General features: G+C 42.8%; 2 long non-coding RNA genes across 2 annotated transcripts; both read right to left on the reverse strand.

Annotated features, from left to right (window-relative positions):
• Positions 1 to 1,033: 1,033 nt before the first annotated feature.
• LOC137481772 (uncharacterized) lies at positions 1,034 to 35,859 on the reverse strand. Its single transcript, XR_011003677.1, has 3 exons — positions 33,225 to 35,859; positions 3,443 to 4,027; positions 1,034 to 3,034 (listed from the first exon to the last, which is right to left on the reverse strand). It is a non-coding gene; the product is annotated as an uncharacterized lncRNA (long non-coding RNA).
• Positions 35,860 to 36,033: 174 nt separating this feature from the next.
• Positions 36,034 to 36,987, reverse strand: LOC137481568 (uncharacterized). Its single transcript, XR_011003548.1, has 2 exons — positions 36,896 to 36,987; positions 36,034 to 36,409 (listed from the first exon to the last, which is right to left on the reverse strand). It is a non-coding gene; the product is annotated as an uncharacterized lncRNA (long non-coding RNA).
• Positions 36,988 to 70,847: the final 33,860 nt, after the last annotated feature.

A 70,847-nucleotide genomic window follows, 5' to 3' on the forward strand; every position in this document is an offset into this window, starting at 1 on the left:
GGTGGGAAACAGTGGCCATCATTATCATCATCTTCATTATGATACACAGAAATGTTGATCATAATTATAGTATATGCCAGAGAGATCTCTGATGTGCATTTGCCAGAGAGATCTGTGATGTGCATTTTATTTCTCACAAAATACCCTGGAGGTGCAAATTAGACAAAAATAGGATTAATTAAGTCTCCTTTGCCTGCACATTTCCATGCTGATTTTAGGCACCTTAAAATGTGCTATAGAAAAATCATCAGCAATAGCAAGATACGTTTGTGACGTAAAAATATATATTTTTAATGAAGTTGCTTCCAGGAATGCCTTTCATGCTTGACCTAGCAAGGATGTTCTAGGTTCTGAGGTGTCCTATGCAAGGCTTTGTGCTGTGAGAAACACGCACTGAACCAACAGAAACTGATTCTTAAATGCACACAAACATCTGCTAATTGTTTTCTGTGATATAAGTGTGATGGATGTATTGGCCTGATTCGTGCACACAGGGGATACAGAGGAATAACTGAATTTCCAGGTAGCAAGCCATGGAAATCAGGGGATGGGGGAAAGCTTAGAGGTGAGGAGATGTTACTGCTTCTTGCTATGGCTGTACATACATGTGTCACACCACTGACACACAAATATTTTAAATCAGTGCAGTGATGAAGGGTTTTCTGTGAAAATGACTAGAGAGGAGCCCTGTACCAAAGGAGTCTGGAAAAAAAGACAATTCCATGCTCTGGTAGTACTCTGAGAGAAGAGGAACCAAGTATCCAGGATTTTGTCATCAGCAGGGTTTATTGGGACAGAACTGCTCAAAATGCTGCCTGAGAAAAGCAGTTTATTGAACTGGGTCTGAGACGTGTGAGTGCCCAAGCTTCTCCCTCATATGGCTCTCTAGAGTCGACAGTAATGTCTTGTAACATGAAGAGACACTGAGATCTAAACGTCTGACTCAGGATGCCCAGATGTGCCCCGTTAGCACATCTCTTGCAGCTGCTTTGCCACTCTGTACTGTGAGCAAATAATCTTTTCTTTCACCCCTTCCCTGAACCCGTTCCCCACATTTCCTTGGCATTCTTTGTCCTTTGTTGAAACTCTGACTCCAAGCCTGGGGAAGTTCACACCACATCTTGTCTTGGACTTTCCATCCAGTATCACCCCATTCAGGGTTTTCTTGTCCTCTGGGGTGTTTGTGATGATTTAAAGAACTTACCCTCCGTCAGCTTTGACTTCATGTCAGCAAAAAGATCCAGCAGGACTTCATGAACCAGACTTCCTTCTTCTTCTCCACTTCGTTCTAAGTCCCTTCTGACAAAACCAGGGACCCTTGGGCCACATTTCCTATTTATTTCACTGTCTGAAGCTAATTTGAACAGATGCATGGAGAATGACAGTTAAACAGCCTGAAAAATAGGTTTCCAACCCCCGAGGCAAAGTTTAAACTATTCTCTTTTTTTAATTTTTTTTTTGCCTCTATCAAAAGAGCCTGAGACAACCCTGCTGATGAGCTAATGGCTAGTTTAGAAATTGCTGCATTCTCTAGTTTTACTCTTTAACCAGGTTTAGACTGAAAGCTTTGTGTTTCAGATGTAATAGAAGAACTACAACAAGAAGTAATTGTACATCACTGTCCGGTATCACCAGTCAAAGAAGATGAAAACATTTGTGAAATGCTCCTATTTTCCAGGGCTGATGTAGCTTGTAAGCTGTTTTATTTCTTCATTACTGCTCTCCTTAAAGCTCACTCATGCAGTTCAGGCAATTCACAAGCAATAACAACTCTAATCCTGCTGCCTTCTTTAAGATCTCATGGTACTTTCTGAAAAGAACCCTCACAAATCAAATTTGTCCCCTCCATCCAATTCTTCTCTCTTGATTTTCCTTTTTTGTCTAAGAAACAGATCTGCTTTGCTTCTGGGCTGGACTTAACCAGGAGTGTTTAACCCCAGAGGCAGTTGCATTACAGCAAGGGACTGCTTTGCTCCCACAGAAATCACCTGAAGACGAAATGAGAAAAGGTAAAATATTCTTAAAAACGGATTATGCCATTAAAAGTGAACTATAACTTCATCAGAATCTGAAAAAAAAAAAAAAAAAAAAAAAAAAAAAAAAAAAAAAAAAAAAGAGAGAGAGAGAAATTTAGAACACCCATTCCTTTATACTAAAATAATGCTGGGTCATGCTGTCTACTTTTGCATCCTTCTAACAGTTTAGGCAATGCTTGTGTGATCACCTAGGAATCTGATTTTTCATGCTCTGTTTTACAGTGTTTTCAGGTCTCCAAGTAGAAACATCTACTTGGATACTGAATGTCACACAAATGCCTTTAACAGCCCTGAACACAGCTAAACAGCACTTTATTACCAGGGTGTTGAAACATGTTTATACAAAATATGTATACAAAATTTCAAAGAATATAAACGTGTACCAAAAATGCATACAAAAATAATTGCAGGATACCAAGAAAAGCTAGACAGGTCTAAAACCAAACATTTGCCATGAACATTTACCCAGTTCTGCTCCTAACCACCAGCAAGTGGGTAGAGAGGCTCCATCAACCCATTTGTTTCCTTTTGATTGCTTTGTTTGGCTTTTATTCTAATTAAAGACATCCAGAAAACTTCAGGGAGTTATTGGTCCTCAGAATATATTTAGAATTTAGGTCTAATATTGTTATTTATTTGTGGAGATGAGAAGATAGAGCTGTTAGAGAACCAGAGCCACTCAGGAAATGCACTGATAAACAAACACATTTATGTTACATATGTGTGGTATCCACACACACACGTAAGTGTGAATGAGAACATCTGAATATTAAATAAATATTTCTCCTTTAGCTTTCCCACAAGCTGTTGCAGAGCTGAGTCAGAAGCAAGGAGCAGTGGGTAACTCACTCTTCTGCTTCTGCCAAGGCTGTGGCTTCTCCCCCTGCCCAAAAGGGCTGTGTGTGACACCCTCCAGGCTGCAGTGGCATCTCTGAACCACCAAAGACCAAACACCACAAGGCATGGCACAGATCAGGTGTCACTGCCTGCTGGGGCATCTTGGTACTATAGTAAAATGCTGTGTCCAACCAGTGGGAAGAATGATGTGCAGGACTCCAATTATTTCAGAAGGCTAATTAATTACTTTATTAAACTATATAACACTATAACTATATTACACTATATTACACTAATAAGAACTATCACTAACTAGCAAAACTTGTGACTCTCTCTGCTGAGAGTCCCGACACAGCTGTGACCTAATTGGTCAATCAATCCAAAAACACCATCACCAGAATCCAATCAAGCAAGCATGGGTAAACAATCTCCATACCACATTCCACATGGGCACAAACACAGGAGCAGCAAATGAGATAAGAATTGTTTTGATTCTCTTTTCTCTGCTTCTCTCACAGCTTCTCTCAGGGGAAATCTAAGCCTCTGTTCAGAGGGCATGTGAATACCACATGGTACCACTGCAATTATTCCTGGATCTGGTCCTTTCCAGACACTCAGAGCTCACCAGACTCCTGTAACCTCTCTGGAAGTTAAAAGGACACAACCTGCTATTCTCAAAGGCAAACTCCTCACAGGGATGCTGAAATCCCACTCCTGTCACCATCACCAATGCAGGTGATGCAGAGCAGCTCACTTTGGCTTCCAGCTCTGTGCAGGTGTGAGCCTCTAGGGCCTCTGTAGTGGCCTGATGGAGGAGGGGTAGCAGTGTAAATCTATCAGTAATACCTGTTCTCCTTAGTTACTCTCCATGTGCCTGGTGTCAGCATTCCTGGATTCCCAGCACCAGGAATGCAATCCTCACTGCTGCAAAGGCTCAGGCTGAGCCCTCCTCTGGAGACCAGGCACTGCATCTCTGTGCTGGATCAGCCTCTGTCAGCTCAATAGGTTTGACTAGACCTGACAGGAGATCCTATAACATTCCAAACATGGAACACTAGTGACTAGGCCATACAGCCCTCACTCCATTTACTCCATTTCTTATTTTCTTCAATCCTTGCAGCATTCTGCTCTCCACACATCTTGTAGCCACCCTCCTCTTCCACTGCATGTCAAGAATATACATGTTCAGTAGAAAAAAAGACCTGTTCTGTTAGTTAGGTACTGTCTGTGACAGGCTAGTTTAGTTCCTTCCTCATGCCTGAGCTTGTGCTCCTACAGCTAAATACCTGACAGCATCACAGGAGAAACACTGAGGCCACCAAGCTTCAAGTCACTTCAGAAAGAAGCTGTGCCCGAGCCAGATGGTTGGAGCTGGTGGACTGAAATCCAGGGCCTTGGAACCAATCCTGAAGCATTATTTCATCTGAACACAGCACACCTGGCAGTCCCTGTGACTGGGTAAATGCCTTTCAATCTAAAGCAGCTCAGTAAATTCAAACACGTCATCTCTATGATAGGAAATCAATGCCTACTTTTAGTGTTCAGCTTCCAGACCAGCTCTTGCCTTTCCCTTTCTCAGGGCCAAGTCCCTGCCCTTCCAGTGGCTGCCCTCTGCTTACCCAGGAGAGATGAAGAAAGGGCTGATGTGGAGGAAAATGACCATTGACATTTATGTCACAATGAGGAGATGCAGGTTAATGACAGATTGGTGACAGCCCTCAGGTGACAGGTTTCTGCCTGCACTGTCAGCCTGTGAAGGGGATGCTGTTTATGGCACTCACTGGTCAGCTTTGCAACCTGAAACACTTTGCAGTACTGTTTTCAAAATCTTTCAAAATGCTCAGAGCCAACAAAAAGAAAGCAGGGACTCAAACACAAAATGTCCACAAGGCTCACAACAGCAATATCTGTGCCAAAGAAATCTGGCATGTCTGAACTCCTCATCCTGAGCAGGCTGCCTTTTCCCCCTTTCTTCCCCACTCTTTTTCTTTTCTTCTTGGTTCCCCACCACATCCTGAGGTTTGAGTCACTGTGGGTTGTACTTTTATCAACAATGAAACACAGAGACACCTTTCACAGCTGCCGGGCTCATTTCTTGCTTGGAATTTGGTTTTCTAAACGTGAGTTGTTTGCCTTTGGAGAGTTCACACATGTGTACACAGCCTCAGACTTGCACACAAAGAATGCTCCTTGCTGTAGGAAAACAACAGCCTTACACAGCTGGGTCTGTCACTGGGGGTGGTGGCTGCTTCCCTGTTACCCTGGGGCAATAAGGGGATGCCAGATAAGCACTGCCAGCCTAATTAGAGCCCTGCAAAATTAAAAAATGGATAACAATTTTAAAAATCCCAATGGATGACGAGCCTTTTACAAGATGCCACATGCACTGAGAAGTGACAACAGCATCAAGATTAATGTTACTGGTTTGGGATTCTCACATGGAAAAACCATTTTAGAACTGCATTTGCAGCCTCTCATTTGATCCTGCTGCATTCTTCAGTCACAGGGGAATGTTATTACCTGGGCTGGACCAGTCAGTGGGCTGAGTTCCTCTTCCAGAAGCTCATCCTGCTGCTACCTGGCACAGCATCCCATCCCCAGAAGTGCTGATACCTTTCAATCCTGGTATGTTTCTGTGGCATTAGAGAACTTGATTAACTTTCCTTCTCAGTATCCCTTCTTCCCCCTCATCCCAACCCCAGCACTCTGTTTTACATTCTATCTCTGCCTCTGCACTTCCTAATTCTCCCTCTTACCAAAAATTATGACCTCTAGTGAGAAAGGCTCATTGGATTGTAATTTCCTGCCTGTCAAACAAGAGGAAGCATTAGCAGCCTTGTGAGAAAACCACTTCTCATGACCATGAGGTGGATGAGCTGGGCCCAGATGGCTTGGAGAACTTCGGAGAGCATCCATATTAATATCTAAGTGTTAGGATGTTTATCTGAGCTTTTGATCCTGTAACTCTTTCACAATCCCTGTAAACTTTGACTCTGCTTTCCATGGTTTCTCTGGCCAAATGCATTCCATGAGGAGGGTTATTTATACCTCCTGATCAGCTCAGGGTATGCACAGTGCTTCAAACAGTTCTGCTTGCATAAAGATACTTCCTGGTGGTGTTGCTTCTTTTACTTTGCTCCGACTTGTGGGGCTTCAGCTCACACATATCCTGACAAGTGGGGATCAGTGTGTGTTGACAAACCCCTTTGCTAATCCCTTTTACATGAGCTAAAACTCTCCCAAGTAAAGAAAATTTTCTCCTTCATTGTGTTTCAGTCATCTAAAACTGGGAAAAAGAATTATATTGTGTGGTTCAGTTCATTCATTATGTGAATTGAATAGGAAACAACTGATTCAAGGCGTACACACCATCCAAGCCTGTTAATGAATATTGGGAGAAAGGACTTGAAAGAGTATAGGTTCACTTTCCAAATTATTTATGAAGCAGAAAAGGAGCTATGGTCCTGCTTGGAAAAGCAGTGGGTCCTTGCTGGATTAAACATTTACCCTTAACAATAAACACATGCTTAAATCCACGTAAGACAAGTGAGACTAAGGAGTGCTGAGCTAGGACTCCATTGTAGAACATTTTCAGCTGTTTTCAACCCTGGAATTTTTTCCCCACATTCTGCAGACACTGCCGGAAATCCCCAAGACAGCTGAGGGTATTTGGGTATTCACTTCTGCATGTCAAAATTTCCCGTAGGCTTTGCAAAACTCCAACCAGCTCTGCTTTGTGTTTGTCTGAATGACAATGTTAGCTACTGATTTCTGTTGGAGATGGTATAGTTCCAAAAATCAAAGGTTCCATTTTGCTGCAGTTGTTAAATGGAAATAAAAAACAGGCAAAGTACCAATTTCCTGCCTGAAATGAAAGTAGCTACCAAGATGTAGTAAAAAAAAAGTCAAGGATTCAAACTGTGTTATTGAGCAGAGTTTCTCAGGACATACCTGAAAGTGACTCTTCACTTTATTTGCCTCATCTATCTCCAGGTAGAACAGTCCTTCTTTACTGCAATGTGTTGGCAGCAAATAACATTTCATGAGACAGATACAGCCTGAAATATCCTGTCTGCAGTTCTTATTAACAATTTTTCCTGCTCATCTATGCCTGTGTCATCTGAAACAGAGTCTACATGTCAGATGTTCATTATATTGATGATGTCCCAATGACAGCCAATTTATTTTCCTGCCTGCACCTCAAAGAATTGTATTAGTAATGATGTCTATTTGCTCTAGAGATGCTTTGTTAAAACTGATGGTCTGCCATGAGGATACTTAATTATATCTTCTTAAAGGAACACAATTAAGTTTTCAGGTAAAAGATGGCTCTAGAGTTAAAACGTATTTTCAAATTAGTTTTCCTGGTGGGTAGGATGCTTAATTTTCATTTTAGTAGTCAAACTGGAGAATTGATCAGAGCAATCTAGTAAGATGAATGCTCTGGAAAGCAGAGCTGCCACTCAAAAGAATTCTCTTTTAATCTTCAGCCAATGTGATATTTGGTGGTAAAACCAGGGAAACAACACACACACGTGGCAGTGCACAGAGTCATGGGAGACCCACTGTGCTAGGGACACTGCTGATGGGGACAGGGCAGGCATCCCTGGGGGCTGTCAACCATCAGACAGGGCTCTGCTGAAACTTGCAGAAATGTGCATTTCTATCAAGGTTCCCTGGGACAACCACAAGGAACCTTCATTCCCAGCCCAGGTCTCCAATACTACTTCTCCTGTAACAAGAAGCTCATGCTGCACGTGTGTGTGTGTGTGTGTGTGTGTGGCACTGGAACTATAAATATTCCTTGCTTGAACAAGCCTCTGGGGGACACTTGGCCATCCCATAAGGGGCTACAGGGCTTGGGGCACCAACCACACTTAGATCCTTTGCCCAAAAAGGGTCGATGTGATTATAGGTTGGCCAAGAACCAACTCATTGACCAAAACCAGCAGAAAGTCTCCTGTTCTCCTGAACCCTTCAGAGAGCTAGGGGTCCTTCATCGGTGGTGTCCAAACTGTCCTGATACCAGTAAAAGTAGGACTTTCTGTAACAGCTTCATTTGATTCCTTTTTGGGATCATTTGTCCTTTCAGTTCAGTCTGCTCCAAAGTTTTCCACATCACCCCTGACATATTGACTTTCCACATTAGCTGTACCATATTCATTATTTTTAGCTGAGCAATTACTTTCTGAAAGCAAATTACTTTTTTTTTTTCATAGCATTTTGGAAACAACCCCAAAAAGATGCCTGAAAGGAATGTCAAGAAATACATGTAGCAATACTTTCCTGCAATACAAAACAGAACTAATTTAACATGCAGATCTTTGAAAATGTTGGAAGACACCTGCCTCCCAAAGCACACAATTTCGTAGTCCAAACCAGAAAAATAAATAAATAAAAGTATCTACATACACACACACACTTCTGTGGATCCTTATCCAAGTCTATTTTAGCAGAAACCAGAAAATGTAGATGTAAAAAAAGACATAAAGAAGAAAGTCCTTTGTGCACTACTAATTTAAAAATAGTCTATCATAGTTATTTCCAGAATATGTCAACATATAATTTAAAACAAATGTTTTGGATGAAAAAGTAGCTTTTCAAATTACTGATGGCAAGTAATATTTATAATAAAATTGATTTTATTTGTGGTCTTTCCTCTCCTGCTTTCTGGTAAGCCACTCATTACTGGAATATATTTACCATACAGTTTGGACAAGGAATTGCCAATCTGTTGTCTTTTTGAAAATTGTACAGTATGATGTTTTGTTAGTTGATTTTAATAATGATGATGATACCAGCTGGCTCAATCACGTGCTAATATTTCTATTTATTAACTGGGGAGGCAGAAAATCTTAAAACTACAACCAATTAATATTATATCACAGAATGTGGTTTGTGTTGGGAGGGACCTTAAGGATCATCTTGTTCAAAGGACAGGGACACCTCCCACTATTCCAGGTTACTCCAAACCCCATCCAACCTGGCCTTGAACACTTCCAGAGTAGGGCAGCCACAATTTCTCTGGGTACCCTGCACCAGGGTCTCAGCACCCTGACAGTAAAGAATTTCTCCTGCATATCTAATCTAAATTTCCCCTCTTTCTGTTTGAACCCATTACTCCATTAGTCCTATACTACAGTTCCTGATGGAGAGCCCCTCTCTGATAATAAATGATAATAAATGCACTTCCAGGTGCAAACATCTGGTTGAAATCAATGAATTTAATTAGTTTAATGAGTTGCAAGTCATTAAAAGAAAATACTGCAGGGAGTTGGCAAGTATTAATCACAATGTGACCAAAGTCTTCATGCTGATTAAACTTTCCATGTTATTCATGGGTCAATTTTTGAATCAGGCTTTAAGTACTATACCTGCAAGAAAGGAAAAGGAAAAGGAAAAGGAAAAGGAAAAGGAAAAGGAAAAGGAAAAGGAAAAGGAAAAGGAAAAGGAAAAGGAAAAGGAAAAAAAAGGAAAAAAAAGGAAAAAAAAGGAAAAAAGGAAAAAAGAAAAAGGGAAAAGGAAAAGAAAAAAAGATGAGACATTTGAGCTGGGCTGTGTTCAGGACCAATGGGAATATTTTTTGCTCTCCTGGTTCCCATGGCTGGAGATCCCTCTCTCACACAGATGCTGCTGATGCTGCTTAAGCCACTCTCTTCTCAGGTTAAAAGTTTCCTTGGAACACCAGATTCAACTGATCTTATCCACTGAGGAAACACCGTACTCCAGCACTACGGATTTTCCATGCAAGTACAAGAGATTAAATCAAACCTCCAGATACAACCAAAAAAAAAAAAAAAAAAAAAAAAGCCCTCCTGTTCTTTAGCAAAGCTTGGATCAAGGTTTAGATCCAAGCTTCATGGCTTGGGATCATTGGATCATTTCCAGTTCTGTCGTGTCTTTCCATTCCTCTTTCTGGACACGATCGATAGCGGCCGTGCCAGTAGAAATGAGTGTGGAGGCTGTTTTTAGAACCCTAGTGATTTGTGCAAAAGCAAAAAAAAAAAAAAAATTAAAAGGAGCAATACTCCAAGTGAAGCCTCACTTCACAAAATTTCCATCTCCATCCTTCAGGCTTGGGGTTTGGATGAGGTTCAGGTTTGAGGTGCTTAGCACTCAGCTCACCACCTAACGAGCGCCGCGCCGGCCAAGACCTGGTTCTGCTCCATTTCAACACAGCTTCAACTCGTCACCAAATCAATGCATGGGCTTGAGATTTCACCATAGTAACACACAAGAAAAAAATTAAGAGCCCTGGGAATTTGCTCCTTTTGCTAGATCTTGAATGCTTTAGTCTAATTCTTTACTACAATGCACCGACCCTGGACTAAACCTCTTGAGATCAATGCATGGACCAGCTTTGGCGAGCTCTGCATTCAGCTTTTTCTGAGAAAAACATCAACCCTTCGTATTACAAGAGGAATGAAATTGTGTGGGTAGGTGTCCCTGTGAGAAAAATGTTAACATTATTCTTGCTCTCTTACACATTTCAAACACGAACCACAGAATTCGTGTACTTTTTATAAACAAGCCCTCTATGAGACTTCCACATAAATATTGCATTCAGTCAGGTTCCTGACACATTATTAATAGGTTTTCTGTTTTCACCCAACAGATTTGATAGAAAACATTGTCTGCTCTGTGAGGAATACACAAGAACTAGTTGGCATCCATGCAATATATGCTGCTTGATGTAAATTACTTCAGAGCTAAACTTACAAAATGTTTATTCAAGGCCTTGCAGCAATCACTTTGGATACATGGCAGCTAGAGAATGTGTCACCTACAATGCTGCTGGGCAGAGTCTCCATTTAAATCATTTTAATGGTAATAAAAGCCATGCTGCACAGAACTCTGTGCAGAGACTGCCAGCCAAGCCATGTTCAAGAAAAGTTAATTTTTTATTTATCTTTAGGGGGGTGCTGATAAACTGAGGCTTTTGCTGTATACCCTCAGCAGAAGCACATGGGGCCTTTTGGCCATAGTGCATCTGTTGGAGTGAAAAGCTGGGTGTGACACCCCCTGATCACCTCCCCATGGTAGTGCCCCCACCTGCATTCAACACTTTGTCTACAGTTTAATTTATAAGATCTTTCAGAATATTTTTTTAAATACCATTGTTTGATACTAAATTACCTGCTTATCTTGAGGTTTGCAAATCAAAAACTTATGTGGTGCACAAGGACTAAAAAGCCATCCTCACATTTACAAACCAGGAACAGGCATTGCCATCTGAACATCCTACAAGGAATGTCACATGTGAATGACAACCCACAAGTAAGCTTTCCATCCTCTAGCAGCAGTAACATCTGGGGCATCCTATTCATTTGTTTCCTCAGTGGCAATCTCACAAGGGTCTGATCAAAGAGCCCAGTGGAGCCTGCAGGTCAGGAAGAGATCCTGACTCCAGGCACTCAAAGCCAGGTGCTGCCCAGGGCATGGCCAGGTGACACAGAGCTGTGGTGACAGGAGCACCATGTCCCCACCAGGCTGTGCTGAGTGGTGTGGTGTGTGTGTGGCTGGTGTTGTGCCACACTGGTTGCCAGTCACAACCAGAGCAAGCTGCTGGTGAGGTGCAAAGGGAAGAAGCACTGATCTATCACAAGCCCTAGCTGTACCCTGAGAGCCAACACAGGGGTTTTGCTTTGTTTCTCAGCTTGACTCAGCATGGAGCAGGTGCAGAGCTGGCAGCCAGGAGCAGCAAATGTTGAAAATGTTGAGCTGAGCAAGGAGGAAATGATGGTGGCCCACCATATAATTGCTCTGAGGATAATCTTTCCTCCCCCAAAGGCCCTGCAGGGCTCACACACCAAGCTCAGGCTCACACAGGGTCAGAGAGGCTCTTGCAAACCAGTGCAGCCTCCAAGTTTTAGGTAACAGTATTACCTCTGATAGCCCTTCCCCACTCTGTGAGCTGTCAGATGCATGGTTGTGCAGGCCTAGAGCCACATCTATCCCCTCATCTGGTTTTTGTTCAGATCTGTGGATTTTTCTATTCCCCAGTGCCTTTAATTCATTGTCTCCTGTTAAATTGATTGACAGGCTTGGCAACCATGCCCTCTAAAAAAAAAAGATTAAAAAAAAGAAGGAAAAAAGCAGTGTCTTGCCAGAAAGAGTTTAGAGATGGTTCTGCATACATCTGGAATGTAGCAAACCATGAAACATTGGTGTCCTCTTAAAGCTCCCCTTTACCCAGCCAGAGGTTGCATAAAGACAGTGCTGTAAAGGTCCAGCCCAGCTGGCCTGTAGGTAATGTACCAATGTTAAAGGAAGAACGTTTAAACAAGGCTGGATCACTCTGCTCCTTAAGCTCCCTTGTATTCTCCCTGTAAATCTGGCCACACTCACCATGACTGATCTAAAATATTCCATTTTTAATTAGTTCCAGGCTCACAAATGTGATTGCTACATCTGCACGACATAGCAGTGCCAAATCAAAGTCTGAGGCTGATGAACAAGTACTGCACAGTTTCAATTCCTGTTGAAGGGGAAAATAGGGCTACTTTGCTATTGGAAATGCCTTTTGGAAAGTTTGGAACAGCAGGTCTTCACCTGAATCTCACAGGCCCACTAAAAATGAGAAACTGGGAGATACTCTTTAACTTCTCCCAGATTGAAAAAACAGCTCTCAGAAATAAAGAAAATTTATAAATGTTGTGCTGTTCTGAAGATGTCTCTCTGCAGAGGTACCACCAGGACTTGTTTCTGGAGGCTGGGGAATACCTTGACTCTCTGATGTCATGTTTTAAAGCTGTCACTGACAGTGTCTGTGTTACTTCCTCCTGGGGCATCCTACAACACAGGGGTGGAAAAACATCCCATCTACTCCCAGGTGACAAAAAAACTTCCTTTGCTCTGGATCTGTGCTTTCAGTGTCCTCTCTCGGTGGTGCCTAACTCGATGCTGTTGGTTTTCAGTCCTCTGTCAGATTTATAAGAGGTTAATAATGATGAGGCTGAAATGCTGATGGGAGCCCTGCTGTCCCAGTGGCCAGGTGCAACCTTTTCTCCATAAATACAAATCCCTCTGCTGTGGAGCTCTGCTGAGCAGCTACTTGAAATGCAAGACACTTGAGGGGGAAGTTAAAGAATTCCTTGAGAAATTATCTTATAAGGAAGACAATAACATGAGAAGGAATGCATCACTAATAATAAAGCATATGGGCATGGTTGATAGACAGAGAGACAGATAGGCTGAGAGATAGTATCGAGTATTACTCTATGGAATTTTATGCCAACTGAAACTAACATTTCTGTGGTTCACAGAAATCACTGCTGTCCCTAATTAGATGTCATGACTAAGCCACCCTAAGTCTGTGAATATGGGCTTTTTTTCCCTTTTATTTTTGTAAATGTTCTGTATTTCTTTTTTATTCTTTTGAGAGCAAGGCTGAAACTCTCACAAGGACTAGGAGGTGAAATCTAAAATATTACAAACTGTGGCTTACATAAATCTAACCATATGCACTTTTGGAATGTCCCTCTATTTTAAACTAGAGGTCTGTGTGTAACTGTTCTGGCTTTCAAGTCTCAAACCCAGGAAAATGGATGTCTCCGGGCTCTAGTAAGATCTCTCATGTAAGGATACTAGCACCTGGCTTCCCACTGCAGGATAAAAAGAGGTATTTCCTTCTCTTCTCTGCCTTTGTGAGACCCTGTCTAGAGTTCTGTGTCCAGCTCTGGGCCCCCAGCATGAGGAGGACATGGACTGATGTAAGTCCAGAGGAGGCTACAGAGATGATCCGAGGGCTGGAACACCTCTGCTCTGGAGCCAGGCTGAGAGAGCTGAGGTTGTTCAGCCTGGAGAAGAGACGGCTCTGGGTAGACCTTAGAGCACCTTTCAGTACCCAAAAGGGCTCCAAGAGAGCTGGAGAGGGAGTGTGGAAAAGAGCATGGAGTGACAGGACAAGGGGGAATGGCTTTAAATTGAAAAGGAGTGGGTTTAGATTGGATATTAGTAAGAGATTGTTCCCTGTGAGGGTGGTGAGGCCCTGGCACAGGGTTCCCAGAGAAGCTGAGAACATCATATCCCTGAAAGTGTTCAAGGGCAGGTTGGATGGGGCTTGCAGCAACCTGGGTCAATAAGTGGCATCCCTGTCCATGGCAGGGAGGTTTGGTCCCTTCCAACCTGAACCATTCTACAAAATCTGATCACACAATCACTTTGTTTGCAGCTTCTTACAGCTCCCGTGGCTGGGGGCTGCTTACAAGGAGGTGCTGTGGAGATGAGACTGAAGGGTGAGTTCCTGAGGTTCAGAACTGTCTGGAGGCAAAATGCCTTTGCTTCCTGAAGGTTTGAGTCTCTGGCTAGCTGGAACACAAGCCTGTCTGTTTCTGCCTTGCCTTGTCAGGATTAGCAGTACCTACCTGGGATCTGCAGTGTTGACCATGGCTGTCAATTAAAACTAAACACATTTCAGCGTGGCTGCCAGCCAAAAACACAGAACCTGCCAAATAGTAAACACACAAGATCTGCCTAGTTTCAAAACAATTGTGCCACCGCTGCGAGAAGAGAGTGCATGTAATTCCTCAGTAATCCAGGGGCTGCCAGTGCCAATTCCCAAATGATAGATGAGGTCTCCAAAAGGAGCCATCCAGAGCTGACTGGCTGCTACCTTTCTTCAATGTTAAATTCTTTCATTTTGTCATAACCTTTCTTAAAATATTCCTGATTCATAGCAGCGCTTTTGTTCAGGAAGCAATGAGGACACTAAAATGCATCAGACACACGTAAAAACACAGCACTTGATCAAAAGACCACAACAAGTGGATTTAGATTTGTAGAATTGATATCTATTTGTGATATTCCATTAAAGAATGCATTTAGGTTTTGTAATTAAATAATACAGGAAGCTATTTTGAGAAAACTATTACTGAGGGTGAAACTTTCCCATAAACTCTGTTCTGAAAGGCACATGACAATCATCAAATGGTGGTTCAAACTAAAAAAAAAGGTGTATCAGCTATGAAAAAAAGTCATATGAAACTTCTAAACTGCAAATGGATAGTGACTGAAAGAAATATGTCTAAAATAACAGTGATGATTGAAAAATATCTCAGAAGATGGAAACAGATTGAGCTGTGCCTGAAAGCTTTGGAATATTTTGACCAGTCAAAGAAAGTGCCTCAAAGCTGCTTGTGCTTATGGCAGCAGGGAAGAAATGGGGCTGCTCTCATCCCACCTGCATGGGCCTCCAATCCAAAGCTTGGCTCTAATCCTTTGGAACTTGGAAGCAAACAGTTTCTGTTTCCTGAACTATTGCAGAGCAAGAGGAAATACATAAGAAGATGATGAGGAATGGTGACAACTCTACACGCTGCCCATAAGGTGATGTGTAAGGCAGCCTGCACAAACTCTTGTGGAGATGATACTGTGGAGATGAGGAGAGACTTATTTCCTGGCATCTCAGGGGCCAGACCTTGAAAAGCTGCAAAGTTCTTTTTTTTTTTAAGTTTGTAAATCATCCTTAAAACCGACACCAGATGAAATATGTTTTAAATTTTTATTTATATATATTATATATATATTAATATATATATTTATATATATCTACATTTATATTTATTTAATTTTATATTTAAAATGGAAACCAAACAAAGATGCCAGAGCACATTCTACTCTGTTTAACTGAACTTGGTAAAGCCTATGACAGCCACGTTTTCTTTTGCCAGAGAAACCCACTTGCCTTTTCAATTAGGCTTAGATTCACTCCAGAAATATGATGGTGCTGGGTTTAAATAGGGCTCATATGTTCCAGCTTTCACCATTATTGCCTCAAACCTCAACCATGAAGATCTGACAACACGATGGGACAGGTAGATCAAGGGAAAGAAATATGGAGACACTAATAACCAAATACTCTACTTCAATCCCTGCCTTTCATTCTGAAAGCCCCTAAAGCACATTACAAATTGGGATCTTATCTCCCAAAACAATTTAATTCACCCACGAAATAAAACCATCTCAGGAGCTGGGGTATGAAGGAGGGCAGAGAAAGAGGCAGATGTTTAACATCAGTCCAACAAAATAATTTCCAATTGAATAAAAATTAAAAAAAGAAAAAGGAAAAAAAAAAGAAAATTAGTAAACCCAAATACTTGTTTATGCAAACATCAGATACTGTGTGTCTCGCCTCTTTCCTTTGAGTTTTCCAAAATGCAGGTAATGGAGCCGATACTCAAAATTTACCAAGTTCTCAAAATGTTTTGGCAGCCCACAGGGAGTTAAATATTACATATGAGTGAATGTCCTTCTGCCTGTCCAGGAGAGGTAAGTACTCACTTGCTGCTACAGCTTTTCTCCAGGGAAGTACTGCAATGTAAGCCCTCAATCCAGACTTCATCAAAGTGTAGTGAGATGCCTTGGTTATCCCGATTTCTCTAATTTTCTGAGTATAAATAACTTCACTGGGGAGGCAACAGAAGAAGAATCACCAGTGTATTATAAGGGCATTCATCATCTCTCTTTCCATCTGAGATGATGGGCAGCAGTGGCATGGAATTTTTGGCAACAAACAGAAAAACAGGTTTGCTGTCTCTGGACTTGCCCACCTTCTCTCAGCAGCAGCCTCAAACGCTGTTTTGTTTTGACACGTGTTTCCAATAAAAACACAAGGTTCGTATTGACAAGAGGAATGCTGGAGCAGACCACTAGCATTTCAGAGCAGCCACAAATCCTTCTTTCTCTAAGCCCCCAAGGGTCAATTCCATGCAGCAAGAATCCTACTCTCTAATTATTCACGTTCCTCCACTACCAGCCTCATTATCTGGTGAACTACTGTCAGCTGAAGCAGATTTTTTCAATTATTTAAAGAATCATTGTCAACTCAGCTATGCTCTATTTACATACATAAAATCAATAATCTCTTTCTCATTACCTCTGCTTTGTCTGCTTTAAATACTACTGAAATTTGGAGAGGGCCAGTAGAGGTTTTCTTCTTTACAGTAAATACCCCAGAGAGATATTCTGGTGACCCACGTAAGGACTGGGCTGCTAAGATGTGTGAATGAAAACAAAATGTTGCCACTGGGATGTGTTGCTGAAATGTCCTTAGTTTCATGCCTTAGCTAGAAGGTCCAAGATTTATTTTTTTCTTAAGTTGCCATCTAAGAGTTTGTGATCTAGAGGGTATTTTGCTCCTGACTTAGAAAAGGGATCTTCTTGTAACCTAGCAAAGGGCAGAAATTTGTCAGTGAGGGAAGTTGTTACCAAGAACCATGGTTCCTGGCTGTCATCAAGTCAAATGATCAAGGTATTAAAGAATCAAAGTCCTAGTCTGTGTTTCTCCCCCACTTCCTCTCACACATGACAGAGGAGCAGGAAAAGCTCTGAGAGTCCCTTAGATTTCATCCTTTTGGAGTAAGGATGTACAAGCCCCACATGGTCTGAGAAGGCATCAAATCCTTCTGTATCCTCAGGCTGGGTAAAGGGCAGTCCCAGCTTGCCCCAGCTATGCACCTCTTCAGGTACACAAAAATTCCCCTCAGAACCCTCCAGCAAGAGTTACAGTGCCAAGTCTGCAGACTATCATCAAATGGACTAAGAAGAACTGCAGCCTGTGTGAGCTAAATGTCTCCAAGAATCCCACACAATCCTAGCAGAATAACTGGGAAATGGAAATTGGCTCCTTTTCATCTCCATCAGGGGCAAGAGGGACATTTTTAGTGAGTCTCCTTTATTCATCAGCCTCAAAGACATGATCCTTGTGTTAAGAGTCCTGTCTACATAAGAAGCAAGGAGTATAGCCAAAACAACTGATACCACAGGACTTTAGCTTTTGCCTCACTGACAAATAAGAATGGTGTGACATTTATATTTTTTTTAATCTAAAATAAATTCTACTCAGATTTCCAAAAACAACCAAAGGAAAACAATCACAAAGAACACAGAGAGAAAAAAAAAGCCACTCCTGAGACACATTGCCATTACACACCATGAATTGCCATGTCTTCCCATTTCACCTCACACTGGCACAAACCATAATGGGAGCCTGAACAAATTTCTTGAACCAGCAAGTCAGGCTCTCAGGAGAGCTATTCATAAATTTTTTTGTCTTTCTACTTTGATGTGCTCTACAATCTCACACAAAATCAGACCTCAGTGGGAACGGCCAGGCTCAGTGCACCAAAGGCAATGGGCTCCCTTTCTAGGGAGCTAATCAAAACCATCCAGTGCCAGCAGAGGGAAGGCAAAAGCAAAGCACCAGCAAATTACTAAATAAATGCAATTGCTAGGCCTTAAATAACCTTGTCACTGGAACACAGAAGTACACTGATAACTCCATCCTTCTTCTGAGCAAACACACTGTGTGTATTTAACTTGACAGGTTTTCAAGACTCATATTCCATAGCTTTCCATATTGTCCTCAGCAGGACACAGGCAACAGTCTGGAAAATAATGTCTTCTCTAACTCCACTACTCCCTCCCCCACTTTTTTTTTTCTTGTAATCATCCATATTATTAATAGGAGGCAGCTGGTTTCCATTAATGTTGGGAAAAGTGGTCTATCTCAGGAATTATGGTTTAAATTGGCTTGTAGTCTGGGGGAATTAGCCATCTGCACCTGGCCCAACATGGATATTTTCAGCCATACTAATCATAAACAGGGCTTTGTTCTAGTTGTGTCCACTTGGGTCTCTCACTCTGTCTTTTTTTTTTCCCTACTTTGAGAGTGAAAAAAAAAAGAATTTAAAAAAAAAAAATAATCCCATTAACCCTTTCATGGAATTAATCAAAACTTAACTACTTTATTACTGCACTGCATTTTATTTTGTGTTTGTAACTGAGCACATCATTTAAGCTGGGGCCCAGCACAAGTCCTGTAGCTTTTCAGAGGCTGAACAGAATTGGCAAGAGGAAGAGGCAGTTGTTTGGCAAGCCAGCTGTGATTTAGCAATAACTTCATGACGTCCACACGAAGCTGAGCACCACATGGGCAGGGAAGGCTGAGCACCAGGGCTAAGCTGCAGAGAGGGAGGGTTGCAAAACAGCAGAACATTCCAAATTACCCCAAAGAATGTACTATAATGTAAAGGGAATGTAGGTTTTGGGGTAGCTTTTCCACCTGCCTTCCATTTTATGCCCATATTTGGCAAAATGGTTGTGTTTTCCAGTGGTTTGGGGCTGAGAAAAGAGTGAATTCAAAGGTAAATGAAAATAGATGACATCATCAGGTCAGAGGACTGCTCTCTTTGTCTCACAGACTTGGCAGTGAAGTTATAAGCTCGATCCCACCTCCAAACTCTGTAGGGAATCCATCCACAACTGCAGTTATAGGAATAAGGAGTTATTCTGCAGAGCCTGTCCAAAAGTTTGACTTTTTTTTTTTTTTTTTTAACAGATGGGCCTTTACAGAGATTTATAAAAGACAGGATTTTCTCTCTCTCTCTCTCTCTCTCCCCATCAATCTTTCTGTCTTAGTGATTATAAATGGACAGTGCTAATGTGTTTAAAAACTGTATAGACAAAGTCTGGGAGAATAGGTTCATCAGTGGCCCTTAATGATCTCCACCAGAGTTTTGGCTTGAAAGCCACTGAACTACTGCATGCTGGAGCTGCTGAGGCTCTGCCAAGGAACTGCTCAGTCTGCTCACATCCAAATCTCCTACTCTCCCTGCAGACAGGATATTGCATTAGCCATGACACTGTAGCTGTTTGTACACACATCGTTATGAGGGCTTGTAGTGCAAGCAAAAATACACTCTTTAATCTGTCAGTCACAACTTTGTCTGTAGATCTGGGGTTTTGTCTGAGCAAAGCCAGCTCCAGTGGCCACTTTTTGTGTTGCAGCATCCCTTCTCGACCCAGACCTACCCTGGGCTACTGCACTGAGGCGCCACATCCAATGTTGTGCCAATACACAGTCACTCCATCCCCCACTTTGTCAAATGCCAGCAATCATTGGCAATGCACATCTCAAGTAGAAGGAATCAGAGAGCTCCTTACAGCTGCCTCGTGTTTCACCTGGCTGATGGGACCACCTAGCTCTAAATGGGCTTGTTTGCTCGCTCACTCCTTTTTAAGGATCCAGCTAAAACAAGCAGCCAAAACGCTGACCTCTCATGCAAGAGCCTGTTGCCATGCTATCTGCAGCTTCTCTGGGATCAGGAAGTGCCAAAAGCTCGGAAAACAGCCTTCCCAGCTGGTCCTCCAGGCCAATTTAGAGTCTCAAGAGGCCCAGATAGTTTGGATAACCTACAGTCAAGCATTACAATTTATGGGCGCTTATCCAAACCAAACTCCGAATCAAGTCACTCACCCATCAGTAACTGAAACACCTCTCAGAACAAGGTGTGCTGCCAAGGGCTGTGAGGTAGGGCCAGGCAGCAGGAGAAGGGACAGGGTCAGCTGGGGATGGACTGCTGAGGCCAGGCTTTGGAGGGCAGGGAAGGTGCAATCACCTTTCTATGGAAACATGGGCAAACAGCTGGCAGCAGAAGGAAACAGAGCATAAGGGAGGGAGTTTTTAATAAGCAGCTTTGAAAAACCCGTTCAGCTGCCCCCAGACAGATGTAAATCAGGAGGAACTGGTTCGGGAGAGTAGGGAATAGTGCTGAAGCCATAAAGAGAAAAAAATGAAAACTACCTCCACAGTGAAGATCAGGGTAGGTCCCAGGGGACTGCAGCTGAACATGAGCACCTTGGCTGCCCAAATGTAGGGCATGGTAAAAAGGAACAAAAGGAAGGAGGCGAAGGCAGAAAGATCCTTAATCTTGGTGAGCTCTTAAGTTCACTGACACAGCCACAGATTCCTGGAAATGAGAGTTGCCACCTGTTCAGGGAGGAGGATTGAGGCACAGAAGCCAGAATAATGAATCTTGCACAAGAAAGGTACATTAAAAACAAAATAATAGAGATTACACAGTGAAATAACTGAGAGAAAAGGCACCTGCAATCCCCAGATATGTCACGTTGGAGGTGTGCACAGTATCCATGATTCAGACACAGCAACTCAGGAGAAATAGAAACCAAAAGCAAAGACTCCCCCGTGGCTTGCTCCTTTGCTTAACTCCACCAGCTACAAAACCAGCCCATGATTTCCACCTGCTCCAACTCTCCTCCTCCTCCTAATTGAGGTCCTCAGGGCCCATCTTTGGAGTAATTGGTGCAGCATCTGGTACACTGCAAACCTGCTCTCCATCTCTGCGCTGGCTGGACAGTTAAACTTATTTCTTCTTCATGACAGCACCAATCACAAAGTCCAGAACAAAAAGTGCAAAAGCCAGAGACAAAGTCTCCTGGCTGGAGCTGCAGCTGTGGAACAAACTTGCAGAGGAAATGAGAGAAATCCAGTTAGAGCACCTTTGGGACACAATGAAAAACGTTTTCCATCACAAGCAGGATGACGTTCACAGCATCACCATCCCTCCACATTTGAGGAGAGAGATATTTTTAACCATAAAAAAGATGAGAACCAGAGAGATCCCAATCTTGCTTTTGCTGACCTCTGTTTTCTCTCATGTGCAACAGTTCTGTATTAAATTGCTGTAATAACCAGGAGGATAAACCATCAGGAAGCTCAGTATAACAGCAAGGAAAATACTGATGGGAAATACTTCAGGAGATTGTGGCGAGGCACAAACCTGTATGGGAGATGAAGTGAAGCTGGGGATCTTACAGACAGTGGAACTATTAGCAGAGATTGATTTCTGTATCCTAGGTGTGTAAAGAACCTGTGGGTTTAATGCAGGACATGAGGATTCACAGAAGGCAGAACAGTGACAGGTGATAAGGGCAGCACCAGCACGGTGCGATCTGGAGTGTGTCACACGTCCTTGCTGTGGTCACACTCATAATATTCTTTCCCTTCCCATCCTTTCCAATTCAAAAGATACATTTCTTTCTAGGCATCTCACAAACCACACTGCTTTTGGCTTTGTTTTGTAATTGTTTCTAGAGCTGTAATCAAATTAAAATCCTGTTGCCATCATCAGTCCTGTCCAGCCACCTACGGAATGCTTCTCCTAAGATGCCAGAAGTGCTTTCTTTCTTTTCCCCTGTAATGTTACCCCTCAGGAAAACACTTCCTCAAATAGAGTTTCCAGTTTTGCAAGCACTAAAAGAGGTGCCAGACTTGTGTGCATCCACCCAGCCAGGGTCCCTGTGTGTTCCTCTAAGGAAACAGGAGATAAATGGCTGACCTGGAGATGGAATGTGTATGGTACAGCCCAAATGATGAAGCAGAGATTTCAAACTAGGTTAGTGGAGATGGAGATGAAGAAAGGATGCAAGAGGGATCAAAGAAAGGAAATCCACACAGAAATGGTCCATCGGCACTTTTACTTTTAGTTTGTGTTTTGGGTTTTTTGGGTTTTTTTCATTTTGCTCCCTGTTCAGGAAAATCCTGAAGTAAATGGGTAATGAGCTGACAAATTCATGAAGACAAATGCATTTATTCTCTGTTGTGACATGAATATCTGGGCTTCAAAGAAAAAGACAGATAGGTCACAGCACAGCAGCAATCAGAGCTTGCCACAGAGAAATTAACCCACTGAAACCAAGGCAGAGAAATCAAGAGCCCAGAGAGTTTTTGACTATTTAAGGTCTTGGAAGACTTCCTGAAACTTATTTTTTTGTGTTGTGGTGACCAAGTAGAATGGGGAAAGCTCTTATGTGCATTTAAGGATAGGGGAAAAAATCAAACAGGTATAGGGGCTGGTGACACCATATGTGACTTCCTTCCAGCTTTCCCTGCCTGGTGCTCTCAGAGAACCACCATCACCCCCCCAGACCCATAGATATTTTTGTAGCAAATAATCTACCTGGAAAAAATGTGTTTCTTTCCATCTCATTCCTGAATTTCTGTGCACATCCCAAATAATCCTTCTTAGTGCATTTCAAAACCAAACCTCTTGGAACACCCTGGGCTTTGAAGACTGATACCCTCACCATAGCTGGTCCTGCAAGAAGAGAGATCCATGACACCAGCCTCATCACACGAGCACCTCTGAAAATCCAAGCTTAACATGCTGCTTGACTCCAGCAAAAATGCAGTCTTGTAACAAAATAAACACAAGAAAAACCTCTTAACAGCACAAAGACCTAATTCAGGGAGTAGATTTCATTATGGGAATAGCACATGTCTGTCTTACAGACCTTAAAGTATCCCACATGCTTCACTTATTTCAGAACCTGACTCCATAAAACAAAACACTGCAGGATAATCATATTTATTTGTTTGGTTTTCCACTTTGTTCAGTTATCCTAGCTTAAATCTAAGCCAAATGTTACACTCCAAAAACCCCATGGATATACATGTTTTTTGATTTACCAACAGAAGTAACAAAATAGGTTATGAAAGCCAAGAGCAGAGGTCCTCATTTGTAACCATTTATCCTCATGTAGTTAAAGGTCACCCACAAATTACAGACTGTGGGCTCTAGCACCGTTTTATATATATAAATATACGTGTATATTTACAACTGCTACATACTTATTTTCCACAGTGTGGTGCCCAATGTTTCTGCTTCAGCCTGAAAGGAGCTGCTTCACAGGAAGGCTGTGCCTGGTGCTATATTTAACAAACAAGAACTGTTTTCATTGCTCAAAAGTGGGAGGAGAAGAGGTAACATGGTTAAATCAGTTGTGCCCGAGACAACCAAAGGTAACTGTTGTGGTTTGTGAGCTAAATGGCTGCTCACGTCCCACATGAAATAGAGAAACAAACCTGGAAAATCATCCTGTTAAGAAATGGCTCACTAAAACAGAAAAAAAATTGTTTGCAAGTAGCCCAATCTTTTTCTTAAATAAAGGAGAATTTGGAATGACAAGCTGAAGTTTTAAAGATCAGAATGTGTAAATAGCAATAAGATTTGTGAAGAATCATAGAAATGATGAATAGTACTTACATTCTCACTTATGATTCTTTAGGCATAAGCCTTTCAACATTTCTCTGCAGCTCCTGCCACTTGAAAAACTGAAAACCTGCATTCTCAGAGAAATACATGACTCAGGAAATCAACACTTGAAGAAAAACTGCAAACACTGTGGGACCAGCACTAGAACTGTGAAAGTGGGCAATAAGCCTGTGTAAATTGATTACCCAGCAAGTTTATGGGGCCAGTGAAATTATTAAGGAGTAATTTGTAGTCACCTACAAAAAAGAGATCTCAGGTTAAGCAAATGGTGTGTTAACATGCAGGGAACACTTAAGCCAGTGAGATGGAGCTTCTACATTATTTACAACTTGCTATTTAAATTAGACTTCCAAGATGACCAGACTTCTACAGGTCCCTTCCAGCCTGGGGCATTCTGTGAGTTTAAGATTTTGGCATATAGCTCTCTTCAGGGGAGGATGAGGAGGAAGGTTTTTTCAGGATGCAGGAAAGAGGCAATCCTAGTGGAAAAGTCAGAGGTGAGAAAAATGAGGGGTTTATGCTTGGGCTTTAAATAAAGTCCTGCCTGCAAAATGGGTTTTGAAGTTTTGGCATTTTCTAAGTGGTTCTTCAAGGAAACGATACAGACCTTTCAGCTCTATGCTGCTGGGTAAGTTTCAGCACAGTGTTGTCACTATGGCAAGGCATTTCACACATTCTGCACTATTAGACTTGGTGCAGTATGTACAGACTGATGCTCTCTCCCTTTGAATTCCTACAGCTCCTTCCCTTAGTTTCTAGTTTTATTTCTGATCAGACTTCCCATGAAAAGTCACCACTAAGTTCCTAAGTGCCTAAAGATAATTTAGGTTCTCTTGCAGACTCAACAGCCCCACATACTCCACCTGGGAATACTTCCTGGAAAAATTACCTACCCTTGAGTTTCATGCAAAATATGCTTATCTCATTAAAAGCCATCCTTTATATTCCAGTTTTAAATGGATATTTCTCACTTTGCTTTCTCCTTCTTCTCACCTTCCGTCCCTGTACAAGCACAACAGCCCCAGGAGACAGAATCATAGAAGGGTTGGGGTTGGAAGAGACCTTAAAGATCATTGAGTTCCACCTCCTTGCTATGGACAAGGACACCTTGCACTAGACCTGGTTGCTCAGAGCCCCCAGGACCGTTCCCATGAACAGAAGTGGGACAGTCCCCATGAACAGAAGTGGGACAGTCCCCACAGGCTCATGCTCTGCCTCACATGGGCAGCCTGAGTGCTGTGCCAAGAGGGTACAGAGGTAAATACATGAAACTGCACCCCAAAGGTGGGAAGTCCAAGCATGGCACACACAAGGCAAAAGGAGAAGAAACCAAGCCCTGCTTCTCCCAGCTTTCTGATCCCCTAGAGAATCACACAAGCACAAAATCATGAAAACAATAACCCCAGCTGCAAAGGCAATGAAGCAATTTGTTAGGGGGATGACATTTTTAATGAGAAACACTTGCTGGAGGAGAACAAAAGGCTCTGTTTGGTCAGAGAGATGCTCTTGATACTCTTCTGAAGTGCATGAAAAAGTAATTTCATTTAAGCGTCATACACAGAGCAGCTGAATTTCCTGGGGCTCCAGATGTTGTCCTGTGCAGATGCTGAACAAATGGAACTCTGTCTTGATGAAATGAAAAGAAAAAAGCAAGCCTTCCTAAACCAAAACCCATGCACCAGAGTATTTCACATCTTAAAAGAAGAAAAAGAGAAGACAAAAAAAGAGAGAGAAAGCCATGCAAACTGGGTGAAAAGGAAGTTCTTGAACCCAGCAGCATTGCCTATAGGATAGACTGGTCTTAATCACCCGATGAATAATTGAAGGAGACGACAATCTGGATTTGCAAAATACCAAGATCTGGCTCTGTCGCCTCTTTTTCTTGGCTTTGCTCCTTTTCTCTTTGACAGTTATCTGGCTGTGATTACACTGAGCTGGTTTTTTTTTGTTTTTTTTTGTTTTTTTTTCCCTAAGAAGGGACAGATTCTGCAAGCTTTTATTAGGCCAGAAGTTACTGGAACATTCTGGGGTGAGTGACAGATTCAGAATCAACAACTGCAAAACTACAATCAATATTTCTCTGTATTTACAAAGGGTTAAAGCTCCTAGTTGAAACGACAGAAGTTTCCTAAATTTTGTGGGGGGGCAAGGGGTTTGGTGCCTCAGTAGTAAAAGCTTTTGAAATAAGAGATCAGACCAATATCAGCTCTCACGTTAATGAAGACTAATGAAGTATAATGACCTTGATATTCAGACACTTCATTCCTGAACTTTGGGGTGGGTGACAGAAGTAGATGATTCCTAGGCTTTGTAAGCCATACAGGGCCTATACAGATCCTGATGCAAATCAGAATAGCCTTAGGCCTGCTGGCTTATGTTCTCTTTTTTTTCCTTCTGCCTTTTTAGGCTCTGAAAAAATGGACACTATTCACCCTTTCTTCTAAGGCACAAGTCTCCTTCTGACACAACATTATCCTTCTGCTAAGTGGTTGCAGATGACAGAGTCCAAAGCACTGCACAAACACGAGAACATTCCTGCCTCTTACACAGGGCCCCTTCCCAAGAAGGCAATGCTGTCAGAGACAACTCTGCCTTTGAAAAGAAAAAAAAACCAAAACAGTAATAAAAGCCAGGTTTGTGATGCCGGCCCATCAGCAGGTGGTACTGTGTAGTCAGTTTATGGTGAGCGAAGTGAGAACGATAATATTGTTTTAAATTGGGATTTGGAAAGGTTAGCATCACATCTGACACCTCCCCGAAGGCCAAACTGAAGAGTGACACACCAGAGTACACACCAGAGGAGGGGGAAGAACGCACTGGGTGTGGTAAGTAGATCTGAATAAGAATAGAGCTAAAAACCTGAAAAAGAAAACAATGTAGTGCATGCCAGTTATGAGAAACCGAGACTGACCTTTTGCTTCTCTCTGTTGAGAGGTAGAGACAGGCAGAGAGCAGCTGCTCTCCTGCTCAGAGAGAAGAAGCTGCTTCCAGCAAGCCTCACCAGTCAGAAAGAAGTGATCTCAGAGCTCAGGCAAGAAGCAGATAAGAAGGTTGAAAAGGAACATTCCTTGTTATTTTTTAAAAGCAATGCATCATAGGTCAAATGAGCTAGTTTTGTCCAAATTCAGTAAAACCTAAATCTTAGATGACCTAATGTAAACATCAGCACACCAGCCAAGGTGCTGGTGGCTCACAGAGGAGCATTGTGCTTTGGAGAAACCTGCTTGAAGCAATGCAGTAAAATGAATTGACCTTAGGATGGAAAAAATCAATTTTTACAGAATTATTGGGTGTGATCTAATGACTGCACTGAATAACCCAAATTCCAACAATGGGTAATGCTTTTAAGCATGTTACCAGGTTTTGTTTCACGTATATGTTGCCAAAGTAATCCCTTTGCACACACAGAAAGTAGTCAGTGAAACTTAACTTCTGCTGAGCACTTATCAGAGCCTTCCACAAGCAAGCAATCTGTTACTTTATATTCTAAAGAGCTTTGCCTTAAGGCCTGCCTCACCAGCAATCAGCAGCACACTGATTGCTAACGAGGAGAAAAAAATCACTGGGGAAGAGGGAAACTAGAGATAAATAAGATATTTTGCCCTCTTTTTTTTTTTCTCCAAGCACACCCTACAGCAGAGCCATGCTTGAGCCATGTGGCACACAGGTTTGATCCCACTGAATTTTTGCTGCAAGGATTTTGGGGCAGGGAGCGTTTTGGAATTTCCAGAGCCACAGCAAATGCTGCCACATGAGCCAGCATAAAGGAGACAAAGAGAGAGTGGTGCTGAGGGGCTGGAGACTTCAGGGCAGTGAGAATCAGGGTATTTTTAAGGGTGTATTTTTAAGGGTGACCCTCTTATTAAGGATAACACCATTCCAGAGCAGGCACTCTTAAATCTTGCTCATGGCAGCAGACAATGCAGAATGTCACTGCAACCCTCTCTCCTGTGTCCTTTTCCCCAGAAATCCAAGGATATCTGCATGGTAGATGCTGGGTCTTCATTTGACAGAGAAGCCAGGGGAAACGGGCTGTGTGCCCCTCCTTAGAACCACGGAATTGAATTATCTCTCCTTGTGCATCTCCAAGCAAAGGACAGCCAGGCAAATCTTTGGTAGTGTAGCAGCATCCAGGGTATCATTAAAAACAGCCTGGATTCAAAAATCCAAATTGTTCGTATCCATCTTTTTAGGGACCTCTTGGCCTTCTCCCTATTTCTTTTGATATTTTAGAATAATTTTTAAAATTCCCCTAGGCATAAATATAAAATAATTTCTTAAAATCACCTGGAATACCCAGCTTCCTCACAGATTGCTAAGTGAACACATTTATCCCCTCAAAAACACCGGGGAATGATGATTTCCTCATTCAGGAATCGAATGTTCATTTTCATGGGTCATTAGAGATGGATAGCTCTAAAGGTAGTCTAAACCTTTAAACTCCCCTGTCTTTTAGTAAGGGGAGAAAACCAGGAGAAAGACAAAGAGAAAGGAAATAATGAACATTTGCAAAGCCACTAATGAGCTATTGTGGGTCATTACTTTTATTTCCAATAGGAATTTAAATTACAAACTGTTTTGAGAATCACTTGCACTAGGCATTTACTTCATAATGAATGTGACTGCAATTTTAAAAAGCTGGTGTGCAGGATGGTAGAGAGGCCATAAAAAACCCAAGTTACATATTGAATTCAGTGTACACATAATGACCATATTATTTCTAGGGAATTAACTTTTTTTTTTCCCCCTAACTTTCCAGACTCTGAATCATTTTCTAATAGGATCTCAACAGGCAATAGTATTAAAAATGTGTTAGATGTTAGCATCTGGGCCAGGAAAAGCATGACAATCTAATATAGAGAATCTAACTAGGGCATTCATCCAAGCCTGCCATCCATCTTTCCATTCTCTGTGGTGTCTCTCCCACTTCAGAGTACACAGATTGAGCAAGTCCTTGGAATAATGGCATTTAAATGAGGTAAAACCCACCTGATGACATCTCCTTGCCAGGCAGGCTGCAGGTCCCAGAGAACTGATACCCAAACTACAGTTGTCTCCCTGTCAGTAATGCCAATTTGAACACAGGAGTCGTTTCAGTACATGGAAGCAGATTAAAACCAGCAATCTCATTCCATTAAAGGGAAAAGAGAACCCCAAAGCCCCAGCTGTCATGATCTTGAGACTTGATTTTCACTCCACAGTGGAACTAAAATGAAACCTTTCAACAATTCTCATGAAAATTTTCAGGAGAGAGAGACAAGCCAGAGTAATGAACTTGCTGGGTGGCTAAGATAGCAAACTGGAACAACCACATTGGGATAAGTTTGAAAAAAGGGGCTGAGGCCACCTTTCTGTACTCAAGACAGAAGATTCTGTTTCAAGATCCTCTTTTATATTAAACAGATCTCATAGTGACTATACAGCACTATACAAAACTCATTCTTTTCCAGTTTTTGATAAAATGGCTTCTTTGACAGAAATATTTTTAATTTTTTTTTGGATGATTCTAATCCTTAAGACTTTGGGGAAAAAACCCAAAATCTTATTTTGATTAGCATGAAATTCACTGTCTAGATTTAAGATGTCCATTTACCCTCTTCCTATGTCTCACAGTAGAACAAATGAAGTAAGGTTGAGAAAAGAACAGTAAATACCTAAATGAAAAGTATCTGCAACTTGCCAGTACGTCCACTTTTTCTGAGGTACCCAGGGAGGCTAAAAATTAATCAATCAGCTGCACAGTGTACAGCTGCACATCATATTTGGATGCTAGTGAGCTTGATTAAAGTCTTACTTCAGTAGAGCAGACTGCTAAGAAACTGTAGCTGCCTTTGAAGGCTTAAAATTGCCAAAGGCAACATAAAGAGAAAGAAGAAAAAGCATTTTAAACAAATTATCCCATTCACGTGTTTTAGGTTAGGAATCTTTGCAGAGAATAAAAGAAAGCAAATTACTCAAATACACTTCCAGTGGGCTCAGAATGCAGTGGTTTTGTTCCCTCCCTTTGGGATAGATTTGCATAAAGGAGCTGAACTCAAGTTTTGTTCAAAACTTAAAACTAAAGCTTTAGTGTTTAAAGATATTTTGTTTTCCTACTCATACACATAGATTGTGGTCAGAACAATGGACAGGACCTCTTTGGACACTGTGTCCAGTCCCTTCTAGTGCAAGCACTTATCATTTTATAGAATCATTCAGAAACAATCTTTTTTTTGAAAAGCAAAATTTTTAAAGATCAATATAGCATCAAGATGCTGCCTCTTTACCACGGACATTCTATTTTATGCCAATCCACCTGCCTGCATTAAAAAGTAAATCTCTTGCAATCATTAATCTATAGGGAGACACAGAGAAACCTGTGAATTTGGCAAACATTTCCCTTCCAATTGCTGGCCTTCACTTACAATTTGCATGCCTGCTTGGATGACCCCATAAATACATTAGTCCAGTTGAGCTGGGGTGCTCTAAAGTCAAAATCTACTTAACTGAGTATCTTTTGTGTTCTCAGCACCCCATTCTAGATGCCCCAACAACAAGGACATCTTTGTGTTTCTAATATCTCCAATGGCCAATAGAAAGTAATTTCTGTGTTTAATTTAGTACTGACTCAGGAAATGCCTAAACAAGACAGAATGTTTTTGTTATTATCATTATTGTTATTATTATTAGTGTTTTAAGCAAAAGACAAACAAGAGGGAACAAAGTTGAAGCTATTGAGACTGAATGGTGTATATTTTAATTCCAAAGGAAAAAGATTTACTTCCAATGCTTGAGTATTTGCAATGTCCTCATTAGTCAGAGAGCATAAAAACGAGAGAGAGAGGAAACAACATCTGAGCTGGGAAAATGGGCTACCCAGATGGTACAGGACTTTCCCTGAATTCCCTGTGTGTGGTTATTACAGACACAAAGGTAAAAAGCAGAGCAGTGCTCAATTTTTTTGCAAGAGAGACCACATGTGCATTATGCTCTAGCATGTTCCATCCATTACTCACTGATATTTTTGATGTACAACTTTGCTTTTGCCATGAATATTTACCTCAAAACAACTTGTGAAGAAGCTGCTGCATAAGGTACTCAGATTACTGGGAATCCCAGAAAACATCAAACATTTGGTTCTGCACTTTGTTGAGAGTATTTTCAGAAAAACTCCAATTTTGGCCTGGTATTCTCATCTGAAAACATTCAGGCTCATAATATTTCATAAGAAGATTTACACAGAGCTGCTTTGAGGAAAAATAACCTGAAAATAGGCAACAGTAACTTCATTTTGGCTTTAATTATAGTTATTATTGCAGATCAAGTGATATTAAAGTAGTGCACTGCAGATGGACTCACATATATTGAATCAAAGGTTCAAAGTGAAATATTTCATTGGCAAATTGCTCATAACTCCTTATTGTTACACCACGGGGCAAGCCAGTCAGCGAGACAAAAATTATTAAAAACACTTTCTAAAGTTTTCACATTGGGAGTAAAGAAGAGCACTAATTTTCTTACATTAATGTTTTATAAATACAGACTGAAGACTTCTCCCTAGATATTTGCTAAGGTGGGGGTGAGTCTCTTTACAGAACATTTTGGAAGTGTGATGCTGTGTTCACACTTCTGGCAAGGAGGGGGGGAAAGGAAAAAAATTGGTTTTGGACAACTTTTTGCACCTCCTAAACTATGCAGGACTTGTAGAACTGGAAAGTAGAACAAAACCCTACAGCAGAGTAGTAAAGATCTTCTCATTGGGATCTCTCTATTAAATATCTCTTACAGGAGGAAAATGCTCATTCTCACAGATTCCTCTGTGGTGATTTATGGGGTTTGTCTCCCAGCTGAGAAATCCCATAGCAGAATAAAGCATTGCTTCATCAAGTTCCTTGATCAACTGGTCAAAAATCAAAGATCTGGCTCTTAGAACCCCTATCAAATTTAGATTTCATTACGAATGTCAAAGACTTAAGACACAACCACAGGACTTGCTCACACGTTTTTTCTGTCTTTAGGTTACCTGCCCCCACAAAGAGATCCTTGCACAGTGAACATTAGAAAAGAACAGTAGAAATATGAAGATGAGCAATGGAAACCACTCCCACACCTGGAGTTTGGCATCTCTCATTTTAAATTGTCTCCTACAAACTTCAGCACAGGAGCAGTGGATGAGAGTCAGGTGGGTAAGTATGGGATAAGGGAATGAGTTGCTGAGCTAGATGAGGATTTAAAGGAAAACAACTTGATTAAGAAGTTTGTGTTGCCGGGAGGGTCCAAAGATAGGACCCGAGCAACAAGTTTGGAAGGTTGTTTTAGCAGATTGAATAGCCAAACCAAGTTCTTCAGCCAGCATGAGCAGTCAGAGCAATCTGAGAAGACAAATAGAAAAAAAAAAAAAAAAGTACATTTTCTCTCCTTCTGTGACTGCCTTGCTGATGTGATTTTGCATGTTTACTGTCATGCCCAAGCACATGTGGAGTGCAGTCAGAGGCAAAGAGGAGGAGGGAAAGGCAGTAGGAAATCAAACAAAAGTCCTATGAAAAGAAAGTCTGGAGTAAAAATAGCATGAAAGCTCTTTTCTGTTATCACAGGGCCAGATGTGGCAAGACAACGTATCTAGAAAGAGTGTGGGTCTCAGATGGTGTTTATGTGTCCATCTCTGTTTATGCTGGTGATATATTACCTTTATTACTGCATTCATGTGCACCCACTGCACCCACAGTGCAGTCTCTGAGCTATAGTGCAAACCTGAGTAATTACATTAATTTATCACACACGCCTTTGGCTGCCTCAGCACCTCCTCCCTCCTGAATTATCTTACACTTTGTGTGAGAAAATTTTAAAGTGTTTAAGAGGGAGGAAACCAGTGGGGTTCTATAAAATCTGAATAAGGTATTACAAAATATACCCTGGAAATATGTTGGCTCCTTCCTTCTTCTCTAACAGTGCAAATCAAGAGTAGCACCAGTGTAGCCGCACTACTGCTCTATAAGAGGACACCACCACAGGTCCGACCCAAGAACCACAGGGTGAAATGGCCTCCAGCAGTAATAAAGCTTAATATCTCTTGTAAAATTATTAACCCTAATTAGGGTTGTTATAGCTCCTTAGCACTAGTACCTCACGCATTCAGCTATGTTTCAAAAGCAGTCCAGTTTTTGTCACCACTGTTGGTGTTCAGAGGTTACTGCAGAACATCTCTGTTGATGAAGAACTCCCTTAATTTTTACAGCCTAAGTTAACCATGTTTTTTTCTGTTCCCTACAATGAGATTAAAAAGTGAGCTAATAAAAATCTCACAATTAAAAAATCCCTCTCCAAGTAGATCAGCCCTTACACTTGCAACATCTAAGGACAAACAACAAATATCAGCACTGAGCTTTTACTGCTGTGGAGTTGAGGCAATGGAAGCCACAAGTAACTGGAACACTACACCAGGAAGGACAGATACAATTTGGTATTTTCAAGGGTCCTCCCTGGCCCTCCACTACCTCTTTTGTGTGGCTGCTGGTACTCACAGCTTCCCCAAGGCAAGACAGTGAAGTAAGTTTTGCTGTTAATTTCACATCTGCACCACAAAGGCTTCCTGGACACTGGCAGCAAGAAAACAGCTTCTTTTGGGTCAGGAATCCTCATCTTCCAGGCTTTCCTTCCACAGCCATCAGGTGAAGGGGATTTTTCAACTGTCCCCCATCTCACACAGACCCCAGCACACCTGCAGAATCATGGCTTTTACCTTTGCAAATCACTGATTCTGGTGAAGGTCTCCGGTGGTTCAAAGCAATTCTGTGAATGAGGCATCATTGATACCTTTACACACATAGATCCCAAAGAGATTTTTGGGTGCAAGGGAGAGCAATTCATCTCTTTCTCTGAATGCAAAATTATCTGCAGACTCTTAGACATGCTTTAAATGTTCAGGCCACCTTCCACACAGATACATCCTAAATTTCATTTTCCTCTGAATCAATATAAATTCCCGAGAATCCATAATTCTGCCTGTAGCATTCCATCACTGACCAACTTAATATTTCACACTTCAAAAATCAAATAAGAAACTTCCACAGATGTCATTATCATTTTCCCCATTTTCCTCATATAACATCTCTCCTTCATCCCTTTTTGAAAACCCTTTTATCTCCTCTTAACAGTCATGAATGCAAACACAGAGAGAGGATAGTTCACCTCTCTGTGCTCATGCCAGCTGAATTCATCCCACTTTTAAAGAAGTTTAATTCCAGTTCTAAAGAAGTTTAATCCTACTTTTAAAGAAGTTTCTTCTACAGGTCTCTATCTGCTTCAAGGTTACGTGACTGAAATCCTGAGATCAGAACCAGACACAGGAGCAGCTTACTCAGCAAAGCAAGTGAACTATTTTAATATAAATCAAATCTATCAGAGAGTGTGATTAGGTATCTAGTTTAATATCACACAGCAGGAAAGAAGATTGAATAGTAAGGATTTTGCATCTGAAATACAGTGATAATTCAAATTCTTTGGGTTCTGATGGCTGGGCATGTTTGTGTATAATTTAGCTTAGTCTGGCAGTCTCAGTTTAAGAAGAAATTAAAGAAGTCAGCCCATAAAAAACCAAGATCTTGTGATTTCCATCATCTTAAAGGGGAAATAAGGCCTCTTTAAGCTACTGGTGACAACTTGACAGCTCAGAGACAAGCAGGCACTTGGTTTAACATCAGTGCACAGAGGTCTGCCTCAGCTGATGCTCAGGGTCACCCCCACAGCATCACCCAACCAGGAGATTCCTCTCTGGGGACATTTAAAAGACAGGTGCTGAGGCCAGCTCAGCTGTCAGTGGAAAAATGCCCACATGGGAGAAGCAGGCACAGCAGAGCTGTACGGGATAGCTCTCAGTGCTAACTACAACAGATCTTTCAAAAGCATAAACTTTTAGCATCTAAACATTCTTAATCTTGAATAGTAACTTTCAAAGCTGATCAGTCCAAGCCAAGGAATTGTTTGATGCCTGAAACACCTGGAAGAAATTCCTGCACCCCCACCTGGTCATCATATTAAAGATGTTTCTCCCCTTTTCTGACTCTGTTTAGTTGTTAAGCAACAGAAATGCCCTTCAGTGATGCCATCACACCATGCTGCTGGATAAAACCTGCCCTCACAAATTCCAAGAAATCAGTTTTGCACAGACAAACCCTGCCACCTTTGATATGCAGAATTTGTACATAGCAGAGGGGAAGTCTGGCAATGAATTCCTATTGCTTAAAATCTGATCTCGATGCACAAAGAGAAGTCTTGAGATTAGAAAAACGCATTTGCTTCTGGGAAATATTCTACATGCACGAACGTGTTCAGAAGACAGCTTTTCCTAGCACAGGATTGTGATCTCTATCTGCAGCCCTTTGTTCAGAAGCAGAAAAAGGAGGGAAAAGTGGAGAGATCTGGGTAAGAGGCTTCAAACTTACTGATACAGCTCCAAAGCTTTCATAACTTGCTCCCACTCCTGCACAGGCAGGAGACCCACAGAAGTAATTCCCCAAATAAACCCTCAGAAGTCATTGCTTCATCTAATTAAAATCTCTTATGATCCACGTAATCCAAGAATAGCAGATGACAGAGCATTACTGTCGGCCTGTTTTAGTGTATAAGCAGAAGTGGAACAAAAGACAGTTCAAAAGGCAGACAAAAGATTACCAAATACAGAGACATGCCCAGGTTCTACCAGATGATTCCTAAAGGTTGATTTAATCAGGGCTGACACTCTTTTAAGGACCTAGTCAACCTTTCTTAAGTGATGCAAAATAGATGGGGGCAAAACTCACATTAATCTGAAACTGAACTCATAAGCTTTATGAAAGCTGACATCTGCATATGAGAAAATTACACATGGGTGATCAAAGTTTCTCTCTGACATGATCTATTTCCACATGTATAGATTTGAGGATTTTATGTTTGCCAGCAGACACACATTCCTCATACATACTGGGCACACTCCTCAAGGCCCATCCTGGAAAGATGCTCTGCAGACTCCAGGCCTGAACCTCCTGCTGTTGCATGGACTGGGGAGCAGGATTTGGTGAGGGAAATGCTCACATTTGCTTCATGACCGTGTCCATCAAAGTGTCCATGCAGATCAGAGCCACTCTGATGGTTACACAAGGGCTCAAGGTGCAAGTGGAGCATCCCCCAGCAGCTCCCCTCCTCCAGGGTGATGGAAGAGCAACAAACTCAAACTGTTGCCTGTTTTCCTTACCCTGGGGACAATTAACTCCCATTAGCTGAGCAGGATCTCAGGGAACAGGCAAGTTGAAAGGAAAGGTTGTCCCATGGTGATGGGATTGATCTGTTCTTAGGACATGATGCCCCACCAGCAATGCACAGAGCTCATCCCATATTCCCTGAATGCCAGAAAGACACAGAAAGGAAAACACCTGTAGCTATCCAGATCCTCCTGTGCAGACACCAAAAGTCCTTCCAGCATCTTGATCCTGTATTCTGAACAGCCTCAGGAAGCACACACAGTATGTAAGAAATCTCCCAATATCCAGCCATCCACAGGCACAAGACAGAAGCATCCTGATGAAGCACGCTCAAACTGGTCTTTCCGAAGTGTGCACAAGCACAGATGTTTTGACAAATATGTGCTGCAACTGGCAAAGTTGTTTCATCTGCCTTCAGTATCATTGGATCCAGAATTACTTCCATATTATTTTCTTACAGCAAGACCTTAAGGGAGAAATAGAAGGGAAGAAGTGAGGGTAGTGTAACAATCTCTCTGTTAAATCCACCTCATGTGCAAGCACATAAAGCCAGAGGAGTTTGCTGCCTCATGCTGTGAGTGTGAGTCTCAGCTTTTGGCAGTGGAACAAAACCCTGGGAGCAGTCTGGAGGCATTCATATGTTTTGCTGCTTGCTTTGGCTACTGTCGAAGCAGCCTAAGCCCTGTGTGCTCTTTACAGAAATATGTTTGCACGGCATTTTTTGAAAAGGGTCACAATGAAAATACCTGCCATTTAGACCCCTCCACCCCCTCCTTTAAAAAAAAAATGGTTATTAAAAAAGCTGATTTTCACATTTTTCAAATAACAATAGGAGACTTTTTCATAAGGAAAATCAAAACAACTGGTTAAAATTATTTTTTTCTAGACTACCCTCTGCATGCCTCATTTTTTATTCATCACAGCACATATTCTCTCCTCTGTGAGATCCTACCAGGACATAAAATATATTCAGACTTTGACTGCTGCCTAAGGAAGGTCTGAAAGCCTTCAGAGCTCTTCTAAGGCCGTGCGTTTGACATGGGAGGAAGGCAGCACACCTGAACCAGCAGGAAGGGGACAGCTCTTTCAGAAGTTATAAGGCAGCAGCAGATGGCTGTGGGGCATTAACCCAACACTCCCTCTGCTTCTGAAGCTAATATAGCAGCCTGCAATGACTTCTCTGCTGCCTTGGCTGGGCAGCCCCTGGTGTATTCTGAAGTTGTACTTTGACTTTTGGTGCCACATGGAAGATGTTTTGTTCCAGTTCTCCAAAGCGCCTGGATTGGAAGTGGAGCTGTGATCAGCTGCTTTATTACCCTCAATACCTGACACTGCAACTCCCTGCTTTGTCTGGGCAATTCAGGGTTAGGAATGGTCACCAGTTACCTGAGTTAGATCCCCTCTGGAATGAGTGATGGGAGCACATGGGAGAGGGAGGACTTTAATCATGAACCAAATTACAGCCTGGACCATGAGCCAGTTGCTCTGATGAGCTGAGCCAAAAGGGGCAGAAGAAAGGAAGCAAATCAAGAGCACATCACTTTGGAAATCCCCATCATCACTAAGACCACTTTACACCTGAGGTGACAGGAATTAAATTATCCTGCTGCTATTCCCCCAGTAGATCAGAAAGAGCTGTTAAAATGTCCCCATGAGTCCAATCCCAGTTTCTCTCAGCCCTATTCATTGCTGCAACTCTGCAAGTTTGCTCCAGCTTCCACTGGCTCAAACTTAGTCCTAGTGCTGTAAGAAGATGTGAAGTATGGCATAAAGGGCAAAGGAGCTGAATTTGATTGTTCTGGGTCTTTGCTCATGGTCGGATTGAAATATGAGGCATTATCTACTTTTCCTTCACATCAGAGGAGCCTCGAACCACTAGCTCTGAAATGAACCCTTTTGAGGCTCTCTGATAATGCACTTCTGCAAGTATTTCACAATCAAAATGAGTCTTGGTATTTCTGAAAGACGCCAGGATCATGCCAGCACATCTGCTTAGGCTGGATGACTGACTCATTTGGCCAAGTCCTGCCACCTCTGTTTCCCTTTCCTAATAAAATAAGGATAAAAATTAAACCCTCAGTAGACTGAAGTTTCTCATCCCAGTTCCAAATATTTTTTCCTCCATTTTTTAATGGCCTTCAAGAAAGGAGAATGCTTGGGTTTTTTCACTGCTGTCATTCTCATCTGTTGTTCATCACAAAACAGGTTGAGGGATTTTATTGACACTGATATATGTCTGATCTTTACACATCAGAAACCAAGGCAGAAAAGCATTTTGGAATGTGAAAAATACAGGAAATATAAGGCAGGAAAGGAATGCAATAGAAAAGGGAAAATTCTAGGTGAAATACGGTTTATTAAGAATAATGCTGAGAGAATTCATCCTAAGCTTGAGATAACAATATGTATTAAAAAAATAAAGTGGCCTCTGCAAGTGGAATATAATGAGGAACACACTAGGATCTTTCCTAAGGTATCAGCTATTTAGGAAAAGGACTGGAAGATATCACTCAATGAAACAGGTAGGAGAATATATTAAAGGGACATGTAACAGTGTGTTAATTTAATTAGATCATGGTCTGATGATGGGCACTGGCCCTTCACCTGCATGGTGCTTTGGTTTTAACTCTCTCTGGAAGGCAGAGAGTAGGGAAAATGGCTTGGGTAGGTTGTCTTTAAGGCATAGATCAGAAAGAGTAATGTCATCTGTAAAAAAATTCACAAGTGCAACAACTGCAAGACTGTCTTTGTTTCCCCAATCTGTTGAAGCTGTGGTGTGTTTTACACATTAACCTCTCCATCCCATGGGCAGCACAGGGCCAGATGATGCTGAGGTGATAGGTCACTGAGGCAGTAAAGCTGTGCCTTATTAATGTCTGTGCTCCTAAAAAATGCACCCCCAAATTCCTTCCAGATATTCAACCGCGTGATGGAAGTTTTATTTGTGGATTAAACCATAGAGCAAACTGCAACCCTCCTACCCTCTTAAATCATGCAGCCTCCTTGGAATGACTAAAATTCCCTCTTGAGTTGCATTACCCAGAGTTTGTAAATGTCTGGAAGGCATAAACCACTAATGCATGTAATTTTTCTTTTCTCTCCCACCATTTCTCCAGCTTTCCCACACAGATCGCTGCTTTTTCCCAACCACTTCAAGAATGGGATTGATTTCTGTCTCAAAGCCCATGCGCTATCTCTCCTGATCCAGGGAGTCAGATTTCACTGAGATTCAAAACATACTTCCTCGCTGAACAAATTGGACATTCCTTTTTCCCCTGCCAGGGGCAGCCTGCTCCAAACCAGGTGTGACTTGGAGTGGGCACCCCCAGGGTTTCCTTCAGGGAGGATTGGAAAGCCTTGAAGAGGAGTTATTGATTGACTACAGCCAAGAGCAAATACCTCGATGCACGTGCAGTGCACAGCACTGGATCACCTACCCTGTTTCTTTGGATCCTCTCCTTGGATGAGGTGTTCCCATGCAAAGCTGGTTCTGCCTCTTCCCACAGCCCTCTGCATGCTTCCCCCTGCCCAGCACTGAAGGTTTCCTCCTGCAGAAGACACACAACAAACCTGTTCAGCAGTTCTAGTCTGCTCCCCATCACTTCTGTCAGGTTCACTTTGCATAATGTCTAGCACTGGTTCCCAAGGATATTTTTCACATACAAGGAGCTTCTATCCCCTCTGAATACTCACAAGTTATTAGCATATTCAGAAGGCACTTATTTCTGTACTCCTCTTTCAAAGTAAGGCACTCAAAATCCTCAAACACCAAAGCCAAGGTGATCTGGGCCATTTCGCCTTTAATTTTGTGTCTCTCCAGCTCACTAAGATGACATGCTCTGTATCAAAAATGTGTTACTTGGGTTTGAACAATTGGATTAATTTTTATGCATAAGCTTTACCTGGATCCCTATCAAAAATAATTTTACAGTCATCCTGCAGAGGAGCTTAGCGTGAGCTCAGGCATTGCTTCTCATCCTTTCTTAATGCAAACTCTGTTACATCTCAGACCTGTGTGCACCCAAGGCCTTCTCTCTTAGTCACCAAATCCCTGCTCCATGCAAGAATTATTCACAAACACCACACTAAAATCACTTTCACCTCTGAAGAGCACAGCTAAGAATTCTGGCATAAAATACCTCTAGTAAAAAGCAAAGGGAGAAAAAACATCCCTCTCCTCTCAGTTTTATACTCAGAGGGATGGCAATAGTAAAGTAATAATGTTTTTTATAGATCTGTGTGACACTGTAGCTGTCTAAGCTACTTATCCTTGAAATTTAAAATTCCACTTTATATTCTATTCCAGGCTTAACCTCCAGAAAACTTTATAACAAGAAATGGACTTTTCTTGACTTGTTGTGGTGTTTATACATTTGCAAGGTGATGACTATTAAGTTGGCAGCATCTCCAAGAATCAAAAACAGACTAATCACTTAACATACACAGATGGGCTGAATTCAGATATGGATATGAAAATCAACTTGCTTTTCAAAACTCACACTGACAAGTCAAAACTTCTTCCATTTATGACACTAATTCAGAACAACAGGGAGGTTCAGCCAGGTTCTGGTTGAGAGAGAAATACACAATTTTGGCAGTGATTTCCAAAAAAAGACAAAGATGATACTAAAGGCGGGTGAGGGAGGAAAGTAAATGAGACCCAAGAGTTCTGCTGCTGAAGTAGTTTGATAAAAATGCAGCTTGGTGAATCTTGCAGGAGGTTGTTTTCAGCATGTATTCCTTTGCTCCTGAAACTTTTTTCCCATCTTCTCAAGGTCAGTGACCACACATTACAGTGTTGGCTTTGAACCTCAAAACCCCGTCTTTAAGATTTTAGTTCTTGTTTACCTCAAAGGCAGGAACTATGCACAGCACTGCAGCTCCTGCCTTGGATCTCACATGTCTCTACCACCAGCTGGCAAATCACTCTGTGCCAATGAGCTCCTGTGGCTGTTGTCATATCTGGGACTCCTGTAGTGGATAAATAAACACTGAAGTGGCACAACTAGTTCTGCATGAAATCAGTGAATAGGCCTGATTTGGTATATGCTAACAAATCTCTGCTCTGTTCATTTCCTCCTCCTTCCTTCTGTTCAGAGGATTCCTCTCTCCTTCAGCTCTTTTTTAAAAATTATTATCCTTACTTTTTAAACAAGCATGGATACTTCTCAACCTTGTGCATTTCTTTGAACTGCTGATCATTGCAGCTAATCACTTAATTGTGGGTTGGTTGGAGATACCAGGCATTCCAAGTGAGCTTTTCCATGCACCAGGCAATCAAACCCTGCCAGATTTCCCAACTGCGCTCAGCTGGGTGGAGTGAACTCCGGTTGGTTTGGCAAGTCAGCTGCTCCCACCACCCACACCTGCACACCCCTATTGGTGCCTTATTCCTTCTTTCTTCTCCCCCTCGTCCCACCCACCGTGGCAGCTGGGCCAGGAGGGGAATTTGCAGTTCAGCAGTTCAAAAGAAAGCTCGTTCATCCCGCGCTGAAGGCGGTGGCAGGGGCATGGCTGCCCTGTTCTGACTTGCCTGCAGTGAGCAAGATGCTCCAGCCCTGAGCTCCCATGTGGAATCCTCCTGCTGTCACAGCAGGCAGTGCCTGGCATTCCAGGGCTTCAGCTGCCTCTTCAGCCTGCAGATGAGCAGAATTCTCTGCTGACATCTGAAGGAACTTCGTGCTGCCAGGCAGCTGGGAGCCAAGGCATCAAAAAATCCACCCTCTCAGCTTTTCCAAAGCAACACAATAATACCATGCAGGCTCCATGGCTACATAAAGCTCCAGTGAATGTGGTATAAGAAACAAAATAAAAGCAAAGGCCTTCAGCTTTAAAAGCACCTCAAACAATGTAAGGACTTATTTTTCCTGTCATATTATTTTTATGACTGTTTTTATTCTCCTTACAAAATGCTCAGCATTCAAGCAATATTAAAAGCACCTGAACATTAAACATTCAAAAGGACACAGCCAACACTCAAAACTCTTTTTCTTCCCTTTTATCTACACCTACGAGGAAAAAAAAGCAGAATGAAAACACAAGTTAATATTCCTGGAAAAACCAAAAAAAAAAAAAAAAGCAGCAGCTTTTCTGCCTCTAGACTCCCAGCTGCCTTTCAACACAGCTACAAAAATGTACTCCCTGAAGTCCTGCTGACAGTATTTGTTGATTATGGTGCACAGGGATTACCTGACGTGATAAAGCTGGGTTTCTTCCTCTCCTAGTGGGGCAGTGCTCATTTCTGGATGCACACAGAGTCTTTCAAGAGAAGCACAGCAAAGATAAGAAAAAAATTTGAACGGTATATTCCTTCCTACAGAGCATGGAAAATAAAGAGGATACATGAGTGGAATGTCACTCTTTCCTTCTATTTCCTTGCAAATCATCTCAGTCTGTTGCAAACTCAGCATTTCAGCAGGCAAAAACCTGCCCAAGAAAATGGGATACCCTGGTGCCAAAGTCACTTGGGCCATTTTCCCCAGGAGGTTCAGGCATTAATCTAAGGTCAGACACGTCCTGTGTGAAACAAATACAGGAAAGTTGGAGTCTCACCTACTTCTACCTCACCAACCATGGTTTGGAAACAAATATAATTAAAACTAAGACAAGAGACTAATTCAACTGTATTGTTAAATGTGATGGTGTTTGTTTAGTGCTCAGCATTGCTGTTCTCTCCCAAGGACATTCTCCCTCCATCTTTACAAGCCCATGGGATAAACAGAGGCCCAGGGATAGTGACAAATCAGACTGAATCGAGCTTGTGTTTATGATGTCCTCATTTTACCCCTTGCCTTATCTGTAATTAATATCTGTAAAATGGTTTGAACTTTCCTTTTCTCTTATCTCAGCCATGGCACAGCCCCTGGATGCGATGAGTTGAAGCAACCTCTTGGAGGGATTTGGGCTGGCAAAAGGGAGGAATCTCTACCTGCTTATCATTTTTGTTTGGCAGGATTAAAAATGATCGTAGCCAAGCACTGCTTGCAATATTTCATACTAATGTGGTTTATTTTGGTCAGCAGGGTGAGTCTGTTTGGTTGTGGTTCAGATCAAGCTGTGATTTTCCAAAGTGACTGACCAAGTTTCTCTCAGCAATTTGCTTCTGCAATGATAAGTACATGCCTGTGTAACCTGAGAAACTTCAGGGAGGTATGAGGAGGGCTTTATGAACCAAACCAATCCGAGCAGTGCTGCTCTTGGCAGTGTCCAAATACGACCCATGTGGCTGGTTTGATTCCTTGGTATGTCCACAAATTCCCTTCCCTGGGGACTATAAAGCACAAACCTACATTTTAATTTGTGACAAACAGTTGCACAAAGTAATTTACTGTGAAAATATCCAAAGTAACTCAGCACCAGCCCTATTCTATTTTTTTTTTTTTTTATTTCTACTATCTATAATTACAGGCATGAAATCCAGGTAATAAGTGGGTTATATTTTCTGTGAAGAAAATGATGTCTATAATTACAGGCACGTGTTCAGCTGAGATACTGTGGTATCCAGTACTTCCACAAAGATGATAATTGTCAACCTTTGCACTGTAATTAAGTCTAAATGGGAATCCTAATCATTTTCCAAATGAGCAAACAGTAAGCCTATCTTGATTGGCTCTGTTGTGGCAATGAATGAAACTGATTTACTCTATGAGTTAATTAAGTTTTATGAAATCCCATGCCCCCCTCTCCTCAAAACCCACGTTGTCAGCAAATATTTGAACTAATTAGTTCTGTATTGTTTTAGTGATGTGTATAGAATTACCTGCATTATCCCATTAGGAGCCTTGGTTTTCTGCAACCTTGATTTCAAATTTTCTCCCTTGGAGCAACTCCTTTGCCTTTGATTCACCTGTTCCTTGGGTTCACAGCCTTCCTTTGCCTTGGAGGCTCATGATTTCAGCAGGATTTATGAACAAAAGGGGATGCTGTGCACTTTGGTGCTCAGCTTTCCTAACAAATGCTCTTTATACCTCTAAGGGTGACCTAACAGGCTCAGGGTAAGTGATCAATCTCCAGGCTTGCTGTGCCCTCACACCCATGTGGGATGCTTTTTCCTATCAAATGCCAGTGCAGGCAGCCCAGCAGGACTCTGCTTAGCTTGGACCACACGGGGAGGGAGTGTGGATGGCTGGAGGCAATGCATCATCCCAGGAAAGATATTATACTACATGAGCCAGCCAGAACCAATGGAACATGCCCTTGCCCTCTGTTCCCACGTTAAACACAACATAATCGTGTTGGAAGTCTTCAAAATTTGTGTGCATGTGGCACATGGGAATATGGTTTGGTGGTGCTGGGTTAACAGTTGGACTCGGTGATCTCAGAGGTGTTTTCCAACCATAAAGATTCTATCATTCCATATCATTAAAGCAGCTGCAGTTAAAGAGGCCATTTGGAGTCTCAGGTTGATCTGCTCCATGCCTAGCAATTAGCATGTAACTGTGCAGAAGAGCCAAGAAACTCTTCCACATCGCATCCTCAGTCTCCCAAGAAAGCCACAGGCAGATATGGGTTCAGGTGGAGGTTTGTGGGAGCTGCCACAGCTGGGGGTGGAGAAGAAGGGGAATTTTGGATCCCCTCACCAGCCAATACAGCACAGGCACACTGAGGCCATACACGTACACTGATTTACTATCTGTGAAGACCAGGTTTTGTTTCCCACTATCTCTGCTCCCTTTGCTTTCTCCCTCCAGTTTTCCTAGAAGAACATATTTATTCTTCCTTTCACAAAGGACTTGAACTGCAGAATAAATACAGAGTAAAATGTTGCCAATTCACTTGCTCAAATACAAAGATTTGTGCAATTTAGTGGAAAAAATCACAGAGCTGAAAAAATATATGTGCTTCCTGTGGCAAGAGCACCTGAAAGGCAATGAAATTCCATTACCTGAAACAAGTCCATAAACAGCATTACATAGCAGCCACTTGTCAGTGCTGGATGCTGTTTGTGGGAAGCCACTAATTGCAGCTTTCATAAAACGGTTTGACTCCCTTCCAGGCTGATGCACAGAGCATTCCAAGTGGGTGATTTAGGAGCTGCAGAAAGCCAAATGCCCCAGCCACAGGGGAAAGCTGCCACTTTCAGCCTCCCTCAGGAGAGCTGCCCAGCTGAGCAAGGTGTTGGCCACTTCCTGCCAACTGCCTTCCATCCTGTCAGTGTCTTCTCCTCCAGCAGGACCAGGGATCTGGGGGAGCAGGAATGGTAACAACCATAAGGGGCAGCCTGTGCATCCAGCAGACTCCTGGGATTTAATATTAGGGGAGAGCTAGGCAGAAAGACTTAAGATTGCCATCTATTTGCCTAAGCAGAGACAATTAATGTCCCCTGACTCTCAAGAGTTTGTGGTCCTAGCACAGAGAATACTGGACCTACAGAGACATCCTCCTTCCTGGAAAGACAGCTGGAGGTCAGGTGGCGCACGGTGAGCATCCCAAGAAGTTTGGGATGGTTAGGCAACACCCGTGGCACAAACTACTTTCCCATGGCTATACAATGAGCTCGCAGCAGAAGTTGCTTTTCCAGTCTAATGCTTTAGCAAAAGACCTTTCTTCCTGATTACCGTTCTTCTTATGTAACCTGGGCTCCCTTGGAGAACAAGTGCGGGAAATGAAATTTAAGTCAAATGCATTATCTTCATTCTGAGTCCAAAACACACAGGCCTCACCTCTGACCCCAGGATTGCTTCATACCTTGCCCCCTGAATCTGTAGGGATGACACAATAGGACATGCTTGACTGGCAGGTGGGGAAGCTGGCATGCAGCAGTGTGATTTATCCGTCCTTTCAGAGCACACACAGAAGAAAATCTGCTGATGTTTGGATAGTTTGCATGTTCTTATCTCAGTGGAACTTGTTCACACAAGCAAGATTTGATTATTATGTTATCTTGAGCCTTGCCCTATACTTGTCCTAGTAGCTGAAAACAAGTTATTTTAGCCAAAGGCTCCAAAATTCTCACCCTTTTAAAAAAATAAAAATAAACTGATCCGTGAATTTAAAAAAAATTAAAGAGAGAGAGAGGGAAAAAAGAAATAAAAAGGAAGAGAAAAAACAGAACAGTATTTTCAGTGGCTCATGAGCTGGAAAAACAACATTTTTTAATGAGGGAAAAAAAAAAAGATTAAGGCCACTCAGCAGCTGAAAAAGCAAGCACTTATTAAACCAAAATATTTAATGTTCACAGCCGTTCAATGGTTGGAAAAGCATGTTCTAATGACCATGTTTAATAATGTTTAGAGCCACCCAGGGCCTTGAAAAGCAACTTCTTGCCTAACTTTACAGAGTTGCTGATCCTAATAAATAACATGCATGTTGAACCCACCTGTAGTGAATCAGATTCCTTGGCTCTTCTGGGGAGAAAAGGGTTAAAAACCTGAAGCAGAAGATGCCCCTCTACTTTAGGGTACCTGGTAGAGAGAGGAGGGGAAGAAAGCAAGTGCTACAGAAAGAAGCTGGGATTTTTGCTATTCCAGGATCCAGAGGGTCACCACATTGTCTCCATGTGAGAAATTATAGAATAAATATATATTTTCTACTGCCAGGTTTGTGGTACTGCAGACACCCACTGTGTTTTCACAAACTGGGAGCACTGGGGATTGCAACTGGGCAAAAGAGGCCAGGGACAGATTTTTATCCGTGTTTCCAAGCAACTTGTAACCTAAAATTCTTCTTCAGTTTGATAATCTAATGGCTTGTCCTGAGGCAGAGTCCCAGGTTCATTCAAATTTCATCATACTGGCACAGAAGATATTTGTGGGGGAATGATCCTGCTTTATCTGTTTCTTACTCAGAAACAGCCTGTACATATTGAAAATGGTCTTAATTCTGCTGCTCTGAAAAAATACTCAGGGTTTGAGTATGAGCTGAGGTGCTGTGGACCTCTGAGCCTTTCAGCAGCACGACTGCCTTGCATTCCAAACAGTGCTGCAATTTGTTGTCAGTATTTCACACTCCTCTAATTTTCATTTGTGGACAATGAGCGCTCAGAGCCATCTCGCCTTGTTGACAGGGATGCAGGGAGTCATTCCCATCCCCCTGGGCATCTGGAGCCCGTCCAGCAGCTCAGCATGGTACCTGCAGAGCAATTTGTCTTTGCAAAAATATTTTGCCATTTAAAGCCACTAAGTGGCAGGGGAAAGCAAGCCCTGAAATATACGTTGTGCTTAGCACTGGTTCATGCTGAGGGTTTTAAATGCAATGCAGAAAGCCCTCCCAGAGACACCAGGCTGCTGCTGCTCAGAGCACCCTTTCACCAGCAGAAAGAGGAGAAATCAATGGATGTTAGTCAAGGTATCAGATGGGAGGGAGATCTATCAACAAACAGAAATAGGACCTGTCTGCTGGCACGATGCCAGGCATCTGACCAAGGCTCTGAGCAAATCAAGGCACAGCAGAGGCTCCCAGCACAGCACCAGGGTGACAGTCAGCTGCAGGGTTTCAGCCCATGCCCACCCCACCCCACACCAATGACCAGCCCCAGCTCAGCTGTAATTGAGATGATGACAAGAATTGCTCTGAACATCCCAGTTCCTGCCTCAAAGGAACTGACGTTTCTTGGGCAAAGCTGGAAGCTTCAGATGTTTAATTTCGGGTGGCACTCATCTGCAGCTCATAGCAGTGACCTCCAGGTGAAAGAAAGTTTCCATTAAGGACACACTAACCTGAATGCTTGCAGTGGCACAGCCTCGCCCTCCAGCCCCAGGGACACGGGCTTTTATTCAAAGGGAAAACACACTGGTTAGTTTTCCCGTGCTGAAATGTTGGCTTTGTGTTCCCAGCTAAAAGGCACGTGCAGCTTTGGAAAAGCCCTATCTCTGAAGAGACAGCAAGCAATGTGAAGTCAGTCAGTGATGGGGGCACCCCCTTGGCAGGATTTGGGGTTCCAGGGCTTGGAGAAGAGGGTCACAATAACTCAGCTGAGTGAAGCTCTTAGGGTGCAGCACACTGGATGATCACAGCTGGGGGTCATACATCTGACACAGAGCCTAAGACATTTGCCACAAGACATCATTTACAAAACTTGTCTCTACATCACCCTGTCCTGCCTGGTCCACAGGAGCCCTTTACAGCCTCCCTCAGCCCATGGGGAACACTTTTCCCTATGAACAAAAAGTTTAACACAAAACTAGCTAGGTCTCACTGATGCCAGGGTATCACATAAAGGAGTTTTACTGCTCCACAGCTGCAGAGAACAGAACCCTTTAAAAATAGGCTTCAAGTCTCTCTGTTCCTTCCAGAGCAGGGCTGCAGGTCCACCATGTCCACCATCTCCCATGCCAAGGGGTGACATGTAAGGAAAGAACAGGGTACTTCTCTCTCCTCAGTGTTCACAGATGGAGATTTCAACTATCTTCTAGGTCCTGCACCCAGCTGGGTTGCCCTCTCCTTAGTGCCAGGCCCAAACTTTTGAGATTTTCCTAAAAATCCTGAGAGCTTTCAATACTGGCATCACTTAATGTAGAACTTTTTAATTTTTTCTGGATAGCATGCAATGAAGAAATTGCCCTTTTCTCCCTCCTCTTCCCCCTATAAATTATTATTAATTGGAGCTGAAATGGAAGTTAGACTGATGTTAAAACACCAGGCAGAGAGAGCTGCAAAAGGTAAATGTGGGGAAGGTATTGATTGCTGTGGATCAGCCCAAAAGAAGGACGCTGGAGGGAAAAAGAGAAAAACCAACACAAAGGACTGAAGGTAGCAGCTCAACAGGACACATCTGTTGCTGCTCCCAGCAACATTTGAGCATCCTGTAAGAAATTTGTGGTCACTTCTCATGGGATTTTTTTCCCATTTTCTGCAAACATCCTGACAAAATCCTACAGCTTAGCGTCCCCAGCAGCTCCCACCACCTGCTCTCTCCAGCCTGCAGCCCTGGGCTTGTCCAAGCTCTCACAGATACTGTGCAGATGAGAACAGGCTGCAGGAATCCTGGGGAGGAAGCACATGTCTGTCTGTACATCTAAATGAAAAATGCCCCGGATCCAGTTTCCTCCCGTTAAGACCGTACCAAACACTGCTGCTGTTCTCTCCTGAGGAGCTGTAGGGAACCACCTTAAGCCCTATGACAGTTTTGACAACAGCTGCAGCAAGATTAATGTTCTAACTACATTAGTATCCTTAGTGGTACTAAGTGGTTTTTCATATATTTGCTCTTCCACAGTGGTACTACAGGATATTTACCCACTGGGAATGCTCCACTTTAAACAATAAAAGGACATGAGGCTGTTTTCTCCCATACCAAATTTTCACTCACGATTCACAATTAATTTATTGGGATTCATCACGATTTAAAGTAATGCAAACAAAGCAAAAGAGAAATAAATCTCTGGATCTGGGGAGTAAGGATGTTCAAGTTCAGCAAGGAATGCTCTGCTGTAAAAGGATGCCCCAGCACCCTCCAAATTTCTCCTGCTCCAGGAAATTTTATAGGGTGAGAGCTGATGAGTAAACTGTATGGAGCAAGTTGAAAATCTCATGTCAAGAGAAGTCAAACCCAGTAAACTGAACTGGCACAGTTAAGGGAAATGGAAGGAAACAGAGGATAGATGGGGCTGTTGGTGTGAAAGCTGCACTTGTGTTGAGCTCCAGTGGTAATTAATAAAGAGAATGGGGGCTGGCTGTGGTGGGAGATGAATGGAAACAATTAGGATCCACGTTGTCCCAAGGAATAAAAAAATAGCCTCAGAATCTGCAAGTGTCATTACAGTGCAGCAGGGGCTCACAAGAACACAAGGAGTTAAATCTTCCATTCAGTTGACAGGACACTTTTTTCCTTCTCTCTGAGAAATAACCTGGTTAGATTCCCCGGAACAGCTGTTTTCTACCATCCTTGTCATCTATTTTTCAAATTACCCAGATATTAATTGATTATTTCTTATGATTTCAGCTCAAGAGCATCTGGATTTATTGAAAACTCCCATCTCTTCCGGTTTCCCTTCCACCTCCTTTACATCCTGTCTTCCTCTCTTTGGTCTCACAATTAATTTTTCCCCTAACATGCTGGTATTCTTGAACTCAGAGATCTGGCAGGGTCTCAGTTCCAAGAGTACAGGCACACACATAGAGGAAAATGTGTTAATTATTTGTCATGAATACTGACTATTTCAAAATCTTGTCCTTCTAGTTATAGTTCCAAGGGAAAGGACTATCTGAGTCAATTGTAAAATATATGTTGTTGTACAGTCATTCCTCAAAAGTCTTAAAGGAACATAAACTACGCAACCAGTGCTCAGCCCTGTGCTGAAATGAGGAAATTGCTCTCCTTCCCCTTCCATCTGCTGGATCTCTGTCCTAATGGTCAAATCCAAGAGTTTGCTAACAAACCTGAGGCGTATTCCAAAGGTGAGTTGCTGTCTAAGATGCAGAGCACAGGCCTGGAGAGCTCAGTGCTGGAACATTTACCAGTAAGTGAAATTTAACATCAAACAACAGGGTGAACAACATCGGGGAGGTTGTAAAGGAATGAATGATTTTATACATTAAAGAAATGAAACCTGATCTCCCAGTTCACAGCGTGATGCACTTTCCAGGTTTGTAACAACATGGCATCTTGAGACTTTAATTGCAGAAAATATATTTTGCGAGTTTTGTAACAAGATATTGCATCTTCAGTTTGCCACCTGCTGCCCATATTACTCCATGTGCATCCTAAATCGGGAATCCCTCGCTACAACTGCACATTTCCCCTCTCCCCAAATCACCAAACACCTCTGTCTCCCCAGCTAAACTGACTCATTAGTATCATGTTGTCCTCTGCAGCACAGCGATTAAAAAGGACTTGGGATTTCCCATTTGGTTTTCCAATAAAGATTCCTTGATGGAATGTACCAGGGACTCGAAATGAGTTTTATTTGTGTGCCTTCAGGTCATTTGTGGTGATTGCTTGGTCTCTGCAGAGGTTCCAGCTGTCAGCACCGTGCTGCTGGGATGCAGCAGCCTGGCACACAGAGATATTTGCAGCGCCTGCAGCTGTCACATCTCACCCTCATCATATCACCAAGGCTTAGCAGGACCTTATCTGGCAAACCAGCTTTTCTCCCTGTGAGCAAACAGGATGGGGTTTGTGGCCTGGGTTGTGGTCACCTGCCACAGGAGGAGCAGAGGGGTCTGAGATCCCCCACACACAACAGCCCCAGTGCTGGGTCCCACTGCACAGTTCCCAGAGCTGAGCTGCTGGAAGCCTGACAGTTCTGAATCTGCCTGACTGAGAGCAGAATGAGGGAGTGATGTGCAGGGTCTGGGAGTGCTACTGTCTCACTCATGCTGACACAAAAGTCTTCACTAGAATCAGAATCATTAGAGCTGGAAAAGACCTATAAGATCATCGAGTCCAGCCATGGCCAGCACTGCCATGTCCACCACTAAAACATGTCCCTAAATACCACATCTACATGTTTTTAAATGTTTCCAGGGATGGTGACTCCACCACTTCCCTGGGCAGACTGTTTCAATGCTTTAGCACTCTTTCAGTGAAAAAATATTTCCTAACATCCAGAAGACACCTCCACTAGCAGAACTTGAGATGATTTCCTCTTATCCTGTCACTTGTTATCTGGGAGAAGAGTCTAATCCCCACCTGGCTACCACCTGTGAGTAGTCACAGAGATGAGAAGGTCCTCCCTGAGCCTCCTTTTCTCCAGGCTGAGCCCCCTAGCTCCTCCTTATCACATTTGTGTTCCAGACCCTTCCCCAGCCCCACTGTCCTTCTCTGGACACTCCAGCAGTTCAATGACTTTCTTGTAGTGAGGTACCCAAAACTGAACACAGGGTTTGAGACCTGTGTTAGGCACTACACCCTCAGCACACTGTGGCCTGTGAAGTGGCCCATCCAGGCAAAAAGCTGCACCAAAGAATCCACACACCTTTTAGGGTCTCAGGGGGGATCTCTGTGTGGCAGGTGGACTGGCTTCCCTGAAATGAGGTTTAGCACCTGTAACACATCACTGCAGACAGCCCTTAATGGGACTGCCCTGGGTCAGCACTCAGAGGATGGCTTTGGACCCGGATCACCGTGGGCTATTGACTCATGAGCAAATAAAATGAAATATGCAGTGAGGAGCACAGACTGGAGAAGGACCTCGAGAAGCATCTCTTGACCTGATTGATGTGGATTGGACCATGCTGGACTCAGGAAATAAACTCAGGACTGAAGTTTTGCTGCTTTCCACAGCTGACACCATTGCTGCTGAATTGGCACCACTGAGGCCAGTGAATGATGGGTTGAATTTTTGTCCCACCTGGATTTTGAACACTCAGCAGCTCCCAGGCACCAATGCCCTTCCTCACAATCACATCCATCATGACTGGCATTGATGGATTAGCCAAGCACTGACTGGACATGAACTAATGAGCACCACTGGGGTGAAGCAGACATGTGCTAAAAGGGCAGCATAATGGGAGCTTTCATTCCACAGGATGCATCTGCACTGGAGCCCTTGTCCAGCCACAGCCTTGCAAACCCTCCAGCCTCTGGTCTGTTTGGGATGCAGAACCTTGCAGAGCTTCTGACAGCAAGTGTAGGCAGTGTCCTTGCCCCATGTGGAGTTAAATGAACCTATCAGCCTCTGTGGAGGTGTCCAAACCCACCCACACACAGTGGGGTAGGATCAGGGCACGCCATGAATGGCAGTAAAATATCTCTGATGTTGACACCAGGGCTAGGGTGGCTTGAAGCTGTGACAGCTGGATCTTGCTCTGAAAAACAGTTTAAGATGAAGTGACAAGCAGGTAGCAGAGACAGTTCCCAGGACCACAGGGGAAAATGAGGCTCCAAAGACACTCAACAGCATCTCAAGCCTAAGAGCAGAGCACCTCTAGTGTGTTGGCATCTGTCTGAAGGACAGGTCTTCCCTACAGCCTAAGGCAGCTGTTCCCTGAAGATGTGCTCTGGGATCAAGATCCCAGTTACCATGCTCAGATTTGCTCCAGCCCTGCCTCATTCCTTCTCTGAGCTGCCTTGCTGTCCTCTCTTCAAGGTCTGCTGTCATGGATCAATAATCTTCACCTGCTACAGCAGAAATCTCCCTTTTCAAAAATTTGTCTGAACTAGAATTACTTAGAAACCTCAGAAACACCCAGCTTTATCTGTGGAAGGCAACATTCTCCCTCTCCACAAGATGCTTTGCAGAGTATTTTCCTTAACACCCTGGAGCCTGCAGCAACTGTTTCCCGTTTGTAGCATCTTTTATTTCCCACATGACACGTGTGACCAAAACCCTGATATAAATACTGTGGTACTGCATATCTTCATGAGTACACACTGACACATTTCCTTTTGAAGATAACTGGCAGCATTACTGGATGCAAAGAGCAGCTGGAAGTAGGGAAGTAAGAGGCAGATCAGATGAAGCTGTGAGTAAATACCACAGAGATTGTGTAGTGTGGGTGTGAGCTGAGAGATTCCTAGAAAAGAGCAATAAAATAACAGCCCTTGCCTTTAAACATTACTTACTTATTCATCTAGACAAAGATTTCAATTGGTAGGGAACAGCCTGGGGCAAATAAGGATATAGCCAATGCAGTTTTGATGGTTGATTTGTCATAAAGGTCCATTTTACACCCATCAAGTATTTAATTACCCACACAGCTTTAGGAATCCACCACAGGGTTTCTCCTCCCAGACTTTCAAATGGGGAGAGGCACCTGACAGCACAGATCTTCCTCAGTGCAACATCCAGCAACAAAATGGTAATTGATGTTGTATAAAAAATAGATAATCTGGTTTTTTTTCTACCCTCCTCAGGAGGGAACCTTTTAATTGGCTGATAATATCCCCCCTCTAGTCTGTCCTCTGAGAGGATTATATAAATCAGGCATATAAAAGGTCAGGGGATTCTCATGAGAGGATCCATAAAGAACAGAAAGTTTGTGTTGCAGCCATCCTACTGTCTTCACAGAGCAACCACAGAGGCCCAACTCTACCCCTCACATGGCCAAGAAGCTCCTGTTGAGCAAAAATGAATTAATGTCTTCCACTAATGAACATTTGCTTCTGTCGCAGTAGGAAAATCCCAGTGAGTGGCACCAGTGGCAGCCAGTTCCCAGTGGGTTAATGACAGAACCCACAAGTCAGATCAATTTGTGGGTTTTGCCATCAAAAGGGAAATAAAAAAAAAAAAAGAAAAAATAAAAAGAGCATCTATTTGCCTTCATTCGCCACATTGATGAAGTTGCTTCCAATACTTGCAATTATTCTCTTCTTGAGAAAGGAATTAATTAGCATCATAATGTATCTTCAAAGTTCCAAGAAGAATAAAGGAATCTGGCACAAAGCAGGATTCCTGGCATGGAAATCAGCCCCTCATCCAAGCAGCAGGGGTGATTGTACAGGCATATTAGTGTGAAATGGGGATGCACTTCTATTTGCTGCTGGAAAAATGTTGATGAAAAAATCAAAATCTTTATCATGTCTGAACACATTAATAAGGGTTCTGGTGTTGGAGGAGGATGAGCAACTGCTGTGTGATAAGGGCTTGATTCAGCTCCTTGGAAAGCTACAGGAATGTTGTCCCTGAGTTCGGGGGGACAGAGATGAGGCAGAGAGAAACGTGCTTCAGAAAATGCTGCCTTCTCCCAAGGACTAATTCAGCAGCCTTAAAACGTGCTCCTCCCTTCTGAGCCACCTGAGTAAAACTTGTTTTAAGTTGGGCAGAAAGCATTTATAACCTCAGATAATTTCAGCTCCTGGCACGGCTGTGAAAATAGGATGTTCTTTATGCCCTATTTATCGAGGCATTTCGATAACATATCTGGAGACAGTGTGTAGACACATTAAAAAAAGGCATCCCTGTGTCAGACAGCACAGGCCACAGAAATGAAAGATGTTGTAACAACAGATGAAGGCACTTCATCACAGATCTGCTGCTTGCAAAATTCAGAAGAGTAATAAGGTGGTGGGCAGCAAGACTCACAACCTGCCACACATCCAGTTGCCACTGTAGGAACAGAAGTTCATTGTAAATCATGGCAGGAGATGGCTCAGAAGTGGTGCTGAAGGACAAATAGCCATTGCTTCATGGGCCACTGACACCCAGGCAAGCCATGGCCGTGGTGGGCTGTGCTACTCAAAAAATGATGGACCAGATCACAAAAGCATCCAGTGTAATCCTCACAGTCCTCCCTGACCTGAATGGAAAATTCTGAAATAAAGACATTGGAAAGAATGAATGATTTTATGTATTCTTGAAAAATAGTGACTGGCACCTGTCAGTGCATCTCACATTCTTCCTTGAAGGTTTTCGCTGACATTAAGCTGGAGTGTAAATAATTCTAATCTCACCCCTAACAGAAGGGAGGGTGGAAACAAAAGAGGTGAAGGTGAAATTCAATTATGTTCTGCAGGGAGGATGAGCAGGCAGGTGCAAGCAGCTCCTGAGCAACCAGAGCCATTCGAGATGGCTGCACTTGTTATCTTCAATCTGTTTACAGAGCAGTAATTGAAAGTAGAGATGTCTGTCAGGCCAAGTGTAACAGTTTGTTCATGCTTTTCTGCCCTTTCAGTGTAGCTGAAATTATGGCAGGAGCGATAAAGGACGGGGATCCACGAGGTGTGAAACCTATCTGATTGGCACTGGAGAGGCTGTGATGTGTGTCAAGTTCACCTCCACAGCGATGTTGTTTTTACAGCTTGTGACTCATTTGGGTTTGTGCAACTGCTACAAAGCTATTTCTGGCCACTGGGACATGCGTTTGACCAGAGCAGGATTGAGGATAGATTTTGTGCAGGTCATCGTGTCTGTGTTTTAAAAAGAGCCCTGGGAGCAAGCCCCCGAGCTGCTGATGCAGGACATGCCCAGGAAAAGGGGCTTTCTAACTCCATTTTCCTACTTCATTTACTCCATTTTACAGTTTCCCCTACTGTTTTCTTAGTGCTGTAACAGGAAAGCTCTGTATTAGGCACTTTCAAACAAAATTTGGTGATGAGTGAGACATACAAGTTGCTTTTACTTCCCCTCTTTATTTCCCCTCTTTCAGACCAAGAGCTGTGCACTGGGCAGATTTCCTAGAGTGTGCTGCAGATTCCCAGAGTGAGACCTGTGGCAAACATTCCTGCAAAAAAATGTGTGCTGACACAACAAACTGGATACTGATACATGTAAAAATGTGTGAGAAGAATGTTTCTGGGATATGATTTCTTTCTAAAATGCTGAAACTTTTCTACTAGGACGATTCCTTAGAGCCAGTGAAGATAAAGTCTCAAAAGGAGAGTGTAAGGAAGCAGGCTGTGCTTAAGCCCAGCACAATTAACATGCAGCTCCATCAATACTTCTCACTGCAGACAAGAAAAATATTTCCTATTCCTATTGTGTTTCCCTCCAACCCCTGTGCATAAATTGCTCACAGCATAACCTACCCTGGAGAAGCAACAAGCAAAACCCAAGATATTCAGTATTCTCCTGTTTGATGCCAGTCAAGGACCAAAAGTGTGAGGAAATTACTGGAAAGGCTGGGAACAAGAGCATCTCAGGGTAGTGGCAGCAACAGCCAAGCAGAAAAATAAAATTAGCACCTGTCACCTAATGGAAAGTGCCAGCCATAAGGGAAGAAAGAGAGCTGTTGGAAGGAGGTGACACTGGGAGAGTAAAACTACTGCTCTGGCTGCAGACTGCTAAATGCCAGGTGTTCGTTCAGTGCCATGATTTCTGGGGAGCATCACTCAAAGGGAAAACTAGAAAGTAGCACTGAATACTGGAAGACAAGGAAAATTACACTATTCCACATCCTTATCAGATTTAGAAGAACAAAGCCAGGCACAGGAAACTTGCAGTCTTCTTTGCAGGGTTTAACCCATGGCTAAAAGGGCATTTATAAGGTTATTTATTACCTAGAAGAAGAAGAAAAGCTGGCACAAAGGAAAAAGGAGAAGGGCTCACAATGGTCTTGCCTGGGCCTAAAGAAATAAATCCAACAGGCCTTTATAAGAAAAGGAGGTGAAGTTTAGGCTAAGCTCCAAGTATGTCTTTGCTTTTGGGATGATCTTGTCGTATTTGATTCTGGGCTGTGTTTAGTAGAAAGCACCTTAAAAGTGAGAAAACGCCATCCTATGTCTCAGATCTTCCAAGTAAAGTTTGTTAGACTTGTTTGAATGGTTCAGACATTCCCAGCATGCACACATGCAAAACAAAACTCACCAGCCATGCTACCCCCAAATCCCATTTACTCCTTTTCATGCTCTGTTGTCCTTGAGCTCCAGCTGGCACCAGCAGTGGCCACAGCAAGTCCCAGGGAGCATCCTCCTGCCTCAGCAGCTCTGGGGGAAGGCTTGGGGGAAATCTCAGTAGGAAGCCTGCACAGCAAAGATTTTTTTCACCCCTTTTTGAAGGTACAATGTGACTGAAGAATTTAGATAAGGCTCCAAATGCATCTGTCCCTTGGGCTGAGTACTTGCAGCCAGAGCCTGTTTTATAGACCAAGGCTGAAGATTCCCCCTGTCACAGATAGGAACTGGATTAGGCTTCACACATAAAATTTCTCTCCTCTTTTCCATGACTAAGAAGCAGTTCCAGCTACAGGGTTGCATTCTCTGCTGCCATGGGTGATTACTGCACTGGATTACCCCACAGTCAGAGAAAGGAAAGTGAAGAGAACCCCCTGGAATTTTTAACCAATTTAAATAAAAACCAGCATGGGTCAATGTGACGCCTCGTGTCCTGTTAAACAAACAATAAAAACCACTACCAAACCTACCAAAGGCTTCAATCTAGGACTGAGATTTGTGGCTAGCCAGAACCCAAATCCAAACCCAGACCTGGCTTCCACCCAAGCGAGTCTGAATTTCACATCTAGTTTTTCCAACGCTGTTGCTTATGCAAAGCCTAAAATAGTCAACATCTTCACAGTAACTTTGGTTTCCTTCTTGCTCTGAGGGCCAAAGAATGGCAGAGCAGAGCACAGAGGGTTGTTTGTCTTTTGCAACCTGTCTTCATCTCCATAGATCAATTTGACAAATTAAATTCAGGGTGTGAACGGCCCCGCCGCCCAACGGCTCCAGAATCGATTCGGCGCTGTCTGTGCCCCTCAGAGTATTTATGCCAAAGAGCATTAAAAATAAATAATTAAATGCTGCTTCTTCAATATACTCTGACATTCGGCAGAAAGAGAAATGAAAGTGAGGTGGGGAGGGGGGAGGAGAAGGGGAAGCAGTCAGTTCCCAGAATGAAGAGCACAAGGCACGTGTGTCAAATGATTTTGTCTGGAGCAGTGGGACCGTGTGGCAGGAGGATGCTGCAGTGGGGAAAATACTCAGCTTTCCTCCCTAGCAGGCAGATCTGCATAATTGCAATTTGGGTTGGGAGGGCAGTGTTGGTCCCCTACATGCTTTGCTGAGGCAAAATTTGCTCAGAGGTTAAATTATTTAGTGTGGCAGAAATGAAGGGAAGAAAATCAGGTTCAAAGTTACCTGCTGGAGGGGATTCTGGTAGAGAGGAGTCGATCAGCAGGGAAATAAGTATCAATAAATCACATGCCCAAATTTTTTCTCAAGGTCTGGATGCTAATCTCACATTGCATGGATTACATGGATAATCTGAGCAGGCAGATCCCCAGCTGAGTGTAACAAGGCTGCTCTCCACAGGGATTTTGAAGCTTAGCGCTGCAGTAGCTACACATGGACTCCCAAGTGCTGGAATCTGCACGAAACCCAGAGCTGGTGGGCAAAGACCTGTGTTAGCACCCAGAAACCAAACCTACTGCTCACAAAACAGACATGAAGTCAGTCTTTACAGGATTTTCTCTAAGGTTGTAGCTCTGAGCCAATATTCACCAGGATATCCAGCAGAACAGGGAAATACTGTTGTATTTCTCACCCACCCACAACTCATCAGCTGATTTTACCAGGGAAAGGAAACATCAAAGCAGCTCCTTGCCCAGCCCAGGCAAGGGCTGAACACATCCACTCATAAGCTTGGTGGCACTGTTATCTGTGTTTTCCCTCTTGCCCTCCATTTGCTGTCTGAAATATTCCAATTCACTCCAATCTTTCAACCACTTCCCCTTTGTTCACCTCTCTTTTGTGTTTCCTTTTCTGCAAATACTCCAGCAAATGAGGTGCCTGGAAGGAACAAAGGCATTTAAGGATAATGTTGCTACCCTGCAGGAAAATGGTTTTCAAATTTATCATTATAAACAGAGTTGGGAAATATTTTACAGACTTGACTTATTTTTTTTTTTCCCATCCAAAACATTTCACAAGTTTGGGCTGATTAAAGTGAATTTACTTTGTCAGAAAAATGGGGAGTAGTGGTGGGGAATAAAAATGTTTGGTTTTAGCATTTAGAGAATAAAACATTGTCTTTCAGCTGCACTTAGGTTTTTTTTTTTTTTTTTTGTTTTTTTCTTCAGTTTTATATAGCAGATCTTTTAAAGCCTCTGAAATTAAAAAAATCAATTTTGGTTGAAAAAAAAATCTCTTTTTCCATCTGACTTCCATTTTTCTTAAATAATGCAGAAATTATTTCCAGTTGAAGGGAGTTCTTCCTATTCTCATAACAGTTATATATCATTAATGCCTTCTAAGAGCTACATTTAGCCAATGAGCTAATACAAATAAACCATGTGATTGGCAAAGACAACTCTAATTAGAAGGACTTCCAACAAATTGACCACAGATGAGATAAAGGGCAGGATAAGTAAAAGTGCTATATAAATTACTTGCCATGAATTATCTACCAGCTCAAGACAACTGACAGTAATAGACCTGGGCAGCCCATTGTGTCACCTTTCATTTCAGATCCCAATTTTTCCAGTGAAATCAGGAGCAAAAATCCTGCTCTGCTCACTAGGGAAGCACAAAAGACATAATTATAGCAGGGTATTTTTTGTGTCAGAGATGGTTCTTTGTGACAATTGTACTCCCCTTGCCTTGAACCCAGAATTCTGAACTCTTGAGGATTTTGGTGTGGTCCCTCATGGAGCCAGATTCATGTTCTGAGCAGGAGGGAGCTCAGCAAGCATTTCATCAGGGATGGGGTAAGAGACAGAAAATCATCATCCCCAGATGTGTCCATCCGAGGAGACAAAGACCTGTCAGCCTGCTCTCCATGGAAAGCACGGCTGGTGTGCAGGAAAAGGCAGGAAAATATTCCTAAGGTTGGTTTGCAAGTCTTTGGTTTTCATGTAGCCAAGAACATTTACTGCACTGGACAGCAGGGTGTGTACAGCATTTTAAACAAAACCTCGTAACGTCTCTCTGCGGGGATTGATTTAGATGGCATGATAAATCATTGCAAATAAAGGTATGGGATGATATCCAGAGACTTCAGGCTTCAATCTAATTAGGAGGCTGGGAGCAGCACAGAGCTGCTGGCTGAGCAGGGCTTTGTGCACAGATCCACAGCCCGATGGCCAGCACCTTCATTTGGGGCACATCCAGACCTCCCACCCCACAGGACTGTGATGCTGCCAATACCCACATTGCAGCCAGGCTCCCAGCAGAATCAGTGGTCGTGGTGGTCTCAGTGGGGAGGAATGAATGGCATAAGTGCCCTACCCACCCTTAAATCAGCGTGCAGGGAACAAAAATCACCTTGTAATACAGTTCCAGCACAGGAAGCTTGTATTTCTTCTGGTGACACGTCAAAGCCCATGACATCATGCCTCGGTGTCATGGCCCCACATCATTTCATCATGAGGTAATCAGGTCAGCAGCAGAGTAAGGACCCTTTAAATCAATCCAGAGGCTGTTTCTGATCCAAGGGCAGCCACAGGGAGAAGGTGCCATTCACAGCCTCAGAATGCTCTGTCCTGCAGCTGCAGAGCTCAGTAGGAGAGGGGAGGAGAAAAAAACCCCAACACCCAGGTGTTTGCAGTCTGTCCTTGCTTGGAGGCAGCCAGATGCTTTAGCATTTCAGAGAATAGGTGGAGGGAGGGGAAGGGAAAGAAATCCCCTTCACTTTTCACAAGGAGACAGAAAGAAATGAGAGAGTCCATTAGATGTCAATAAATTATCCTGCAATATGCTGGGCAGGCAAGGCCAGCTCCTTAACTCCAGAGCTGGCAGAGCTAGGCAGAGATGCCAATTTATCCATGTCTGCAGTCCTTTGCAGTAACATGCCAGACTGTGTGATACTTTCCCCTCCTGCACCAAATGCTTCCTCAGGGCCCATCGCCAGCAGCACTGTGATTTAAGACCAGGGTGAGTGTGTGACCTGCAGGGCCAGTTAAAGCACTAAAATAAATTGCCAGAGGAGGGTATGGAACCATCAGCAGCAGCAATTTCTAACAGCAGGTTCGACATCCTGCCTGCAGCCAGAGGGACAGAGCAAAAAACCCTAGCAAAGTCCTTTCCAATGTAGTTTTTTATGGTTTTACAGGTTACAGAAGCAGCTTTGAGAGTTCTGAGCCTTATTCCACATTTGCTGCTGCCTGACCAGAAAAAAAACCTTAAATATTATAAAATCTGCTGGGCTTATTTTTTCTTAGTCTTGGTTTATTAAGTGGCCTTCAAATCCAATTTTAGAGGTTCTTCCTTTATCAAGAGAGATGTTGCCAATTGCAAAGGTTATATCAGCCCCACGGATTACTGCCTGGTCTGGAGCAAATACCCTGGCAAAGGTCTCAGTGCACCCCCTGCTCCAGAGACCTGCAGAAGTAGCTCAGTCCCAAACAGCTGTCTGAGGACTGTCCTCTTTCAAATCCACCAGAGTCAGAGCTAAATCCTGAAAAGGGCTCTTGCTGCTTCACACAAAGATTGGTGGAGTTGAGAGCCCAGGTAACAACCTGAACTGATAAATTAAAAATAGTTTTAATTGTTATCAGAACATCCCTCCAGGCTTCAGAGCCAGAAGGTGAGATGCAAGCCAGTCCAGGGGTTATCTTTTCATCGTCTCAGAACTTTAAAGTTCAGCACCTGAGTTTTGCAGAGTGGGTGTCTGAGATTCGAAGGTCTGAGTCTGGCAGAATTGAGACAGTGCCAGAGCAGAGCCCAGAAGGTGAGGAGGTACAAAGTACTTCCCTGGAGGATGTTGAGCACCCTCACCTTGGCTCTAAAACACTTCACTGGCATGTGCTCACCCTGTCCCTGGGTGCACTCAGAGCCTCACAGGACTGAGTTGAAAGTTCATCAGTTATACCATTTACCCAAATGAAGATAATGACATGACAAGTAAAATCAATTTTCATATGGTTTCTAAGCTGAGAGTTGCTTCCAGAGGTTAAAGACACCAGGCAATACCCTTTAGTGAAGCTAAACAATTTATAGCAGCTGAGGATCTATCCTTCAAAGCTTAACTGCTAAGAGCAGGGAGAAATTAATTTCTGAATCCAGCTCATGTTCAGCCAAGCTTAAAATAAATGGGGATTATTATTCTTTTCAGGTGAAAAGCAGATTATAAAAATAAATATACATTGTAAGTTTAAAATCAAGACTCCAGGGAGACAGCTGGATTCAGAGAGAAATTAATCAGCAAACAACTCCTGAAAGCATTGAATATTCTTTGCCATTTCCCAATCGATTCTTAACTCAGAGAGCAAGAAAACAGCCACTTCTAATAGCTGCTTTTGGAAGTGCAGTCTGCCCAGCAGCGTGATTTGTGGGGCTTGCATGAATTCCTGGCAGTCACTGCAGATGAATCAGTGGTTTCTTTTTTAACATCATCTGTGATAATAGTCTGGCAGTGAGGAGAAGCGTTGCTTTCCTGCATTCCAACTTTGCAGGATGCTATCCTCTTTGGTAAAGCAGGCATTAAGATTCAAAATCTGAGAAGGCCCTAATGTAGAGAATATGAGCTAAATATATCCACTCTGCAGATTGATTTTTCCCTTGCCAATATGTTAACATGTTTTTTCTTTTTATTTTCTTTTCCTTTCCTTTCCATTTTTTTTCCTTTCTTCTGAGATCAGTGCCACATTCTCAAGCACTTGGCCAAATTAATAATACCTGTTCATTATTTCAGGTTCCTGCAGTTTTAACTCCCTGGTCTGCCTTCTCAAAGTAGATGCAGAGAGGCTGCATAAGCAGAGGTTGCCTCTGGGGTAGAAAGAACCTGGGAATCAGACCAATTGTCTCCCCCACTTCAGCTCCATCAGGGAATTTTCAATCCAAACTCAGCCTTCTTCCCCACCTAAAATGAGTAATCTGGGCCTTGCTATTAAGAATTGCATCACTCCAGGAATATAAATAAATACTTCTGTGAGATCACTGTTTACCAGCAATCTTTCTATCAGCCAGTCTTCCTCGCACAGTCTTCTCATTAATTAAAAGCTGCACAGTTTGGACCACTGAGGCAAATCACAGTGTAGCACCCAAAATATTACCCTGGGAATAGCTTGTGAAAGCTCCCACTAATCTCTCAGGAAGGGGCTCAGAGCAGCCCAAGCAACCAAGCCTCAGTGATTCCTCGACAACTGATGAAATCTGGCAGGGAAAAAGAAAAGAAAAAAAAAAAAGATTAAAAAAGGGGTGAAAAAAAAGAAACCAAAACAAACCCTCGCCAGTGTGCAGGGAAGTTTTTTTGAGGTCTCTGCATTAGGAGACAAAAGCCTCTCACGCTCAGCTCAGCTTGACACTGTTGAGAGCCAAACCTTTGCTGCAGATTTCCCTCAGCTTGAGTCCCTGTCCCTGACGTGTGCTTTATCCCCTCAGAACAGCAAACAAAACAACCCAGCACAGGAGTCACTTCAGGGCTTAAGATCCACCCATGGACTGCAGGCTTTACCTTCCACCTCTACACAAACACCAGCCAAGGCCTGCACAAACAAATCAACTGGAGAATGGATTGGGGGGGGAAAAAACCCTGGCAAAACACTAAACACAGCTTTCTTTTCACCTCTTTCAGCACTTAACCGATGGATGCTTCCCTAGGGTAGAGTAAGGAGGGTTGAATTAGTGCTCTGTAAACAGGTGAAGCACATATCCAAACCTGTACTTTTTTCAGGTTAAGGGTAAAAAGGTAAGTAACGCAACAGTACATATCCCCAGTATTGCTCAGGAACAATCAAGCACGTGAATAAAATAATCTATTAATTTCCTTTTCAAATGCTTCAGTGTTTGACACCTTCTGCATGGCTTGCTACAAGGATTCAGTAACATTTTGTCATTATGCTTTCTTTAGTTTACTATTAAAAAAATAACAGGGAAGATCTGTTTCAGTTCATCATTTGGCCCAGTGCATTTAGAAATTAAAGAGCCTTCTAAGCCTTTCCTCAAAGAAGAAGGAATCTGTGCCACATTTGAGTCTCTAAAATGTTGCAATGGTCCTTCCCAGTTCTCATCATAATGAAGTCATGGCAGTCGCTGCCTCCCTGGCCCCCGACAATCTTGGTGAAGTCAAAGGATGTTTTCCCATGTGTTACCCCTACGTTTAAAACTGAAAATAGAAACTTCCTCCCACTGGTGTTTGGTCAGTGCTTTACAGCTGGGGATGAAAGCCTTTGGCAAGCTGAACCCAGCTCAGTCCACCCTGGATTAGCCACAACCAACAAGAAGGAAATTTTGGCTTCTTAATCCTGTCATTCTGGCCTTCCTTTACACTGCACTTTTGATCTGGAAACCTGACATTATTTAGGGTTCCAGGGAGCAAAGACAGTTTAATTTAGCCTTTGGTTTGAGGTCAGCTGCTCTGGCCCATGCTGACCAAGCTGCTTGTCTGCACAGCACAAACACACAGAGGCAACAGGGACAGGAACACCAGCCACATGCAGATCTCCTTCAAACATGACCTTGCTGCCCTCCTTCCCTCTGTTGTTGGTGTATTAACTCTCCATTTTGCTATTTTTGTGCCTTGGAGCACAAGGAGAGGTAAGAAGGGACCTCATCAGGCACCCAGTACCGTATCTTAGGGTGTGGTTCAAGCCCTTTGTTCACAGCACAGCAAACATGATCTGTGTGGGCTAACAAAGCCAGGGACTGGGCTTAAAATGCTGTGCCCTTCTCCTGGTGGGCCTACCCTGACCCAGAGCCATGGGGGCCAGGGCAGGCCAGATATTGCCTCCCTTCACAGACACCTTTCTCCCAGATGCTCCTGTATCCCCCAGCCCTTGTGCTCAAGAGTTTATGGATGACACAGCCCTTTTGTACAGCTTTATGCAGCATCTACTCATGGTCCTGAACCTAAGTGAGAGCACAGTGCACAGGAAAGGCAGTTCAGAGATGGAAGGGACAGGAAAAAGCATGACCTGCATCTCAAGCAACAAGCCCACCCTTTGCTGTCCTGCCAGGAAAAGCCACAGTGAAGCACACAACTCTCACTCAGCAGAGACCAACAATTCCAAAGCAGAGAATAAACCAACCCTTCCTTAAGTCATGTCTTTCTTTGACCTTCCCAACAGCAAAACAGCTTGTGTGCGTTAATAAATCCCTCCTGAACACAAATGTCCTCCTTTTCCAGCAGTACCTGGTTTTTCATCTGACACCCAGGGGGGGATTCCTGCAGGAGCAAACTTCCCTTGAAAAGCAAGTGCCAACGAGGAACCAAGGCATTTTTCCTGCTCGTTTCAACATATGAGAATAAGTAAAAACTAAGCCCATGTCCTGATCCTGAAATCACTCTACTTTTACTCCTAGTATGGATCTCTAGTATCTACCAGAAAAAGTAGTGCTGTTATGAGCACTAGAAAATCCAGTTCCCAACGCACAGCTCAAGGATTTTCTTCTTAACCAGGGTAAAGAGTAAAGATGGAAAACCCGGAGTTCAAACAGAGCCAAGAATGGCTGTTGTTCTGTCATCTGCTTTGGATTTTTGCAATGCCTTATTAGGAGTTGATTGATAAAAAAATAAAAGTAATAACAAATCCATAGCCTGTCTAGCAGGGAGAAGGGAAGAATGCAACAATTTTACAAGACTGATAAATTGAAACGAACACAACTCCACAGCCATGACCTTTTAAAGTGTCACTTTTACTGAGAGCATTGGCATGGAACGGCGCTTTTGATTTGTGCTGAGAGCAGAAACATTCAGAAAATCCAATCTGCACTTTGACATTGGCTGAGGCAGATCGGCCTTTGCCAGTTAATTTAGAAAAGCCCAGGATGGTTTGTGCTGCAAGGTAAGACTGAACATCTGCCTTCCTTCCCCTTGACTGCCCACTGAATCCATAAGATCTCTTTAGGGGCTATATAACATGGCTATGACTTTCCCAACCACTCCCCAGGCTAAAGCTGATTTCCCCAGTTGGGGAAGTGTGTAGGGGTAGTACAAGGGGTCATTGCCAGCACTACTGCATTCTGTCAAAGTGCTCCCAGAAATATCTGTCATCTTGGCAGCCTCTCCATCAGAAAGAGGCACTGCTGTTTTCTCTTACCATCACCTACCTGACTACCCTAAGACAAGGAGAGCCACCAGGCCAGGTGATGTCCAACCAGCCAGCAAATCTTCCCTCTGCTGGACACTGCAGGTGATTTGTGATGTTTGGAAAAGGTTTTGTCCTGCCTAAAGCCTGAGATGAGATCACTTCCCTCCAAAGACACCGTCCTCCAAGACAGGCAGGGTTTGACTAAACATGGGTGTATATTCATGCCCAAGCATGAACTTGTACAGTTATGTTACATCCACAATGGAAAATCATCCTCTCACAGCTCTGCTTTCACACAGAGATGAAGGGACTACTATCAGGGATGAAAACATGAATACAGACATGTGCCAGAAGTTTCAGGGGGGAGTTAACGTGAGCCACAGGCTCCTTGAGGACCCTGTGCCATACCTTGTCTTGCTAAAAAGCAAAACCTTTCCTGCATTAGGTTTTACAAGGATTTGGGAAGTGAGCAGGCAATCCAAGGGAAGCACCATCACAAGGTACAAATTCAGGCCCAAAAGCTCATTTGTTCCTACACTTTTTCCCAGCTGCCAACCAAAGATGGGACTCTGGTTAGTGAACATTTAAACTATTAGTTTATTCTAACCCAGTGTGTCTGGCTTCAGCTGAAAGCGGTTTGTGACACTGCCTTGTTCATACAGAAACTGAGCCCAGAAACTGTTAAAATAAAACAAAATCTGGCATTTCAATATGCCTCGGAAAAAACACAATGAGCATATCTGCAGCCTGACCTTATAAGAGTCTTTGTTCATTTGGAAAAGCTCTTCTAGGCTGAACAGCAGCTCCATACCTTTGGAAGTTAAAGCACGATTCCTTCTGCCAGTGAAGAAATAGAAATCTGAAGAGCTTTGTCCCCAAGTAGATTGAGCAACGAGGTTGCTTTCTATTAATGCAGTGTAGGAGAGAGGGCAGGAGGGAAGAAGCACTGGCAAAGGAAAAGGGCTGTTGAGCTAACAGACAAATCTGTACAGCAGCACAGGAGACGTAACTGGCCACAAACTGGACAGGAGATGTTAGTCTCCCAAATTCCTCATTATTAAAACAAATGGCCCTGGAAAGGCCCCAGAAGGGCCATTTCCTCAGGTCATGTAGGACCTCTGGACCCTCAATTCCCAAGTAATATGTTAAAACATTATTTTCAGAGGGTTAAGTTTAGATGAGTTTGGCTCCATGGGTATACCAATCAGCTGGGAAGGACAGAGAGAGTTTTTGCAAAAAGTCCATTGCACTGGGGATTATTTTAGCAAGAACATGGAAAATAATTCCTTGCCCTCTTTCCTTTACAGCCAACTGTGTTTTGGTCAGCACAAATCTTCCCCTCTCATCTACATTAAGATGTTGCAAAGATACTAAACAATCAATTGATTTCTCAGAGGACTTTTTATATTTATCAGCCCAGAAGACTAAGATTAATTCAACTCCAAATTAAAGCAAAGGCACTGGCAATGCCTGGAGAGCCCTGCAAATGCATCTTTCAGAATGCTTTTCCAGCTCTATGTAGACTTGATGAAGCTGCACATTATTTAAAAATGTTTGAAAGATTGTGGGGCTACTTTTCAATTACCAGACATTTGTCTTTTTCACAGAGATTTCCTCTGCCCTATTTCAGATTGCTTAAGAAATGGAATAAAAGCCTGCCATGATTCAAGACCTCATCCTGCAAACCCTGCCATTGTGTCCAGATGACTTTGCCCACAGCCATACAAGTAACACCTTCCCAAATTAAAAGGCAGGTGTGATACAACTTTTTATCCTTTTTTTTTTCTTTTTCTGCTCCTGAACTATGAATAAAGAGAAATTCCTAAGCACAAGTAGATAATCCATGAATAATTCATCACCCCGTGTTCTTTTCCAGATGTAGAGACCCATGTGCAAATTCCCGTGCCTTTGAGTCTCCTGGGGGCTTGGATACAATTGAGACAGAGATTTCTCTTATGCTAAACCTTATTTCATCTCTCAGACCTGTGCTAGCAGCTTTCTCAAGCTGCAAGCAAACTCCCTTATGAATTCCCTCACCTCCTCCTCTTTGTTTGCTCTTCCTTTCATTTGCTTTGTCCCAGTTGCTTACACACAATCACACCCTGCTTCGCAACTCCTGCAAAAAGGAATAAAACATGGAGAAATGTTTCACATTCACCCCCAGAAACACATCTCCCTTCTCCCAGATGTGTCTTGCCTCAGGTTTAACTGTGTGGATGCACATCTGATTGCACAGAGGGGAGTTACCCCATTCAGCTTTGCATCAGAAAGGTCAGAAAAACCCAGAGTCCTTCACTGGCCAATTTGCTTTTTCATTTTACAAAAGGAGCTTGGTTTGCATTAAAGGAATGGCAGAACAACACTGATAAAGTATGTATTCCTTCAGTTTTTAAGCTGCCTCATGTAATAGAGAATATTAATCAAAGCACAAAAGAAAATCATATGCTTCCCCAGTCACAAATGTGATTAGAATAACTTTCCAGCTTTAGAAAGTTCTTTCCAAGTTGTATCTTGAGTGGCAATTACTGAATTAGACTGAAAGTCATCCATCTATTCTATTTTCTCCCCAGAAAACACATTATTTTAAATTTATCTCATAATGTTTTGGGTTTTTTTTAAATCTCTTTTTAATAATGCTAGGGAAAAGAAAGGGAGGAAGAGCTTTTTTTTGTCTTGATTTTGTTTTTATCCAACAGACTTAGATTTGAGTCCATTTTCACAGTTCATAGAAGTGGATGTTCTAGAGGTCTGCTTTTTTCAATGAGAAATTCAATTTTTTTCTATTAAAAAAAGTTACAAGTGTTTCAACCAGCTCAAGGAAGAAAACATTTACTGAAAAACTGAATATTAGACCCAGCCACTGCTCATTGCCAGCAGTGACAAGGGGTCACCTAAAGATTTCCCTTTGCCACAGGAGTCACACAACCAAGAAAGCTTCACAACAGTGACGAGAGCTCCACAAGAAGGAGAAAAATACAACACAATACAGAGTTCTTAACTGAATCCTTCTCCAAAGTGTACCCTTACACCCTAGAGTCAATCCCCAACCAGCACTGATAACATTTACTTCCAGCTTTTTCTGTGCTTCTTGACTGAAAAGGCGATGTTGCCCTGGGTCACAGCATCATGGAAACAGGTAAGCACCTCACTGCTTGCTCTTCCTTAAGTCTCACCCTTGTTTCTCAAGGATTTGTCTAAAAACGCCCTGACACAGCCATCTAAGAGAAAGAGCAGGACTGTAGAGACAGAAAACAGAACTGGCCACGCACAAGGGCTGTCAGCTGCAGAAAGAAAAACGGAGGACATATACAGAAAAACATTGCTCTTCATACTGATTTATAGCCATCTTTAGAGAGTACAAGGATAGGCAGCACGCAGGCAAAGGGTCCATCCCATGTCTGCCTTTCCCATGGATTGGGTCTTGCTCAGTGCTCACACCACCACCAAATATTTGGAGGGTTTTAACACTCCCCTAACTCCATGTGGAGAGTTTGTGAGGTCATCAGCTTTCATACATTGAAAAAATCTGAATTCAGCATGAGGGAATTTTACAATTGAGTTTGTTTGGGAGCATGCCAGCTCAGGGAAGGAGATAGACCTTGTTTTAAGATGTGTTTATTTGCAATCCTCACACCTACACACACACATCTGATTATTAATGTGGGTATCATAAACAGTGCTTTGTGCTTGCCTCTTTCTCTGGGAAGAAGCTGAGTGGAAAGGAAATGACAAAACATTTTCTAGAGTCCCTACCATGCTTATAAAATGACTATTCCAACTGTGAAATAATGCTGGACACCACAAGTAAAAGTTGTGGGTGTCAATGTACCACCAGAATGTGTCTAAGTGTTAATTTCCATATAACATTAACACCAACAGATTTCCTTTAGTCAAACTTAAGTCAGACCTGCTGGGCACCTCCACTGACCAGAGCCACACTTGGTCCTCAGCCTGGCTGTCCACATTGCCATGAGCAAAGGCAGCAGTTAACACTTGGCACCAGGTTATTAGAGTTTATTGGTGGAAGTAGTTTGTGCTGTGTGAGTCAGCCCTACTGAGAGCATGGCAATATTTAGGTGTATTACACCATGGTGTGAGGTGGCTGCATAAATTGACTGAATTGCTGCTTGTGGAGCTGGAGAGTTTGGGGCTTGGCACAGTGGTTGTGTGGGGGTGACCCTCAGGAACAAGAGCTGGAGGTGCTCAGATCACTCATTTCGCACATTACGAGTTTTAGAGGTTTGGGGGAGAGCTGTTATTTGAGGAAATCGGCAGGACATCAACAAGTACTCAGGGTCTGACCTCCCTGTGCACCTCTGAAACCCCCAGGAGAGCCCCCAGCTGCAATTTAAGGCATTCAATTACTGCAGACACTCCTGGGTGATTCTGTGAGAACCAAGTAAAGATATATTTCCCTTTCCTCCATGGACCAGAAACGAAACAAATGCTTCATCAGCTGAATCAGAACTGAACAATAACATGAAACGTTTTCCAAGGGTCCCCTTTAAAACTCCTTATATCTTCCAATAAATAAATACCATTTATGCCTTGCAGTTTTTATAACTTACCACCATATTTTGATAACCAAATTATCAAACATTTGACATGAGATTTAAAGCAAGAGAGAACACAGAGGGGCAGGCAGGAGGAAAGGAAAACATTGGAGCCAGCTACTACGTCAA

This window comes from Anomalospiza imberbis, chromosome 13 (assembly GCF_031753505.1).
Source record: "Anomalospiza imberbis isolate Cuckoo-Finch-1a 21T00152 chromosome 13, ASM3175350v1, whole genome shotgun sequence".
In the NCBI taxonomy this organism is placed as follows: Eukaryota; Metazoa; Chordata; class Aves; order Passeriformes; family Viduidae; genus Anomalospiza; species Anomalospiza imberbis.